This window comes from Pelecanus crispus, chromosome 2 (genome assembly GCF_030463565.1).
Source record: "Pelecanus crispus isolate bPelCri1 chromosome 2, bPelCri1.pri, whole genome shotgun sequence".
Classification (NCBI taxonomy): Eukaryota; Metazoa; Chordata; class Aves; order Pelecaniformes; family Pelecanidae; genus Pelecanus; species Pelecanus crispus.
In genome coordinates this window covers 89,846,084-89,918,172 of record NC_134644.1, presented here as the reverse complement: position 1 = coordinate 89,918,172, position 72,089 = coordinate 89,846,084, and positions in this window count along the sequence as shown.

Here is a 72,089-nt window from a genome sequence, read left to right as displayed (position 1 = left end):
TTAAAAAGCATTTCAGTCATCTGTAGTACATTGCAATCTTCCACAGAAATGGAAACAAAGATATATACTGATGTTCATTTTTAATTCCTTGTTAATTTCTCTGTTGGAAATAAACATAGATGAATAAAATGATCTTAGGCAATGCAGTATGTAGTTTATTCTTCATATACAAAGGTTTTTATTGTGCAATTTAGCAACTACAAAAAGGAGATAAGAGAGATGAGAGAGAGAGAGACAGGGTGCTGAAGGCTTCTGCCAGTATGAGGATGTACTTGCTTTTCCAACAGACCGAGGGAGGCAATTTTCTCTCCTGCAATCACACAGTAGCCCTCATTAAGAAGTAACACAGTTGTTGATCTGCTAAGACAACATGAATTAAAGGAAATGAACAAATAATGTAACCTGTCTACTAAATTATTAAGATTAATACTTAAATTTGTTTTAATGATTAAATGGTAACAAGGTGTACCAAAAAAACATATTTCAATAAAAGACTAAACAAGCTAAACTGAATCAACAGTAAAACAAACTCAGCACACCAGCTGACATAAATCAAGTGTTATACTGCTTATTTCTGCAGTACACTAAAGTTAATTGGTAGAAATGTTTCTATTTTCAACTCATTTATAAATATAGAATGTTACAAGCAGTAAGGTTAACACCAATCTTGAGCACCATAATGGTATCTCATAAAATGCTGTTAATGCAGAGAGTTGTTTGAAAAACTGATAACCAAAAGCAGAATCTCAGCAATACATTTATATGGTTTTTTAATACACAAATTTTAAAAAGACACCTGCCATCTATTACAAGAGAAATGAACCTAAATTGTCACCAGCTCTCAAAGTTGCTTCCACAGTTTTCCAGTTCAAAACCAACCTTTACAGCGCACTCAGTGGTCAAACAGGTGTGCTCAGAACCATGCCTTTACAGTTACCAGATCTGAGCTATTCCAAGTCTAGGGTGAAGGTCTATCCCAGGCATTCTTGCAGAAATCATTATACTGCCTGCTTGCTTCTAAATCAGAGAATTGTTTAGCTCATATACCCCACATACTATGCCAATGGCATCATGATCTCAGGTTTCCACCAATTTGGAAAAGAAACTCCAAGTACATTAATTTCAATCATCCTATTACGATGTTAGCTAAGTTTCAGAGTTAGCCTTCAACAATTCTAGAAGTTCAACGAAATATGATATATTAAAGAAATAACTTACGTCCTGAAAAAATGAATGCCAAATCAGACATCATTAGCTGCTTTATTTATAGGACCATCCTTTTTTGCAGTTTCACAGCAAAAAGGGGAAAACACAGAGGAAAAGTAATGGAGCATAAATGTAAATCACGGTTTACTTTCCTTGTGTATCTAGCTATGTGCTTTCAAAGAAAGTGAGGAAAAGGTGAATGAATGATGACAGGGAAAGCAGGTGCCATTACTCTAGACTGAGACCACTGTTAATTCCAGGAATCAGTGCATTTGGTCACCAAAGTGACCTGATTCACCAAAATAGCCTGCAAATTACCATGGAAATAAAGACTATAATAATTATTCCCTTTATAATTTACACAGATTAAATAATTCCTAACCTTACATGACATTTAATTTGATTAGCACTATATATTTAAAAGCAGTAACTCCATGATAAAGAGAAAATATTCTTCTTGAATATCACAGTGAAAACTAATTCTGTCCTGAGCGTGACTTTTGACTTAAAATGACATTTTAGTAATGTCATGTCATCTATATTACTCTGGTCCCTGTTTTTTTTAATTTTTTGTGTATTCAGATTTGATCCAGGATCTGAATAATCGCATGTTTCATTATAGGCAAGGTAATGATATTGTGCATTATTATTACTCTTTGACCAAACTAAAGAAAATGCAATGTGAAGAGTTAGTTTTTAAAAGAAAGAGGGGAGAAAAACCTTTGACCTATTATAAAATAATATCCAATAAGCTAAGAAACTTTAGGGGAAAAAAATTATTATCATTTATGTCTTGCGAATTATAACAAGTTGAATAAAACAACAGATAAAAAAACCCACTTTGGTTATGTCAGCCTGAAAAAAAAAGAAAAAAGTTATTTGCCTCAGATAAATTTAATATTTAACTATCTTGGGTCCTGCTAACAATTCAGCCAAAGGACTATTAGAGTGTAGCATAGCTTCCTGAGGGTTTATCCAGGACATTGGACAGATTTTACATATTACTTGGAAACCCCCACTGCCATAAATTACTATTACGATTCCTTGATGTAGTTACCTTAACATTAAATCAGACATATCTATATAAGCTTCCATTACACCTTTAGATTTCATTGTATTCATATCTAAAGTCTAATTATTTCAGACATTTCTAATATTTCCCAAAAGACCTTTCATAGAGCCATCTGGTTCCAAGTATGTACAGTTTCACCTCATGTCTGTTCTTAGCCCAAGCATTTACCTTGGCTTTATACACTTGTGGGCTACAGTTGACCTGCAAAAATAAGTTCAAGTTCTCCCCTGGGGGTGGCACACACCAGACTTAGCTGTAAAACAGTGATCCTCATTGCCACCTCCCAACTGAAAACAGCACAAGCTCTTCTCCCCAGATTGCCACAGTGCAGAGCCCTCAAGATGTTAAAGAGCATCTGTTTGACTAAGCTCTGAAACACAAGTATTCATACAGTCAATATTAGCCCCCTCAGAAGCAGTAGCTATGCACACCCTTTTTCAGCTTTCAAGACTGACTCTTATCTTGCACCTTGTCCTGCAAGAGGGTTAGGCTGCGGTGCTATCAGGAGTACTAGAGCAGAAGTAGCAGTTTAATTTGTGTATTCATGACAAATCTGACCTCAAGTTCTAGTTCATGCAAGAGCCTGTCTAGCAATACAAACACACCAAACATTGTTTAATAAATATAATGGTTTCATGTCAGATATTTCAATGCTGATTTATGCTATAGCCTGACTACTAAGACTTCTGTATTACAGAATAGGCTAAAGACGACCAACAAGTTTAAGTCCATCCTGTTTCATAGCACGGCTTTTATACACACTTAGACAAACAAAACTTTTCTTCCTAGGGACTGGGGTAGAAGTTCACCCAGCCCCAAGAGACTCCTTTTTCAGTTTTTTTCCTTCCTTTACAGTGAAATATTAAACATATTCTCACTGTTTCCTACCTGTTGTTATTATTGAGGCTAGCAGTACCATGAGCCTCAGGCTCTGGTTTCAAAACAGACACCCCCATAAGATGCCTTGATTGACTCACAGTTCCTTCTCAGACTAAAGTTACACTGCTTTCAATATTTTTGTTAAAAGCAGTAAAAATCAAGTAACTCTTTCTCTCAGCTTCAAACTAGTTCTAACAAAACTTCAGTATAAAACCTCATCCACTAGGGCCCGGATATATTGTTGAAAATCTCAATTATGACTCCTGTTCAATGCAGAATTTTTCATGACTCATTGACCTTTCAAAAGAACCCAGAATCAAATGTGATCCTCTTTATACATTAACATAAAAAAATATCCACAATTCACAACTTTGCATGACTTAGACATGAAACAAAAAAGAACACCTGTTTAGAGGTTTTGTTTAGCCTGCAAGCATATGATTATATTCCAAATTCAGAACAGAACTCTCAGTTTGCAAGTTCATGTGGATCAAAATTGACATAGGATTTGCATGGACTCTTAGGATGTAGGACTGCAGAATTTTGCATATATCAGGTTCACAGGGTGTCACAGTGTGACTCATTAGGAGTAGGTGAAGACAACAGGCTTTCCCTACTGCTGCAGCAGCCTTTTAGAAATGACAGGCTGACTGAGTCATGAAACCATAGCCTACTTGAAGGAGAGACCTAATACTTGAAACTGACTGGCAGGGTGAGTTGTTTGGGGTTTTTTTGTTATGTTTTTGTGGAGAGCATAGTCTCCTTACATAAGCCAAAGACACTCCACTCTTTTCCTCTTTTTGGTGTTTTTGACAGAAGAGCTCCTACACGGAATCAGGAAGTCAGCTGGTACTCAAACAGAAAACCCTTTTGAGCTTTTCTTCCTAGACTGATAGTTAAACCTAAAACACTATTTTGAACTTAAACTGCCTGATCATGCAGTACCTTCTACAAGAAAGATCCATTGTCTGAATAACTCACTTTGACCAAAGGCAAGACTTTTCTATATTGCAGCATTGGCTGGCTAAGTTGGATGAGGTATATTTTAACTGCAAAAGCTAGACATACCGGTTGAACTAAATCTGAACTGAAAAACGGTTTGAGAAGGGCTGCTTCTTTTCTTAAAACACAGCTGAATGTAAGCTATTATTTTGAGGCATTTTTTAATCTAAACCAGATATAAATCAAAAAGAATTCATCATTGCTAATGAATCATAACAATTATATGGAAATCTGACATGTTACCCCCAGTGGCAGAGGACATATCCATAAGGGGACTCTTAGCTTCTCTACCCTATAAAGTAATATGGAGCAATAAATGTGCATCTGTGACCTGAACAGCTGGCACTAAGGACTAGACATTGACACTGCACATGCTTTAAAGGATTAAAACCTAGACCTGTGGACAAAATGCCCCGTAGAAGTAGGAGTGCACTAGGTGCATTTCTGGGACCAATCTGCCAGTTTAGTTTCACCCAAAGGGAAATGAGGCCATGCTGTTGAAGCCTATGTCATGATTTTGCCCAAAGTATGGTTCACAGGGATAACTGGGATATTTGGTTCTCCCAGTCCTAACTATAATGCTACTGTAGGCACACCCACTACTCACTAAGGTCTACCAAGTGATCCAGTGTTTTGGCTGTTCCCTTTGCTCTCCTTTGGCACGTGATCCACTAGCATTTCCATGCCACCATCATGAATACTCATTTCTGAAACATGAAGCACCGCAGACCTCAGATGAGATGTAAACATTCAGTAAGGGGGAATTGCACTTACCTGAAGTAAACTTGAATTAAATTTCCTTTAACAAATGGAGAATATGGGAGAGAGAGCAGCTACATCTTTAACTCTGACTCCTCTGTGTTGGAAAACATGGTATTGCTGCTGGCAGCTGGGTCTTGAAAGCACCTTTTGGAACCATTAATGTGTTGTTCTTTCCTGTCTCCCCCCGATAGACTGTGCTGCAAATAAGTGTCTGCATGTGCATTTCTGCTCCATCTTTCATGTGCATAAAATTTGGCTGAGGGGGTTTAGTGTAACCTCCCTTTTCACTGAAATCTCCTTCTCGCACTCTCAAAGCAGCATTTTAGATCCTCTGCTCCTCTGTGTCACATGCCTTGGAGAGCTGAAGAGCTGAAGAGAAGTGGAAGTTGTGAGGCAGAGATACAAGTACCAGCACTGCTCCTACAGGAAAGTGTGAAACAGGGCTACAGCCTCTGCCTAGCTGTAACTCCATGCTGATGGACCTTTCCCTTTCTTAATGCTCTATTTTCCAGTACGAATAACATACTGCGTTTGATATGGCAAAAGAAATAGAAACGGGTTTGAATTGTTTCTCAGACATGTTGGTATGTACTTGACAGCAATGGATCTGAGAGAAACAATTTGCTAAATGAGGTAGATGGGAATATCATATATTTAATATTCAATGTGCTTGTTAAAGCAGAAAATAGAAGCAGGAAATAAACTTTGATGACATGCAATTAATTTGCCTACCTGCAGGCAGTTAATGCAATAAATAAACTAATTCAGGTCTTATTAGGGCCTTAAACTTACGGTGAGTTTTTAGTTCATTTAATTAATACTTAACAAATAGCCTACAGGTAGGTAAATCACATCACAGAGAAGCAATACCACGTAGCATTTATTAATTAATTAGTCCTTCTTTCAATGACATGTCTTCCTATCAGAAACTTCTTGGCTCTGCTCTTATACCTAGCCACTGCTAGATTTGGTACCAGCCTTACAAAGTTAAAGAAATCTTTCAAAAGTTTGTGGCAGTTTATTATATTTTATATGATTATTTATTATAATTTTCTAGGGAAATTAGTTTTCAGTAGCCCAACTGTTTTTAAAGGGTCTGGAGCTTGATTGGCTTTTGTTTTGCATTATTTTGTATTAAGGAGAAAAAACCCCAACTATTAAAAGTTATTTATTTTGTTCTCTGTTCTTAACATAATATTCCTGTAATGAATTAATAGTCAGCCCATACATTTACAAGTTGCAATTGACTATGTCCTGTCTCTTTCACAGAGACCACAATTTCCTGCAACATCTTGGTTAGCAAGGCACATTTATGACCCAGAAATTACATTGCCACACATGATGAAAGCTTGCAAGAAGAAACAGCTAGTGCCTGTACTAAACTTGCTCTAGTTTTAAAACGCTTTTCTATGTTTATGGCAACCAGGGAAGTAATTTGTTCTACTTAAAGTAAAAGCAAGTTCAGCATTTCAGCAGGGATTTTTTTTCTTCCTTAACTGATGTAAGGTTTATTTTCACCTAGTTAAGCGATGAAAAAAGTGCATGCTGGACTCAGCATATGCATAGCAGTATATTAGGGGGAGAGGGTGGAAAACTAAAATATATTTGGTGGATTTCCCTCCTTCAGCATATCCCTTGCTGTCAGCAGCAATACGTTGCATGAAAATGATTCAACAAGGAAATGATGGTCTGGATTTTGGGCCAGTGTACCCAATGTACATAGCAACATCAATGAACAGAAAATGAAGTTTGGGGACAGTGTGTAATATCTGAATATCTAAATAAGCCAAATCTTTATGAATCTGACATCAGTATCTGTCAACAGATATCACCAAAGTTCTACGTTTCCACTAGAAACAGTCCTGTCAGTCAAAGTAAGAAACTTTGTGGTCTCATACACCACTTATTATGAATATGGACAACAGAATCAAGCCTTTAACAATTCTTTCTTTCTAAATATATTATGGGATTAAATAGAGAGTGTTGATTCTGCATGTAATGTGTATATATATGCATATGTATGTGTGTCTGTATATCTATCTCTACAGGAATTCAGGGATTGAAAAACTTGATGAAAAACTTTGGGAATATAATTCAAGAATGTACTGTGTCCCTAGTTAAGAAAAAATGCACACAAGTGTGCACTTACATTCCTCTCTCTCTCTGCAGTAAGCACACACTTTTTGTTGCATGTTGTTTTGCCAGCCGCCTTGTGATTTACTTCAATCAGAGAATTATTTGGATCCATTTAAACATTTATTGGACTTACTTTTACAGAGTTATGTGTATACATACAGTTTTAGGTACCTTATACCTAATTAAGTCATCATTCAGACTTACTTGCTGAGGCTTTCTTGGCAAAATATGATGTTTACAGTAGAAGCTTAGGCAGCTGCACTGTAGTTTTTCTACTGAATAGGACTGTTTCAGGGTGAGGACAGATGTTTTCTTTTTCTTCCCTCCCTCCCCCTTGCCCCCAACTTGCTCTCTGTAACTGTTGGCATACATTTTTCGTAGTTTTTATTTAGCATGATGGGAGCAGGAAAGGCTGAACCTATGGGATAAAAAAGCTCCACTAATCTCCAGTATTAGTGTACTGAAAGAGTCCCCTGTTACCAGTATGATGATTGTTCAAGAGAGATACCTCCTCAAATGCTATGATTTATCTTTTGTCATTACTTGTTCACTGTCTTCAAAGATTTGGGCAAAGGAATATCCAGAAAAACATTACTCTAAGGATGCAGGTAACAAATTGTTGCAGTCATCGAGATGCTATGCAACCCTGTGTTCAGTGTTTTTGTGCCCAGCAAAGCTAACACCAACAATCTATCAGAAACTTCTTTGTCACTTTGCACCGACCCAGGACAGGAGCAGGAGAGGGAAAGGCTGGGTGTGGTTCAAACCTGGCACTTTTCTGCAGCATTTACAGTGCCTCTGCCTGTCTCTATGCCAGAGTCCTGTCCAGAAGAGTCATGATAATGTAGTGTCTTTACAGAGGACAAAATGCAACAGAGATGAGCAATACAAATCCATAGATATTTTTATGAGAGGTATATTACCTCCAGCAGAACAAAAAATTACTGTATTTTTTGACCAAGTGTAGCAAAGATGCTTATACAATGATACAATGCAATTTCTAGACACACCTATTGGTTTATCTGTGTTTTCGTTTCAGGCCGTGGAAAAATTGCAATCAGTTTTAGTGGAAGGACTGACACTAAACACAGTTTGAAAACTCTAAAACTTGTTCATTCCTTCGGTCACATAACTCCAGATAAAGATTATCATTCAAATGGCTGGTTGGTCATATTCTGTACATCTGTACAGATGGTACACATGCAGACACCACAACACCTCACCCGCCTGTACATGATTAGCACACAGAAAGCCATGATAAAAGATTCCTAGGAAAAAGATGGCAGTAATATCATGTTATTTAAGTAATCATTCTTAGTCAAGTCACGTTTTTTGGCATCAGCAAGAACAACAACTTTTTAACAGGAAATCTGTGGGAAGAGAAATGTGGAAAATCAATTTACCATTCAAGCATTATTTCATATCTCTATTTTTAAATCATTATTTTATGGTGCTTGTGTTAGAAATGCTACCTTTCATTTTCATAATCCAGTTTTTAGTCATGTTAATAAAGTAATTCTGTTCCTCTTTTCCCCATGCCTAGAGCAATTACTTATGTTGACACAAATAGGAAAATAATTCACCAATAAGTTTAACTCAAAACCCCAAGATGGATTCATTTTTTGTTTATACATAGTGTAACATATTGCATATGTAAATAGAAAATACTTGCTTTCATGCTTAAAGAAATAGAGACAATATCAGCATGAAAACATAACTAGTATTAATATAAGCATTTATCTTTAGTGGCAGACTTGTGCACTTATTTACTTGCTAATTTTATCTGCTGGAATTTCTGTTAGCAAATTAGACATAGGACTACATGGTAGATGCAAGCTTTAAAAAATACAGTATCTTTCTGAGAGTGAAATCACTAAGCAATTAGAACTGCCTAAACTATATTTTTCAGATCAAAAAAAGAATTTGGACTACACATCCACTTTCTGTAACTAAATCTCAATTTTTAAGCCTCTTTTTTTTCATGTCCAGTTATCATGGGGGTGTGAAATAATGACTTTTCATTCACTTTACCTCTTTTCTCCAGAGAAATTTTAAAAAATAGTTGAATCCTACAATCTCATCAATACTGTCAATAAACAGATAAAGCAGGGAAAACAGCATATTTTCTACATATGTGAATCCTTTGTGGTGAATTTTGAACTCTCTTCACAAGTCTGCTTCAGCAAAGCTTTAAACATCTCTTTGCACTGGAAAAGTTATCTAGGTTTTTATGAGATCTGAAGTTTGTATGATTCATATATATATTTCCAACAGGTTTTGTTACATGAAAGAGATAACCATGATCACTTCAGTAAATGAAAAATATTTTGTTGTGTTTATTTATTCTAATCATCACCCTCAAACAGCAGGATCCAGTTCTGCCTTTAGTTTTAAACATGAGCTCACTTCTGACATGAGCAATAGAAGTTGCATGTGGGTCAAAGACTAAAGATGGACAAAGGCTTCCTGTGCAAACAAGGATATAGCAAATGCAAGAAGAACCACACTGAATCTGTGGGCAATTCAAGCTGCAACAAAAGGAGCTATGGAGGTCTTGACTTATTTCATTACATTTTGTACTAAATAGACAAGCAGGCATCTTGGATGCTCTCTCATCATGAAGAACTGGCAAGATCAGCTACCAGGACTTCAAGGAGATAACTTGTTTTCCCTTTTCTTTTTCTTCTTCTTGGACAACTACTCGTAATGTCTGAGCTTCTAATTATTTGCAACAGAGGAAATTCAGCACTTCGAGTGTGGTATGGATAACAGTACCATATTTTGAAATACAATTCTTTAAAGACAAATAACCAGGAATAAGTGGATCAAATGTATATATTGTTAGAGCTGCTGTAGTGGAAAATATGATTTGTGGGTTTTACAAGATATGCTGAGAAGGAAGTCAAAGCCATATACATATTTTGATATATATAAGGGAGGTGTCATGCCTTAATTCACTAAACAGTTTATCCAGCACTGTGTGGCACACATTTCCTGAACTATTTTAAGTACCTAGGTTTAAAGATGTGATGCAGAGTTGTGACCAAGAGCCACAGTACAATTTTCAACAGTAATCTATGTTAGTAAATGGAACTCATTGACAAAGTATAATTAATTATGTGAAATATACATGAAATACACATATATGCCTAAGCACCAGCTTACAGAAACATCAGTTCTAAAGTGTCATTGATGAGATGTGTTTATCCTTCCTAATCTAAAATAATTTAAATTATATCCTAAGAAGGGATGCGTACATGCATGGTGGGTGGAGACAGTTACCTACCTGAAGAATTTAGATCCCCAAAAGACCTGGAAGTTCTATTTGAAGTGTTCCAAAACATACTGTTTTTCTGCATTTCTCATGCTAGTTATTTCTCAGCTGAGACAGAATTTAAAGAAAAACATCAAAAAAACTTAATTTGCAGTGATATCATAGGTATGCTAACAATTCTACCCAGCATAGAAATTAAAAATGTGATTTGCTGTAAACAATCCTTCCAAACAAAACGTTTTAGCCAAGCTTTTTTAATATTTTGCATTTGTCATTTAACTGCTAAGATGATTGATGATATGCTAACACAATACAGAACTCTTGGTTTTGGCATTGAGGGTTGTGACAATAGTTCTCTAGGCACTTGCAGTCTAAAACCGCAGACTTTTGACCCTGTATGCCACATATACAGGGTCTTAAAATTTTGATAGTCATGCTGATAGATAGATCATCATGAAGGATAGCTGTCCCTGTGCTAACTGTTATGCATACCTGTAAAAGCCTCCTATTTAAATAGAAAACAACAACCACCACCACCAGAGGTCAACACATATCCTGAAATTGAACCCTGATACAAATATTTTTTTAGAAGTAAATTAAGAATACTGGAACTCTTCTGGTTCACTTGTCCATACCCTTCACTTGATTAGACCACAGGGTTATTAATAAGGATAAACAACTACCACCAAGAAATAAAGGATTTGTTAGAGTGGTCTTAAGAAACCTTATTTTTCCTCATTTATTCATGTAACCTTGTTGATTTTGGTAAATTCTGTTGACGGAATAAGACACGTTCATTCAAAGCAATAAATGTAGAAAATTTGGTCCAAAAATATCCTTGATTTTTTGTTTGTTTGCTTGCTTGTCATGCAAACAAATCAAATAAAAGCATCTCAGGAACACTCATGGCTAAAAAAACACATGTGAATTAACAATGTCTTCTTTCCATGACTCCCTTTTGTTGCCATGGAAATCTTTTTTCTTTTGAAAGTACACTTTTGTTGTTTGACCTTAAAGACAGGCACACATGAAAAAAGTTATCAGAGTTGCTTTGGTGTTTACTTTACCTGTAATAAATTATCTTCACATTTAAAAACATTAATGTCAATACATTAAAATATTAAAAATTCAAACCACAGGTCCTTTATATGTTCTGCATGCATAATAACACACACATCTAAATGATGGTCAGGTTTACCAAGACACTACTTCAGTTACTTTAATTCATATTAATGATACAAAGTAGCTGTGAAACTGATTTCTTCAAGCCAGAAAGGAACAATGAACATGGGGCATATCTAAAACTGTCTCAATGCAGGGATACAAATAGAGAAAGCAACACTCTGACATTATTTTTTTAGACACAGAAATGTTATTTATGAACATTTTACTGATGTAAAAGGCACAGACTGGAACAGACATCCCACAGGTTGGTCATGTTCTTAGGGGAAGCTGAGAAGAATATACGTAATTGCTACTTGTTAAGTGAAGGAGGATGGGAAGAAAGAAGCATTACACATATTCTATCTGTGGTTAATGAAAGCAATTCAGTAGAGGTCTTGGAGAGCAATTGTGAAAGTTCAACAGACTGAACTGACAGCACTTGCAACAATGTTATATCGTCATATACCCTAGCTGGGTATTCAATCAGTTATGTGGCAATTTCAAACCAATTTTAAAGGAAAAAGGGGTAAGATTTCCTGTTGCTTCTTCCCCTCCATCCACCTTTCTCCTATATTCTTCCTTTTAATTACAACACTTGTGAAGAGCAAACTGAAAGAAGCCAGCTAAGAAAACACACAAAAAAAAATGGAAAGGGAAATGAAGACAGGATACTATCAGACAGACATCAAATACTGGAACTTTATAAGAAAGAATACATTTTAGAACAGGAGTGATAAGGTGAAAAGTAATGAAGAATATAACAGATGGAAAAAAATTACCAAACTTATTTTTAACGGAAACCTCAGTTTTCAACTAAACAAATTGTCACAAAAAAATCCACTTTCTGATGAAAGTTTAGCTTTCCCAATGCAAAGGCAACTCTTTTCAATTAAAAATGCTCCCAGGATACTTTATGGTTGTAACTTATTTTCTCAGAGGCCATGAAAAACTTTGTGATGACTGCCATAACAAACTCTCCTATCAAAGGAAGAGATGATGTTGTTTCAGTGTGATTTCAACAACGACCTTAGCCCAAAGAAGAAAAATGGGAACATATCTGCTTGAAATTCCTTTGAGACTTAAAAGCAGCACTTCCAAATCATAACATTCAATTTTCCTGCTGAAGTTTTAGGGAAAAGACCTTGGCTTTGATAAAAAAAAAAAAAAATCTGCAGAAAAAAATATTCATTTTAAGTGTGAGAATATCAAGAAAGGATGCTCAAAATAAGAAATGCTATAGGTAAAAGTGAAGTCCTTAAATCTTTAAACATGTTATTAATATTTTTTAATTATTATTTTATACATAACTGGCTACAGTGACCTACTATCACAAGGAAACTGTACTAAAGGTAACATGTTGCATCCTTACAGGTGATTGTGCTATAAACCTTTACCAGAGAAAGGAAGAAGTTTCTGTGAAAGAGGAAGCAGAGGAGAATGAGAACAGACTTTGAATGGGCAAACCTGGAAGAATTTTCAAGATAAAGACATATCCTTGTGCACTAAGAGAACACTGGAATTATTTCAAAGAAAGAAATTTCAGGACTCTTCAGCGTGATACATCAGGGACTTCTTATATTTTTGTTGAAAGATTTATATAACGTGGATAGCATTGTTATAACATCTGAAATGCTAAGCAGTAAGAAACATCTAGAAACACTAGCAAGGTGAGAGATTAAAAAGCAAAATGTGTATTTTTTTAGAATGCCAGTAGAAACATAGTAGAAGTTGTAACTTGAATTTTATGTTTAAACTCCAAAAATTGTTTCATAATATAAAAAATACTTCTCAGCAATACCTTGTAAAAGAATGCTGAGAACATTAACTGGCTACAGGTTCTGAGCATTCTGACTGTAAAGAGGCAGCTCACACAATGATGCTGAAAAGACAATGCATTAATTGCCACTCTTGTAATGTGTGTAATTGTTTACAAAGGACCCCCATCTCCTTCTTCCACCTCACCTTCACAAATATGTCCTGAAAGTCTAACTAATATTAAAATTGTATGACTGAAGGTGTTACTCACCCAGGCCAGCTGCCTCCCACCTCTTATGGCTGTTCATAAAAGGAAGGCTGAATGGCTCATGGAGCAGCTCCTGAATCATCAGTTTTTCTTGTAGATTATGAGATTCAAATAAGGATACATTAGTGATAATGCACCAAGCTAAAAACAGTGTTCATTCAGGAACCATTACAAGGTTTTGCCTAGTTAATGCCACAAACCAGAGGAGGAGAGCATATATGAGTGGCAACTGTTTAAGCAGACTGATTTTTATTCCTCGCTGCATCTGTACCAGAGTTTTCAAAGAGCTACTTCAATAAGTATTCTCAGTGGCTTCTGAGTCCCATAAAGCACAAGCTTATGTACGTTGCTGTTATGTCAGCCTACATACTCACCTATAAACTGGCTGACAATTTTGCTTATGCCTTTAAGATGATTATTGACTGCAATCACTTAGTGTGTTTTCAGAAATCAATGTTGTTCTACTCTGTGACTATTTCTGGTTTGTTATGAACATTAAAAGATATTTTTCCTCCAATGTGCAATACTACTGTGTTTTTGTGCATCGTTTTCAAGTGGAATATAGGAAATAGAACTGAAAAGGAGTACATGTGCTGTGTATAGAGCTGGGGTTGAATTAGGGACATTCAGGACAAGATTTTGCTGTCTGCCTTTAATACAGTGAAAAGTCAGGCTTAAAAGTGCTTGTCTTGCTAACAGCTTCAGGAAAATATATGATTAATATTTTGTATTGTTGAATTTTATTTATCAAGTGTTTGCAAGTTTAGTATTGTATTGCTTTATCAGCATTTTGTTTGGTTTTCTACAACTACTAAGTCTATAAAAATTAGGACTTGATTGATATTAAGGTGTGGTATAATATTGCCAAACCCCTCTATATATCAATTCCAACAAAAAATAATTAACACAATTTAACTGGAGCTCCAGCACTTTTTCATTGGAGCAAACTATAATGCCTTTAGCAAAAAAATAAGATAATAATTGGACTACTAGTACTTTTCACCTGACTAATAGCTTATTTCTAGAAAGAAAAAAAAATAGTATCAGTTTCTGTGGTTTTATTGCTCTTCCGCTGGCAGTCCCCTACATACAGATGGTTATCACTTCTAGATAATGGCTTAGTGTTACTGTAGACATGATCAGCTTCTGGTTTGCAGTTATACAGTTCCAAAAATGCAAAATGAACCAATTTACTATTATATTTTAGACTGCAGTACCTTGCCTGGTGACATAATCTTTTATTTCATGGTACTGTTAGTGGAAGCAATATTAATCAAGCCTCTGTGCTGCAGCAGTTGACCTCGAAGACAGAGTGCTGAGTCCACACAGATTTCAGAAGACTGTTTCAGCTGGTTAGTCTACAAACACCAGTAGCAATAGCACAACTGACTATGTACCATGTTGGAAAGAGGGCAAAGGACTTGTGATAGCTCTCTTACAGTTCACATTTTTAATGACTTTCAAACTAGGCATATAAACCAAATTTTCTCCTCCTCTTCTCTTCTCTTCTCTTCTCTTCTCTTCTCTTCTCTTCTCTTCTCTTCTCTTCTCTTCTCTTCTCTTCTCTTCTCTTCTCTTCTCTTCTCTTCTCTTCTCTTCTCTTCTCTTCTCTTCTCTTCTTCTCTTCTCTTCTCTTCTCTTCTCTTCTCTTCTCTTCTCTTCTCTCTTCTCTTCTCTTCTCTTCTCTTCTCTTCCCTTCCCTTCCCTTCCCTTCCCTTCCCTTCCCTTCCCTTCCCTTCCCTTCCCTTCCCTTCCCTTCCCTTCCCTTCCCTTCCCTTCCCTTCCCTTCCCTTCCCTTCCCTTCCCTTCCCTTCCCTTCCCTTCCCTTCCCTTCCTTCCCTTCCCTTCCCTTCCCTTCCCTTCCCTTCCCTTCCCTTCCCTTCTCTTCTCTTCCCTTCCCTTCCTTCTTCTCTTCTCTTCTCTTCCCTTCTCTTCTCTTCTCTTCTCTTCTCTTCTCTTCTCTTCTCTTCTCTTCTCTTCTCTTCTCTTCTCTTCTCTTCTCTTCTCTTCTCTTCTCTTCTCTTCTCTTCTCTTCTCCACTCAGACTCTACAGTGTGCTTTTCCAGATTCCAGAGAGCTTGAGAGAGAGAGAGTTTGTGGTGAAAACCTACCCTCTGTTGACATAAACAGGAGTGATTTCTGGTACTCCCAGTTGTAATCATCTCATAAGTAAATCAGTGCTTATGAGAAACTACATCTGTCAATGGAGAAAGATTTTCTTATTTTCCCAGAAGTATGCAAAGGAAGAAAAGAAATAGTTTAATTTTTTTACCAGTGATTAACAGAAATTGACTTGACAAACTCATTACTTCTATTTCAACCCCAAAGAAGATCGCTGTTTCTGTGACTAGAAAATCCTCCTTAGAGTACTTAGGTCCAGATTCAAAGTATAATAAAGGCCTCAAGGAGATTGATTGTTAGTTCAAAGTCTGGCACAGAAGTATTTCAAAATTATGCAGATAGTAGTAGTTTCAAACCATCAGTTCTATAGACAAATAAATGACCTCACTGGGAGCAATGGGACAGGCCCCGTCTGACAAGGCCCCTTGCTCTGCCAGCCCAGGGATCCCTCATGGCTTCCAGCCTGTAGGGAACAGCCAGCCCTTGCACCACCGTGACACTGAATCAAAGAACTGCTGTTACTGACAATTTCCAGTATTTTTTTTCACTATTAATATTATAAAATTCAGCATTTTTTCCCAGTACAGTTTAGCAGTAATCCAACATCATTTGCTTGCTCTTTTCAAGGAAACGCAACAGTGGTCACAGAAACTTGGCAGTAAATTCTTGGCATCTTTTTAAGCAGTCAAACATAACAGCTAAGAGGTAACATTTCAGAGATGTTTAAGAGGATTTAGCTTAGCAACTACTACTGGCATTATCTGCAAGGTGCATGCGATAACACCTGTTCTGGGTTCTGAACATTTGTTCTTATTAATATTTAGGTTACGTTTTATGCTCAGAGCTCCCAGGGTAAATGCCCACCTAAATTTTCTGTCAGAAGGACATACTCTATTCATTTCATCAGCCATTACTGGGTAGGTAGCATGCATATGTGGAAATGGGATACATTTTTGTAAATTTGCAACAGAACTGGCAGAATGTGTAACTGTGGTATCAGGATTGACATACACTAATCTGTTGTATTTTCATTAAGGAACAGATCTTCAAATTTCTGAGAATATTACCTTATTTTTCTTGTCTGTTTTTCAAACCCCCATCAATATCAGCTCAGACCACAGAAGTGTATCTGCATTCTGAAGAAACCAAACCACTACGAACAAGGTAGGTAGTATTTTCCTGGCTAAGAAAAATAATTACAGCAGCAATTGTTCCCCTTAATTTTTGATGTATGGGAACTAAATTGTCAATAATTAATTCTGCTTTTTCTAAAAGACATGACTCTTTCTGAAGCTCAGGTATCATGGTACCCAGGTTTAGAAAATGTGTCTAACCCTACAGAAGTGACTGTGTTACGAAGTGTAGAGTTGCCAGAGAAAAACATGTAAGTGGGTATTATTCTGTTCTATCACTAGATATTGAATTATTTAAAACTTTTTTGAAGTGATTAACACCATATTAATCATCCAAAAGGCACCTACAAGGCCAGCATGATAAAATTGAAAGCAAATATTTGAAGCTAGTGCTGGTGAAATAAATCAGTGTGCTTCGGAGGTATCTATGACTGTCTTCTAAAACAAGCAGTTACCCAAAATTCAGGGCCCCATGGGTTGTTTTTCTGCAGAGAAAATGAAAGAATCTGGCATCTCTCCCCTTTTTTAAAAAGAATATCTATAATCCTGTGGAACCTAGGGAAAGGAAACTATGTCTTTGTTAACAAGTCCAAGCTCCTTTCAACTTGCACTTGACAGGTTTTTCATGTCTAGCTTTTTTCCTTTCTCAGTTGTGCTGCTGGCAATTCAGACATTTCCCTGATACTTTGCAAGGTGCTTTGTCTTTCCATTTCATGGAATAGTTACATAAATACTGGCCTCAGAACTCAAAAGTTTGTTTGGTTGGTTTTTCTCCCTTTAGATTCACTGTTAGATGATGACCTGCACTTCTGTTTGGAACTGGGTCATCAGGCTCTATTAGTTTCTTACAGCTGTCATAAGTGAAGAACAGTAATCCCACTCAATCCATGAGAAGTCCCCCTTAAATTAAGAACATTTTTGCATGCCACTAAGAACAAAAACCTGCAATAAAGACAGTGTTATTGGTACTCAGACTAAACAGTGTTGTTTTCTCAGACTAAACTTATGCAAAATGTCATGAAAAAAAGGTGGAAATACACAAGTACTGACCTTCATAGTGATCTTCCCTCAAAATGCACCTATGTCTCACTAAAACAGTTTGCTCTTCTCTTGGCTGGTTGCATGCATACTGTGCCTATGTAATCATTTGGCATGATGGAGAGCCTGACACAGCATTGGACTTACCAGCATTCTATAATTTATTCAATAAGAGTAAGGGCAGGAATATTTTACCTGACTTGCTGGTGTGGAGGTCTTATAAGGAGATTGTGCAGAGGAAGAGAAAAGCCATAGATCAATGTACAGAAGTAAAGATAGGATTGATTAATACCAGATTAATTCAGTAGGAAACAAAGGCAAGTTCTGTGTACAAGAAAGAAGCAAAAGCATGTTCATTTTGCCTTCACAGTTACTTTATGTCTTACCATCAGAGCACCTTGATGACTCAGACACTAATGCATTTATCCTCACAAAACCCCAGAGACAGGTAGACAGTGCTTTGGAAGCCATACCTCAAATAGCTACAGATATAGTATAGAAAGTCTATGGCAAAAGCAGAGCAGAACTGACATGCTGAATCCCGGTGCACTGCCTTAAACATATCCTTCTCATCACATAAAAATAACAAGCAATTATTGTTCATATAACGACTGAATTTCTTACACTATACAGTCTATCTTGACACCTGTATTGTATAAATACTAAGTAGAAATTTCCATTTGCTTTCCAAATCTTTCATTCCCACTGACAATAATTTTAATGTCAAAATTTTTCATTTCTGGTCTTCCTTAAAATGACTACTTCTCCCCATCCCTGTCTACTGACACATATGCATTAGAATACATGGAACAGATTATTTGTTTTATAACTGATGGACAATGCATTAAACTCATCTGTTGTTTTCCTTGCACAAGTACATAAGCAAACATATAAGTCAGTGAAATAGCTTTGAATTCTGGAAAATTTTGGGTTTTTCCTGTTTGCTTTTAGAGTCATCTGTCACAGTTATTATATAAAAAACTTTGTACAGGATTTTTTTCAAAAGAAATATTTTAAGTGAAAAATCTGAAGTGCTGTTCTAGCCTTGAGAAGATAAAGAACTGCAAATCTTCATGGATACCAACTTCACTGTCAGACTTATTATTGGAAAATTAGCATTTGAATAGCCTTGCAATATGGAATAATTTGTTTCTTCCTTGTGAAATTGTTCAGCATTGACAGACTTATCACAGCTCCTGCTTCACAGCAGCTGGAGATGGATCAGTTAATCAAAGGTGTCCAAATTGTGAATGTTCTCATTCTTCTGCTAGCTGTCAAGTCCAATGTACTCACTGGTACTTCACAGGACCAGGACCTGATATAGAGATGGCTATTTGCCAGCAAACTGAGTAAACTCTTTTCTGAATCTAAACAATCACCAAATGATTATTTAACTATTCTAAAAAACTGCTTTCATGTACACCAGTGATTGTATGAACAGCTCTATAAGGAGTACAGTAATGGGTCAATTGGTAGAGAGCATGTTCATAAAGCATCTATGTTGTGAATGACAATGGTGGAAAAACAAGGAGAAAGGCAGCAGGGATATCAAGCAAGCAACTTGTTAACATAAACTTTTTAGACTAAAATGCTATTACATAAAAACAAGACAGTTCTATAACCTATCTCGTTACTACATTATTCCCTCTTAAACAGCTAAAAGTAACTAACTATAGGGGATGCTTGTTCTGCAAGGGAAAAAAGTAAAAAAAGAAAAAGAATTAAAAAAAAAAAAAAGAACAGTATTTAATACACTATTCCTAAGAACAAATAAACCAGCAAAGCAAATCCTCCAGCAGTGTCTTATATTCGCAGTTTCTTTGGCTTGGAATGAACACGAAACAGAACAAATACAAAGATCTCATCAGCAGAAAAAAAGCACCATCTGAAAACAGCTCAGGTCTCTAATTTATATTTTCATTCATGGTCATGTATGCACCTAAACTTTGACACATTTATATCATTTCAACATTAGCAGAAGCACTTCTGTCACTTGATATATCAGTTTGAACTCACAACTATCTTAAAGAATGTAGTGTGAATTCAGCCCATCTTTACAAATATTTTCTAAGGCATTTTATGCTAAAATGTTTGCATTGCCCACCATATAGAATCATAGAATCATAGAATCATTTAGGTTGAAAAAGACCTTTAAGATCATCAAGTCCAACCATTAACCTAACACTACCAAGTCCACTACTAAACCAATTAAGGGTAGAGTAATAATTAATTACATGTTTCCTGGCTTGGTGGCTGGATTATTTTTTAACAGAAGTAAAACTAGGAGTCACTAAGGTTGGAAAGGACCTCCAAGATCATCAGTCCAATCATCAACCCAACACCACCATGCCTACTAAACCACTTCCGAAGTGCCACGTCTACACGTTTTTTTGAATGCCTCCAGGGACAGTGACTCCACACCTCTCTGGGTAGTTCCAACACTTGACCACTCTTTCATGAAGAAATTCTTCCTAATTCCTACCAAAGTCAATGATGAGATTCTGCAGCATATCCTTCATTGTCATCATCACATTAGAGATATGAACTTTTCAGTCTAAGAGTTTAACACATTAAAAAGTGTGTGATTCTATTATCCCTGTGATGAAATAATGCTTTCTCTTTGAGGTAAAACATTTCATTCTATTTATTTCCAAATAAGAAATAGATAAGGATCCTAACCAGCATAGCCTCTCAAGAACATATTCCTTTTTTGCTCACTGTCAAGGTGCAGGGAGCACCAGGGGTTCCCCAGGTGGGTGATGTCAGGGCCTGGCAGCCAGGGCCTGTCCCCCCCACACCCCGTAAGGAGCAGGGCAGCTGGGGGCACTGGGGCAGCCCCAGCCCCGGGCATCCAGCAAATCCCTGGGGATGTGGCCTTGAGGGTGTGTCTGGCTCAGCAGAGCCCATGGCTGGTCAAGGCAGGGCTGTGGGGAGCTGGAGACCAGCCCTACTGCAGCATTGCTGGGGCAGGGGCTGATGGCTCCAGGGGGCTGCAATGAGGTCCTCAGTCATGGGCAGGGTGAGGGGAGCCCTGGGGGGCTGACATGGGGTCCCAGGCCATGGGCAGGGTGGGGGAACCCCATGGGGTGGGAAGGGACAGTCAGGGCTGGCAGTGCCCTTAGAACCTTTGGTCGCTCCTCTCTTGGATAACTGTGGTAATTCTAGAGCTAATACATGCCAAAGAGTGCCAACCTCCAGGGACGTGTGCATTCATCAGACCAAAACCAACCTGGGCCCGCCTGGCAGCTTTGGTGACTCTAGATAACCATGACACTCACCTAAGTAATAACTTTAATATATGCACGCATCCTGCATACACTCAAAGTCATGCTTAAAAATTAAATGGTCCCACAGGCACAGTGCTGACCTACATCCAAGTACAGGTTTTTTAGCCTGGAAGTCTTTGAGTAGGTGAAGCTCTCTGAGCAGGGGTCAAAAAAGGACTTTAGACACTTGTTCAGAATTTATATACACCTAGCAGCTAAGCCACTGACAGAATGAAGTGTTGTGCAAAATGGCTTCTTCCAGGGCATGGCCTGTGAATCCAGCATGACCAGAGAGCGTTAGGTATGGGCCGTTGACCTGCACAAGGACTAATACGGTGCTTTGCACGAGCTGCAGCGCAACTGTGTTACTGGATGTGCACAGCAAACCCTCCACAGCAAACCTTCATTGTGCAGCATCTGCTCTCCGTGAAACAGAAAGTGTCCCCAGATTGTGGCTGAACAGAATGAAAAGGTATGACAGACTAGTGGCAGCCATTGGATTTTCATGGCTGAGAGGAAACCCTTAATAAAAGAGAGACACCAACAGGAATAAGTATGGCTTGTACCCTGTGTCTCACCAAAAATGGTTAAGAGTCAAGAAGAATCATAGAGAAAAGATGTTATTTCACAGAAAGACAACTGGCTGCAAGAAGGAAAGCTACTTTCTGAGGTGTAGGAAATGCAGGACATTTTAATACCAACCAGAAACAGAAAGTGGAAAATCATAGCCACTACAGTAAGAGCTAAGTCACTGAGGCAAAATGTGACAATATTTTTCTACAGACAAAACCTTGTATCAGGTGCTGCAGATAAGCCTGAAACACTACTTACTGGAGAGCCACATGGCAAATTTGAGTGTACAGGAGAAGTACACCCTCATTTCAGGACTGGATGATTCAAGAGCAGCACAGGGTAATCATCAGATCAGCTGCCCTGAAACCATTGATATCACATTTAGCTATGCCTTCCAGCTTTGTTCACTTTCTTGCAAAAGGCCTTGGCAACCCCCACTTAGAAGGTTTCCCTCAACACATGGGTAAACACTCAGAATCCTTTCTGCAGAAGGAAAAGTCTTTCTAATTTACTTCCTTGAAATGACACAACAATCTCACTTTATTCAATATACACACTAAGAAGAATATTCTAGCTCCAGTTTCAGTTTAAAACACTAATGCAAATGAGAAGATCCTTTTGATGGCTTCCAATTCTACAGTTCTTTGTGCTTTCACTTAGTCAGAGACTGCTGTTTTGCAGAAACTCTGATATATCATTGAGGTTTGCATATGAAAATAGATGTGGTTGTAAGATTAGCCAGTGTATTATAATTAATTTTTATTTTAAAGTAGAAAATCCAGTTTCAGTATCATCCATGTCCACAGCTCCAATAAAAGCTACAGCTCAGTTTCAAATATAACCATAGCTGGGACCATTTACTCTAAAGTTTTTTTCCAGAAATAAAAAACATATCTACAAGAAAGTAAACTGTGACAAGAGTTTAAACCAGGTAAATTACACAAAGTGCAATCAAATCAAGATTATAGATGTGTCATTTTTTTTTACCTTTTCATTCCAGAATTACTAAGATGTGATGGCATCTGCTTATCAGATGTACTGACGTGACAGTTATTAAAATATTATATCATTCAGAACTAGAAAAAGCACAAATCCAGGACATTAAATCCAAATACTCAGAATTTTAGGTGGAGGTTGAATTCAAATTTCTCAATATAAATCCCTTTTGTGCTTTCACTTATGGGTCAGAGCTAAAATCAGAAGTCTAAACATCATCCACATCCAAATGTCAATGCTTCAGTTCATCTCCACTTACAACAGAATAAATGCATTTGATATTAAAAGATATGAAATGTTTTAAATCTCACATTTCACATCAATATGCACTCCTCACCTTCACATCAAAATGTACTTTTCATTCTTGCCTATGAGTCAGTGGAAATATAGGTTATTCACAGAACAGAAAGGAGGAAACAACACCACCTCAGTGACAATGGAGAGCATCAGTTGTCAATTGAGAATTTTATCACCAATCTCAATTTTTGCTCTGGCTCACTCACTTATCCCACCAAAATAATTTGATCAAGATTCCACATCGCTTTGAAAAAGTTATTTTTCCTTGAACCTATTTTCAAGAGAACAAGAAGAAGGTTAGAACAAAATTATTTTGTAGTCCTGACTGTTCATGCATAGGACCAAGTTTAAGTAATTTTTAAGTAATTTTTAATGTCGTGAAAGAAAGTCATGAATCTCATTCAGTAAGCACAATGATGATTATTGATTGATTGGGCTAGACAAGAGATTTTGCATTTCTGCATACTTCCTGTGAGGTAGTTACACCTGTGAACATCCTTTCTATTATGAATCTTAAAAAAAGTCAAATTATAGTGATGCTTTATCAGATAAAACTGAAGTGATTTTATGGATCTGGACATCTAAAAGCCAAAGATGCTTCAAAAGTAGCAGTGAAAGTCAAGTTTATAGATTTTGCCTAATTAGTATATTTTCTGCATATTTTGTACACAGATAAATAACATAACCTATTTGCACATCAAATTATATATATGCACATAAGAAAACGTGATCATTTGGACCATAAAGCTCATATTAGCTGCTTAATTGCTGTGAAGTCCCATTTACAGATGTTTAATTTCTCTCCAATCAAAGAGTCTGAAGCATTTGAATCCAAAGATTTTTATAACCGTGTAAGATGAATTGAAAGGATAGATTTGCCTGTTATCCTATAAGTCCATTGGTTAAGGAGGACATTGCGTGGTTTCAGTGACTCTGAGAGGATTACAAACCCACATTGGGATACACATGAATTTTTGAGTCATTCATATTCTGATATGAATTCAGAGATGAAAATCACATTTGCTTTCTAATTTGGCAATAAGACCTGGAGCAGAGATGCCATTCTGTCTTGTTTAAATCCCTTGAATACTGAAGAAACTCCACCTCACCTTCCCCAAGGGATGTCTAGTCTTTTATAGTCTCTGTCCTAGAATGATCTTTTTTCCAAGTCACTAAGAGGACATGTTCAATGCCAGAGAGAACAGCTCAGAGGACAAGCTAAAATGCAACCAAAAGAATCACCAGCTTCCACAAGCTCTCCATTCAAGGTAGACTCTAGTGACAGCAGCTTGACTTACTATTACCAGAAGGTCCCTAATAAAAAAGAAAAAAATAGTTTAAATGTCTCAAGCCTCTTGTCCTGCAAGAAGACTCTGAAAGACAGTGGTGTTCATCCAGCTTGTGCTGCCTTCCAGTGTTTGCATACAGAACAGAAACTGTCAACCTGCTCTTCACCCAAGGTAGTCCCAAATGATCTTCTATTCCCCTTTACACTCTTTCAATACCTGACTGTGATAGCAAGAATAGCAGGACAGTGATGTTTAGGATCCACAGAACTACTTCATATCTTCCTGGCTAGTGTGGAAACCATATGCTTCATCATACAATTAAAATGGATCCTTAAAAGTTGAGTTAATAATAGAGACAAAAAAAAGAATATTTGAAAGCTGTATTTGAATTTTGGAACACATTGAATAATTTTGATAAAAAGATTCACAGTCTATTTAACTAGTTCATAAGCTCTGCAAATAAAAAAAAATAGAAGCACATTTAAAAGAAATCACAAAATAAATAAAAGGAATTATTTTACCAGCTTTAATCCCAATATCCCATAACTTAAGAATATTTTGCAGAAATTCAGTCAGTTCCTCTTTGTGCTGCATGCTTTAGGAAATTGCTGATCTGAAAGGTAATGAAGATTAATGGAGAAAGCTGTGATAACAGTTGTCAGAGGATTAAACACATCATACTGGTTTTAGTCTTGATTAGTATTTTCTAATTAATATTTTCCTATCCCTGTTGACATCATAAGCATCTGCCCGAAGCACTCCTTGGCTAAATGGTTTCTGATTCTCCCACTTCCAGACACAAATCAACACAATTAAATATGAGAGGTTGCTATCAAACTAGATATACAAGTTTCAGGTAGGAGCAGCGTGACAGATGGAGCAAGTGACTCACAAAGAGTCCCTGCCCCAGTTTTCTCAGGAACTCATACTTCAGAGTTTCTCTCTGAATTTTTGTCCTACACTCAATTTACCTTTCTAATTTCTACCAAATAACTTCCAAAATCTCCTTCAGTCTCCCCAATAGCTCAGTAAATACTCACAGCACGTAATAATGTAGCCTATTAAGGGATGGAAACTTTTTCTGTTTATAAGTAGCTGAGACAAATTTCTGAGGAACTCAAGTCATGCCCCCTATCTAGAAAAGGCCAGATGCTCACAGTAGGTGCTGGATTGTAATCTTCTTTCGAAGACACAACCTGTACGCAGACTTCCTTGGACTTTTGCAATAGGACATAGTAATGCCCAAGATGACAAGTATTTTCTGTTTGCATAGCCATTCGCCAGTTTTCTTGTAAGTTTTATTCTTTGCTTGTCATTTCCATACTTCACCTGGAGAATTTTATCTTTAAGATGCAAAGTCACAAATATGTAGCTGTATCAATGGGATTTGCTCCAGGGGTGGTGCTGGGATAACATAAAAGACAGTACTCACACCCTTTTTAAGTTTTATGGAGGTTTTTTTGTTAAACATTTGTGCTGAAATGTATATAGAAAAAAGAGATTGAATCAAAGGTTGCTGCCTAACACTGCAAAATAAGTTTCATTCCTTGATTTGACTTTCTCTTTGTTTATTTGATACAAAACAGAGTAAATCTTTTAAAATAAGGAATTACTTGTCACTTATCAGGAATTAATTAATTTCTACTCTCTAATGACTTTTTAAATAAAGCTATAGAATCTTAAATGCAATGGTTTAGATCTGCTTATGTCTAAATACCTTTTATACAGAACTTATGAACATAAACCTTGAATAGGAAAAGCATTTAATGAAAAGGCAAGCAAAATCATTTTCAGTTAGCAAGAGTTAGAATATTTGAATCAACAAATCACAAATTCAGTAATAAAAGTTCAATTTAACAGATGTAGCAGACCAATTCCGTGTGACTGTACTTTAAGTTACAGCATGGAATGACTTAGATAAGGAAGAAGGCTAGAAAAATTGATACCATTTGATATATGGGTTCAGTTGTCTGCAAAGACAGCACTGGTTAGCATGTGTTTACATCCATATTTGTTGTCTTAATATTTATATAATATTTCTAAGGTTGTGCTCACCAATTGGTCACATGCAATTTCTTTAAAATTCTTTAATTATTTGGAATTTTTACTTCACAGTTACTCCTTTTGGATCCTGAGCATCTAGTTAGTTAAATAAGAGCACATTATTTTCAAAGTGCGGTTCAGGCCAAGCACTTCTCCAGTTTATTAACAAAGTACCTTTCCTACTTGCTAAACAAGTTAATGTCCCCAGTTTTATTTTTTGCCTCCTGATTCTCTCACTCTCTTTTAAAAAATAGAGTGTTTCCAGCAAGTGGGAGAAACTCAGTACAATATGAATGAATGCTGTATCTGGGAGCCTACAAGAGTTACTCCCCTCTTCAAAACTAGAGGAAAAGGTCTGAAGAGAGAAATATACATTCTTCTTTTCCTTCGATGTCCTACATTTTCACCCAAATTTATTTTATATAATTTATGTTTTGAATCTCCTTGATTTTTGTTGGAGGTTTTGTTGTTGTTCCTTGGTTTTGTTTTTACTGTTACTCATACCTTTCCTATTCAATATACTGGAAATAAACATTGGGCAGGGGATAGGAACTGCACTTCCAGTGGAAGAATTTTTCTGCACTAAAATTAGTCTTCATTCCAAACTGGAACAAAACCTGAACACTTCAAAATCCATGGGTTTGTTTTTTCTTTTTTCTTTTTTCTTTTTTCTTAAGACCTTCTGATTTAGAAAACCAATACTTTAATTTTCATAAAAATAAAACCATCTACATTCTAAAATCAATTCTGTAACTAAAAAAATAGGGACAGCATTTACCAAACAACCTTCAAGAGAGTTTCATTTCAAAAAGTCAAAGACCAAGTTAGATGACATTTCAGGTCTATTTTTCAAATGTAGGCAGGTCTCCTATGGCTATTCTTAGTCTAGATTTTCCAAGAGCTAGTAACTTACATCAAATCAGTGTTGCAATAATTTTTCTGGTTTATTGCAATTTTGGGAAGAATGTGCTCTCTCACCAAAGTGCACAGTGCTTTCCTAACTATACATTATTGATGACAACAATCTGTTGTATCTGTGAATTATCCCAAGCAGAACGCACACAGGTATAGTTGAGTATCTTCTTATTGCTCTAATTGTTACGGTTTTAAATTATGTCAAATAAAAAGAAGATAGTCACAAAATATTTCAAGGTAGTTTTAGTGACTTGTGGAAATCACTATGACATAGCCAAAGTAAAAGCTTCAAAGTTATTTTAATTTTTAAAATATGAGTGCCTAGAGATATATAGGACTGTGCTGAAAGTGATTCAATGGAATTCAGAAGAGCTGACAATTCAAACTACAGCCAGTTCCCAAACTGTCTGTTAAAAATGGTATTTGGTAAACTAAATCCTCATGCTGCTCTCCCACCTCTGCTCTGCTTGACAGAACCTCCTCTGCCTCAAGATGACCCCACAACAGGTATGATCAGGATGTTTCTGCCCTGATCCTGCTCTCACATGCCCCTAACAGATCCCCAGGACTCGTTCTAGTTTTAGTTCGAAAAAATGCCCTTGAAGTGTGTCAGAAATGCCATATGAAGACAATTTTGCAGGTTTCTAAATATACTTTTCTGAAAATAACTTTAAGCTCCCATTTCAGAAATTTTGACCAGCTTGGCAAAGACCATTTCTGCCTTGGTTAACTCTTTACTAATGGACTGAAGTAAAAAAAGTCTCTTTTGTAAAGAACAGGCTCATTATTGAGGAATTGGTTAGAGACAGGAGAGTTCAGCTTAACTGGGGATCAAAACCAGCTGAAGGACCATAGAAACTGCAAAACTCAGAAAAGCTGCCAGAGAGAAAATTATGTCTTTGTAGTGTCTTAGCAGTTGCCTCCTTCTTTTAGAAAAAGAGTAACAGCAAGTGATCACTTGAAACATGAGTCAAATACAAACTATGTGTTTAGTACAAATGGAGTGATTAAGATATTTGCATTCAACTCTGAAAAAAAAAGAAATTAGGATTCCCCAAATTCACTTTCCAAAAGTGGCTGCTGATATCTGAGGATGTTACTTGTTGAACTGAAATCTTTTGTTTATATAAGCAGAAAATAAAGCAAAGAATGCAGTTAAGAAAATGGGGTTCTAAAGCTCTTAATTATTTTTGTGGCAAAAGGAATATAAAGCCTCTATAATTACCTCAGTACTTCCATCTAAGTGAGCTCAAAGAAGAAGATGTAAAGGTACATAAAATATGCCATATACTTTTTACTACTATGGTCATTAGTGTTCCAAGCTTAATGCATACTTCATTAGCTAGAAATTAATGTCATTTGCATTTTAACAGGATTTTATCTGAGTTTGCCCTGTCCTTTCTCTTCCTATAATATTCAACTGCTAAAGCAAGATAGTGAATAAGGATTACAGAAATCAAATCCATTCACTCACATAATTTAAATTTCTTACTTGCTATTAGATAAAACGTATTCTGACACACCAAGATCATTGGATGACATGATACTGATACAGACAATTGTTTTATCTGCAAACTTCTTTTTACTAATTGACAGGAAATGTTCTTCATTTATCGTATTTATTTAAAATTTGTTCTCCTGAGAGTACCCCCTACAGAAATGAAATTTCTCATTCTCATTTGTATGCTAGCTGCAAAGAGTATACAGCAATCACACATTATCTTAAGCATTTTGCATATTTTTATAATAGACCTCAAGTATGCCATCAGATACATTCATTAATATCTGTTTTGTAAAACTGGGATATAGAGCAACCTTGCAGTTTTTAGTGTCAGCATTCATATTTCTGCTGAGAGGAAAACTATTTGAAGGAAATTAATGCTTTTAACAGAACTTTAATCTTCTGTACTCTGATCCATTACAAGCCTTTTCTGTAACTCTGAAATCAGTATCTACTCTTCTATAACTTCTTAATCTGTAACACCCATTTCTAATAATATCAGTAATCTGAGTTACAAAAGAAATAAAAGATCTGCACTTTATACTTCTGGGCATCAAATTCTATAATTACAAGAGCTATCTCTGTATATGATTATTTTTATTTTCAAAGAATCTGAAGGGAATGTACAGTGCTGTATCAAAAATATGTTTCATTAATAAAAGAGAGATCTTATCTTAAAAGTATCATCTCCATTTTAATCTGGTATCTTCTCTAATATTATACAGTGGCATTCATTAAAGATATAACTGTAACAATGCTGACGATGGATTTAATAGGACCAATATGTCTGTCTTAACTGTTAAAAATGAATGGTCTTTCTTATCTAGCCGTAGCCCTTCATGATAAAGAGGAAGCAAAGATTATCTATTAGAGGAGTTATTGTACTCTTTAAAAAGTTATATTAATTCAGCACTGTGCCATATATAATAAGTCAATGCTAGTTATTACCACCATGAACTTGTCAGACACATTTTTCATTAAATAACCTTAAATATACATGAAGAAAATTAATCAACACCCAACATCAAAAATGAAGAAGTATACAAAAGGCATTTTATTGTTTTCTATTTGTTTTTTTACCTATGTTGAGTGAACATTAGAAGGATTTTTCATATTTCTCTTACATCAAAACAATGTTTTGATTACTCACTTCACACGTTTTCTGGTGGGTCCTCCAACATTTTTCTCCTTCCTTAAAGGAGCACACTAGTTTCTAAAGTATGAAATGAAAGCATGTATTTGGGTGAATAATTTGAAAGTGAAGGAGTATCTCCCTTCTCCAAGAAACTGTAGCTTCCAACCTGTATCAGCTTCCAACCTACTTGATCTCACTTTGGAAAAGTAATCTATTTTTTTAATCAGACAGAATATTACATAAAGACAGCATCTTTGTCATCCTGTCAAACTGATGATCATCTTGTACATACTGTTAACACATTAGTAGTCTCGAAAAAAGTGAATAAAACCTAAGTTATGAAGGAATAAAGGAGTAAAGTAATACATTTCTGATTGTTCTTCTCTGTGTTACATTTCAAGACTTTTCCTAATGCATATTCTTCCAGGTTTTCTAGCTCTAACCACCTCTAACATATAAAGAGAAATATTAAAGCTATAAAAAAAAAATGCAGATAAACTGTAAATAAACTGTTTATCTGGGTGTCTATTCTGTTTCTAAAATGGAAGTTAATATATATTATTCAAGGTTTGTATTTTCCTACCTTGGCACAGGATGTAGACATTTTTGCTGTTACATTCCTAGTTTTGTAAGCAGCATGACTACATCACTACCTCCTTCCTAAAGAACCAATAGTTTATATTTGGTATTCAAATCTGTGTTATTAACACTGATTCAGCACTAAGTAAGGTTTTCCTGTTTTTCTTTTGGGTGCTGGACAGAACATGGAAGTGAGGCTTCTGAGAGATTACACCAGACCAAAAGAGATTCCTGATATACAAAATATAATTGAAAATTATTATTATTATTACCAGAAATACTAAAAGCCAATGCAAAAAGGAGCAGTCAAAACCTCTCTCACATCCAAACATTAGTCTTTGTTGGAGCACACCATGAAATGTGCCAGGTTATTACCATTTTTCAAAAGAAGGGTTTGTCCAAAAATCAATTAATTCACCTGAAATGGCAAATACTAGAAACAGCTTATTTGCAAAGCATTTTGAATGGCAGATTGACATTTCTTTTAAACTGTTCTGAGATAAAATTTGAAAAACCTAAGACCATAAAGCATTTGGGAGGTAGAAGAGGTAGCCTGAAGGGGAAAAAAAAAGGAAAGACTTTTTTAAAAGGCTATGAAAGACAGTGGGGATTTTGGTAACTTTTGTAATATCAAATATCACACCACTCATCAGTTCTGATTATACTTTATAGCAACTTTTTGATAAGACTAGGATTCATCATTATTTTATTAATTTTAAAGTGAGTTTTTAATTTCACGCACTGCCTCTAGTCAGTTTTGAATGGCAGAACCCCTCATTGGAGAAACCCGAAAATAAGAATGAAGCAAAATGATACAGAAAGCAAGGCATGATCATGGGGATTTTTTGGCAGTCACTTCTAATTGAAATGCTAAATTTGGAACTTTCTTATTGTACTTTTTGATAGCAGTGAGCATCATTAGAACAATCTACAATTTTCAACCTGTTAGTTTCAGAAAATAATTTTGCCAGAAAGCTGTTTGACAATACATGCCACATGAGGTTTTATGTCAAAATCTATTGAATTCTTGTTCTTCACAGGACTTAGAAATCAAGAATATTGCGAGGTAACTCAGAACAGCTTTCTGAAACTCACAGATAAAAGTATTAAAACATATTCCTTAATATGTATATTTAATAAAAAGTAAGCACCAGGACTGTTCTGAGGAACATTCTATTTCTGCAATAAATGTTCTTCTTAAGAGATATGCAGTACTTAGATCCTCATTTTTTTGAAGCTCTAACATGAAAATCTTGCCCATGGGCAAGTTTAAATAAGTTTATGTTTAAATCTGAACTTTAAACACTATCTCTGATTAATATATAATGTCATTCTTTATGGTGTAACATGTGATACATATATTCATTTACATATATGCTTCTGTTTAATAATGATTCTGACCTCTATACCTCAGCACTAGGGAGACAAAACTTGACTATACTGCAATGTCTGACTTTGGAAATTTACCTCATCTATTCATACCCTCACTCATAGCATTTTCTTTAAAAATAACAAGCTAAAAATAAATAAAAACATGGACAATGGGGTAAGTAATATGTAAAGTTTAACACATGAAATGTTTCCAGAGATTTAGATGGAAATAGGTCAGATTAATAAAAACCATGGTAAACTAACAGCCACAGTAAATTATTTAAAAGTTGTTAATGGAGGACAATCAATTTAATATGGTGGTCTGTGATAGCAATTCTCCTGTTTCCAGAGTTGCAAAGCCTGATCTTACAAAGTAGGTTAAGAAAAAAACAAGACCCCATCCAGAGTGAGAGAACAGCTGAAAATTGTGACTGTGCCTTGCTTTGCTTTCTTGCAGCCTAATTCAGATTTTATGGTTCCGTTGCTCTCTTAGTTGCCGCCTTTTCCTGTTGACTGAAACTGTGCTCAATATATTAAAGAAACAATTAGTGCATGGGAACTTGTGCCAAGATAAAGCAGCATCACTGGCCAGCATAGCTCTTGGCAGCCCTCTTAGAGACAAGAACTGGATTTTCAGCTGCCTACCCCATCTTCCCTTCTACTCCTCATGAAACAACCCAATATTTCTGTTTAAATGTGATCACTAACCAAAGATTCCTCTCTGGCCTCTTGAGTTACTTCTTGCCACCTTTTTTACCACTTAATCAACACAGCTTCTTTTTACTCTTGCATGTTTTTCCCTTTCCTCTTTGAGGTTTGCAATCAAAACATCAGCTCCGTATTTTCTTCTGCAGGCAGCTATAGGGACACCGAGAGCCCCAGTCTCTAACTGTGAGCCCTCCCTTACAATTTGTGACCTGCAGGCTCAGAACATGGATTTAACTCTTGATCTTCCTATAACTTAAGCAAGTACCCTGAAAATAAGTCTGTCAATGTTTTGTTTTTTTTTTTCCTTGTGGATTTTCTCAATGACAAGAGCAATCGACTGCTTACATTTCAATTACCTAAGTTTATGAACTTGCACAGTGTTGTCACAAGCTACATTTATTTGATGTTATAGCTATAATTTTGCTTCCCTGTTTCTGAGAGCAGTCCTGCAAAAGACATAGATCTGGATGCTGCAGTTGCAGGTCGTAGCAGTGCATGATTTGTCTTTATTTTTTGAAAGCACCTACATGCTGAATAAATAAATAAATACAAAACTGCATTAAGTTAAATTACTACACTAACATGCGGAAATCCAACACATAAGCAAAATGACATTTAGTGTTCCCTTACAAACATAGTTAATAAAATTTGATTATCATTGTCTGTAGCAAGAAAAGAGTGTGCTGTAGAAAACAAAATGTATGCCAGAAAGCATGCATTTGAATTCTAAATACAAATCACTTAGTAAGAATTTTAATTGTCATAGGTCAGCTAATAATGTATCAGATTTTTTAGGAAAATTTGCCCAAAAGGCCTAGAAATATATATTCCTCATATATTTTTATATATATATATTCCCTATATATTCCTTATATATTTCTTTCTGTGCTATTCAAATAGTAAATTTAAAATTTCCTGACAGCAACTCAATAAGCTTGAATTTTGTAAATACTCTGATACCCTGATAAAAATACAGAAATTGCTAAAGAGAAAACTTTGCTTTCTTTTTAGTTTACCTGATTGTTTCTTCAAGCTTCCTTTGTCACTGTGGGAAAGCTGGGAATATGGAGAAGAGCTAAGGCTTACCATCAAAACTGTTAAGAATCATGCATACGATTTCCCTTCCATTTACTTCCTATGCTTCAATGTAAAGAGATGATGAATGTAAATTGAGTTGCACCACTTATCTATGAGAATCAGATTCTTGAAAATTTTATCCTATCTGCTTTCAGGAGATATCTTCATGTGAAGTTAAGCTTTCAGGGAAAAAAGAAATGTATTTTATTTCTATCCATACTTCTTGCTGGAGGTGATAACATTTCAGTCTCATTAGATAATACTGCCATAGCAATGTACCACATTTTATGCTCTTCATGATCAGCAAGAGAGGATGAAGGATGCAGGTTTGACATAGTCTTTCTGGATGATCTCAATGGCACTCAAGTAAAATAGTTCACAAAAGCACCTAGCAAGGTTCACAAAATCAAGCACCTTATTAACATACAATAATACAATTAGCCAGAGCACATGCATTTTTATGGTAATAAAATGTAGGTTATTTACCTTGAAGACTACTAGACAGGTATACCAGATTCTGTGTAAGAACAAAAAGGATCTTATTTGTTAAAGCTGATTCTTTATTTCTACAGATGATACAAATACAGTTAGCATTTGTCACATTCAAATGAGCACACATATTTAGTATTTAAGTCACATGCAAATGAGCACACATATTGTCTCTTTTTGGACTTGTACTAAAAGCTGGATTGAAATCTCAGATCATTCAAATATTGCACCCTTGCAGTTCCACATAAACTTTCTGGTCTTTCCATAGGTAACATTTTCTTAAAATACATATGCATGATATTTTTTTTGTAAAAAATGTTGTAAAATTCCACTTGCTCTCACTACTACTGAGTCAAGTGTCTTCAAATGTCCCTCACTGGCACTGCTAATCCTCAGGAGTGCACAACAAATATTACAAAGCAACCACATTGCCTTCTTTCAGATTTTCTCTTAAAATTCAGCTCATATCATGACTGCAAAATAGTCCAGTTCCATTGATTTCAGAAATATTTGTTTAACATCCCTCCCATTTGTCTTGCGTATTTATTATATTAAACTTTATGTAGTATTCTGTGTGATTCACCTACCAGTGAGTATTGCTCTTAAAGTCATTTGTTGCCTACATCAGAAAGTCTTTTTATACACAGTCTCTAGAACACTGGAAACCTCATTCTTAAAGTCCTGACAATGATTTTTTAGGATTACCACAGGTCAAATAATTATCAGAAAGCAATCTATTAAAATTAATAATTTAAACAAAGGATACAGGAGTATAGAGCTACTGTATTCTCCAGAGTTTAAATTTCAAATATTACCCTCTTATAGACAAAAGGAGTTTTTTCCTTGTTTGCATAAAAAGTGGGAAAAAAATCAACCTGTTGGCACTGTGTGCTAATTGTACAGAAAAAGAGTAATTAAAAAACCTCCTTTGCTCAGGCACTAAGAAGTCCAAGGTTTTAATTTTTCTTTCATTCTTTAAGATGCATGTATTGGGTTTGCATGGCGAGGTTTAGGTAGCAGGGGGGTTACAGTGGTGGCTTCTGTGAGAAGCTGCTAGAAGCTTCCCCTATGTCCGATAGAACCAGTACCAGCCGGCTCCAAGATGGACCCGCTGCTGGCTAAGGCTGAGCCAGTCAGCAACAGTGGTAGTACCTCTGGGATAACATGTTTAAGAAGAAGGGGTGGGGAAAACTGCACAAGAGAAATTGCAGCCAGAGACAGGAGTGAGAACATGTGAGAGGAATGACTCTACAGGCACCAAGGTCAGTGAAGAAGGAGGGGGAGGAGGTGCTCCAGGCACCAGAGCAGAGATTTCCCTGCAGCCCCTGGTGAAGACCATGGTGAGGCAGGCTGTGCCCCTGCAGCCCATGGAGGTCCATGGTGGAGCAGATATCCACCTGCAGCCCAGGGAGGACCCTACGCCGGAGCAGATGGATGTGCCCAAAGGAGGTTGTGACCCCATGGGAAGCCCACACTGGAGCAGGCTCCTGGCAGGACCTGTGGACCCATGGAGAGAGAGGAGCCCACACTGGAGCAGGTTTGCTGGCAGGACTTGTGACCCTGTGGGGGACCCACGCTGGAGCAGTCTGCTCCTGAAGGACTGCACCCCGTGGAAGGGACCCACGCAGGAGCAGTTCGTGAAGAACTGCAGCCCGTGGGAAGGACCCACGCTGGAGAAGTTCCTGGAGGACTGTCTCCTGTGGGATGGACCCTATGCTGGAGCAGGAGAAGAGTGTGAGCAGTCCTCCCGCTGAGGAGGAAGGACCATCAGAGACATGTGATGAACTGACCACAACCCCCATTCCCTGTCCCCCTGCGCCACTCAGGGGGAGGAGGTAGAGAAATTGGGAGTAAAGTTAAGCCCAGAAAGAAAGGAGGGGGTGGGGGGAAGTTGTTTTAAGACTTCCTTTTTACCTCTCATTATCCTACTCTGATTTGACTTGTAATAAATTAAACTAATTTCCCCAAGTCGAGTCTGTTTTGCCCATGAAGGTAATTAGTGAATGATCTCTCCCTGATTTTATCTCGATCCATGAGCCTTTTGTTATATTTTCTCTCCCCTGTCCAGCTGAGGAGGGGAGTGACAGAGTGGCTTGGTGGGCACCTGGCTTTCAGCAGTATCTTTGTTCTGAATTATTGTCATGAAAATCTTTTATTAATGGATTGATGCTTTTGTCCTCTTGATCAATACCAAACGCTCTGTGCACAAGTATATATTATCCCACGTATCAATCTGTGCATTATAATGGCATTTGTTTTCTGTAAGACTCATTTATGAACATGTAATTGAAACTCTTCCCTCTGGCTATATTACAATGTTGCCTTCCAATAGTTTCACTGAGACTAGGTGCATAGAGTCTGCCTGCAAAAATATGTAGTCAGACAAAACAAATTGTGGGCTAGGCAGTGAGACTCCCCCTGCTCACCTCATATGCATATATACATGTATAAACATGTATGTGCTCGTGTGTAAAAAAATAAAGCAACCCAATACTATAATAAATACAGAAAGTAATTGAAGTAACTGGGATATTATTTCCTTCAGTTAAGACTTGGCATTTTTGAACATTCAGGCATCTGATAGAATTACAGAGACTTACTGAAAATAAAGATACAACCATGTTACATGAGGTACTGACATACATGCTTTGCTCTTTTCTGTAACAGTAGCTGTTATTTTGTTCTTCCGAACAAAATGAACTTTATAAAATAAATGTTATATGTCACAGTGGGAGAGAAGGGGAGTTTTCTAAAGCCTTATTGATAATCACCAGTGCTCATTTATTGGGCAAGGGAGGAGAGGAGGAAGAAAGGAAATGGTAGAGCTACAGACGTCGTCCATTATAAATTGCAACAGAGTATCAGTATCTCCATATGTGATAGTCCAGATGACCTATATGATACAAACCCTAAACTGTAGTTTAGCATTACCTGAAGACACTGACTTATGTTTCCCTGGGTTAAACTTGGACTGTTCTGAATAAAGTACCAGGACATTTCCAAAAGAAACTTGGACATGGTCAAACACCATAAGCCACAAAGCAGCAATAGATCACAGGAAAAGACGAAGGCATCACTTTTCCTAGGTCTATGCAGTGTTGGAGATTTCTCAGGTAACATGCCCAGAATTCTCAATGCCCTGTATCTTCAATTCCATTCTTTTTTTTTCAAATCACTTTTCATTACACAGAAATCATGACATATTCTTGTCTTTTATCTCTTTACCAGAAAATAATCAGTGCTAATTCTTGTGAAGAAATAAATGGAAGCTCCTTCACTGGAGGCCAAGACACCCAGATCAAGATATATTTCTAAAAATTGAGTCACTTGTTTGTTAGATCAGTAATAGAATTCTCCTTGACTTATTTTTTTCTTCCTTTTTCTCATATAATTTTCACAGTATGAGTTAAAAGAGTTTAATAAATCTAAAGTACAAAAAGACTTATAATGAACCTGTCAAAGGGCTTGCTTGTAATTTGCCTGAAAGGATATTATTTCCTGTGAATGTGGTTTTCTCTTCATATAATTCTTCCTGATACGCTCAGTGCAGGACCCTGAAAATGGATGTTGACAATTTTGAGTAACATCCACTGGTAGCTGCTATCCTAATATGCTGGCTGAAATGCCTCAGAGTAAAGATCAGGTATAAATCAACTTCACGTTGCAAAGAAAAGTGATTTTTCTTTTTCTGAAATAATTCGTTTCTTCTGAAATAGTTGAACCTAGCAATGTATAAACGTATCTTTCTACTTGTTAACATGCTTTTAACACAGTTTAACTACTACTGTTCAAGTTAATGCTATTAGCTTTTAACTGGTTTTGTTGGGATATTCATCATAATAGTAGCACTGGTATAAGAGCTGAGTTGAACAAATACTGTATTCCACAATTCATTATACATCAGCAAGTATTCGGCTGGTGTATGAACCAGGAATTATTCTTCACTACCTCTTTCAGTGGAGCACTTTGTTCAGCACACTTTGTCCAGATTGTTTCTGGGAATGAGTAAGGCTGGTGCTTCTCTCCCTAATGGGCTCTGTGGGGAGTAGGATAATGGGGAGATGAGCTGATTTAGTGTGGCAGTTCTTAGATTTTGTAAATCCCAGTTTATACTCAGCAAGAAACAGAACATGGCTACTTGTCCTTGAAAGCATAGCAGGAATGATCCCTCTCTGTTTTCCTCTTGTTTCAAAAAGAGTAAAAGAATTCAAAACTTTTTTCTGTAGTACTTCCCTCTACCAGACATGATGCACCCTCACAAACACCCTCACAAAATTGCAGTAATGCAATTAACATGGCTATTATTAATGCATACCTTAAAACCATAATTCTTGAAAGTCATAATACATGCTATTTTGTGAATTTAGACACTAATTGTTCAGGCATTTTGATGTTCTGCCATACCATTCCTTGCATATTAACTTAATTTACTGCTTACAACCTTGGTATGTGGTTTGTGCCACCATATACCAATAAATGTTGTAGAAGTTATCCCTTCACAGGAAGTATTGGAATTTATTTAGATTTAACCTATAGGACAGAATCAGTGTCCATACTTACGTGTTTACAATATAACTCAGCTTCAAATGTGTTATCAGCACTATGAATGTATTTTCTTCATGTAATATGTTTCCTTCTATTCTAAATTCTCTTGATTTAATGAAAAGAGATTTTACGAATTTTTTTTTGATGGCTTAGTGCCTTTTTTTGAAAATCACTACTACTGAAAAATGATTGCTTCATTTTGTGTTCTCTAGACACTGAGCAATTCAAAGCAATCCAATGACTGCATTATAACTATCCCAGTTTATTACTAATGTAACTCTGAGATTTCATTTGGTATCTCATATGGAATAGCAGAATATAAGATTATGACTAATAATACACTAATAAACAAAGCTCATTTCAGAAATCAAAATTAGATTTGATCTGATCTGAAGCAAGATTTTTCAATATTTGGATAATGTTTTTATCTCATGTTCTAATTCATAAATATGTATGGAAAATAATAGAAATACAGAATATAACATACCTATTTCTGCAATGAAATTTACTCTGCTATTCATGTAGTAGTTTTCCATGTTGCTTGCTGGTCTCCTGGAAAGCTATCCAACAGTAATTATAATGTATCTGTCCTGACAGAGTCAAATATTTCTAAAGGATATGTTCTCTGCTTACTTTTTTCACTGTAACATCAAAGGTTTGTCAATCAGAGATACAAAACACAGAAATCTGTCTGGACATTAATGATTGAGCCTCTGGCAAGGTTATATTCTTTCTCTACAGGAGCCTTGACAGATCCCTCTGTTCAGACGAAATATTAAACACTATTCCTGAATGCTGAACCAGCTCTGCTGAGGTCAGAACATGCCTGAGTCAGTTTGGAAAATGGTTTAGAACCTCTAGTGTAGGCAGAAGGGAAATGATTGTACAGGACAACGTAGGTTGTCTCAAAAATAGTTTTGTACTTTTTTTTTTATTATTTACTAGAAGATAAGTAATAGTGAAAGTTTATTCCTCAGACACCTTGCAAAATAAAGAAAGTCACATGACTAAAAATATAATTGAACTCTAAAGGACATTATCATATTCTGCATTGATGTAATCTTTCAACTGGGATTTTTGTCTCTTGGATTATTTTTAAAAAATGCAGTGAAACGGGAAAAAAAAGTCTTAAAATATATTATGAACAAATACACTGTTCTGGGCAATGTAATTTCTCAAGTAACTGTACCATTCACTCCATTATCACATATTATTTCTTTCAATACCAAGTCATTCTCCATGAAGGCAACCTTATAGGCCTATTAACTAAATAGTTTATTTCTTTGTTCTCTAGAAAAAAGGAAATTAATTTCTCTCTCATTTTTTTAACCCCTTTATTCAGCCAGCTGAAGGAAGCCATACTTGTCTTCCCAACTATTCCTCTGCTCCAGCTAGATATATGGTGATCAGGAGAGGGGCCTGCCAGCCACTTCTGCACACAGATATTTTGTTAATTATGGCCTTTGCTGGGGTAATCTTATTGTTTCCTTTTCCTGATCTAAAAAAAATGACTGGCAAGTCTGTCTCACCTGTAATCCCTCTTTAAGAAGGAAAAAGACAGTTACCAAGTCTCCTGGACTGGCCTGTCTACTTCCTTCCTTCCTTATGTCCATTTCCAGACAGTGGTAGTACCACACTTGTCTGGTTTCTTTTTGCAGTGGGCACTGCTGTTATTGCTAAGAGCTACTAACACCATATCTTTAATATTATATAGAGAGTAGCTGAATAGTGTATAGCTGAGTAGTTTACCAAACTACTAATTATAGGTGATTGGTATGATAACACGGAAAAGCTTATAATTTTGTTTTTTTAGATACTTATATCCAGAGCATTCTTTTCATTTCCGATATTACCTTTAAAAACTCAATTCTTGGAAGTCTTTTGAGAATGCCTAGTTCCCTCTCCCCGTGACAGCTGTTTTAAAACTTTTATTGTCCCAAAAGAAACAAAAAGACAACAATCAATTTGGTTATATAGGAGAAAATTTAATTGTCTGGATTTTCAGTCCTAATCATTTCACTTTTAGGTATGTGGAACAATCTGTTGCTTGTTCTTCAGCACTAGCTGGTGTGATTTAGGAAGTATTGGAAAGAGCTGTAAAGCTGTTCATGCAAACAAACTGATGGATTACTTGCACAAATATTGCAATACTTTAGTTCTTTATTCACAACCAGGTTAACCAAACACCATGTAGATCAGGATCACAACTTAGCCCAACCAAAAATATGCACTTTACATTTCTGAATGTAGCATTTTAATCAATACTTACAGCAGCATGGAAATATAAAGAATAAATGTGTTTCCACACATGCTACAGAGTATTTGTTTCACTCTAATGGAAAAGATCTCCCCAGAAGGGTTTGCTCTGCAAGACACTGTTTTCTGACTGCCATAGTTATTATTAGCAGTATTAGCTGGTTGGTACCATGAAAGATAAGGCCAATAAGAGAAATGCATGCCAGAATAAAGTGTGCATCTTTTCTGGCCGGTAGTTGGACTTGTAAAAGTCAAAATGCAGAGGGTATATATCACTTTAGCTGCATGTGCGTGTTCCTCAGTATCTGAAAGAAGGCATTTAAAAAACTTATTTCTGCTCTACTTTCTGTGATCACTTCGTGTCTTTCCTTCTGTTCCCTATTCTTCCTCCCACATGAAGTATTTTGTCTTTCACTGTCATACACTAAAACCCACCCCCAGTCTCTCCATGTCCATCCTCAGGCCTATCTCCCTTTCTCCCCTTTCTTTCTTTGTAACATGAGGAGCACCAAGAGCAGCAGCAGCAGAACCCTACTGACAAGGGCCCCTGCACAAGCAAGAGATAGTCACATCCTCAGGTGTGCCAATACCAGAACTAAAACTCTCTCACAAGACTTTTGAGTGCCTTTGAGCACATACGTGATTGTTTTGAAAACCTGAGTATTGAAGAGTGTCACAATCTTGTGGAAGCTGTGGATAGTGAAGTGATTAATAGTGATTAATAACATCAGTTCGGATTTTCAAAGGTAAACTACACCTTTTCACCTCAAGGTTGTGAGCAGTTTAAGTATTATTACTGATCAGCCATCAGGCAAGTTGTAGAAGAGTAGATAAGCAGTGTCTAGTCAAAAGTTGTCAACAAAAGTCACCACTGTTCCTGTGAAGAACACTATTAACAAAAGAGTGATAATTTCACTTGAGACAAAGAGCTAATTGTACCTTGAGTAAATAAGGTAGCAAAACCCCTGGAGTAAAAATACAAATTAAGGTCCAGTGTAACACACTTTGTTTAAACAAACACAGATGAGACCATTGCCTCAATCAGGGATCTAGAAAAAAAATACATTTGGACAGGAGACATATAAGTAAAGCAAGATGAAACTGTTGTGCATTTTTAACACCTGGTTCCTATATTTGCTTTGTAGTTCTGATACAATATGACTGTGGGTAGAGAAGGAAAAATAGAAGATACCTGCCAGTGAAAATGTCAGACATCACAAGTGGCTTGCTTTTAAACTTTATTTGACCAAAGAGGGAGAGAGAAGAATCATTCTGTTACAGAAAGATATCTCGTGCCTCATCCAACAGCATGAGAGCGGTGAGTCTGCTGCCACTCCATGTCCCCAGATCCAACCAGTAGTGGTGCTGAAGATGTATTCTGAGCAGGCATGGACACACAAAGCACATGTATATACTACATATATGTTATATCTTCTTTGTGATAAAGGTAAAACAGGCACATAGCTCATATTCTTAGAGGAAAATTTATCATGCCAGATCCAACAGACTGAGAGAGGTGAGGCCGGTGCAGCTCCATGTCCCCAGGTCCAACTAGTAGTAAGGCTGAAGATTTATTCCCAGTAGGCACTCACATATAGAGTACACGTATTACACCACGTATATACATATACCCATGGCCAGCCACATAGATTGCAGACAGACATTCAGAGCACTCACACGAACATGGACAACATGAATGGTGTCATCCTATTTCCCTCTCTGGCTGGACATGATGGAAGTCCACTGGTGAGAATGTATATATGCATATGTCCAAGGTGGATCCCTCCAGCAGCTGGGCTCACTCAGTCTGTCCAGTTGCTGGCTCCTGGACCCCAGTCTCCCCTGCTGTGCTGCCACCTGGGCATAGGAAGCCCTATTGCAGTTGCTGGTACAGACTGTTGTGCGCACACACACACATACACACCCACCTAGACCTGGCAGGCACTACCCTGGTCCCCAGCCGACCCCCCTCTGCTCTCAGCCCTAGAGACACCCAGGTGCTCTTGCACCCAGAGAGATGAGCTTTATCATATAACCTAAAACATTGTGTCATGCAGCTGGGAACAGGCAAATAAGAAATTTTTTTGTTTTCGTTTCTTTTAGAGTGAAGCACCAATTAATACTCCTGCAGATACAGAGAAAGCATAAGGTTAAAGAAGTGGGGGGAAAAATAAAGTGCTGTTAAAAATACAGAAATTTTAAATAACTGCAAAATGTTGAGACTCCTGGTTAAAATAATATGTGTAAAATGTATCTGTGTGTTAAAATAGCTTATGCAAATCTGAGCCAGTTATCATATTCCTTAAAGGTTTTTAATGTGAGATTAGTTCAACAGCAGTGCTTTGTATTGTTACATTATTTTTGCTATTTGGTTAGTTCTTTTTATAAACGTGGGGGTAAAATACCTGTCAGTTCCATTTGTTTAATATTTATTATTTTTAATTAGGTCATAGAAATCATTGGTTTATTTCAATAATGCATTTTCCTTAGAGTTTTCAATAAGAAGATAATAATTTGGCTTGTAAGGTTCAGATCATATCCAATTGTACAACTCAAACTTTGAACCATAAATTCTTTTCAAAGTCAGGAGAACTTTGATTTAGTCATTCCTGCTCTATATCACCCTTGATTATTTAGGCTACTAAATTACTACAGAAATCTCCAGAGAAGACATTATGCAGGTTGTAGCATTTCCTTTCACCTTTGTAAGATGGCCTTTCTCTGAATGTTCGTACATCTGTTAACTGTGGCATTCCTAAGAGGCAAAAGGGTGACATCTGATTGATGTCAGATAACATTTCAGCTGAACAGAAGTAAATCTTGCAGGATCATTCTGTCTTCTTCTCATTGCTTTCTTAGAAATTCAAGTGCCTTCTGTAGAAGAATGTGCATTCACTATAATACAGGATAAACCTTCGTCAGTTGCTTGCCATTAATTAAAAGTTTATTTTTTTAATAACTCCTGAGTGACATATATTTTTTTAAGTTGTGCTGAACATCACAACACATCCCATCTTACATTTAATTTATCTTGTGTTGTAAGTGGACCTAGAAAGTCAGAATAACTTCATCCATTTGATTCACATTTTGGGCCAGGTAAGAGATATCTTACCATGCAGAAGACAGGCATGTGCTTTCAGGTTCATGTGATGAAAGTGTCCAAAGCATGCTGGAATATTCAGCAGGGACTTATCCTAAGGACTTCTTCAGAGTGGATCCTTCATCCAAAGATTTGTTACTTCTCACGACCATCGTGGTTTAGCCCCAGCCAGCAACTAAGCACCACGCAGCCGCTCGCTCACTCCCCCTACCCCAGTGGGATGGGGGAGAGAATCAGAGGAGTAAGAGTGAGAAACACTCCTGGGTTGAGATAAGAACAGTTTAATAGTTGAAATAAAGTAAAATAGTAATGATAATAATAACAATATAATAATGATAATAATAATAACAATATACAAAGCAAGTGATGCACAATGCAATTGCTCACCACCCACCAACTGATATCCAGACAGTTCCCAAGCAGCGATCGCTGCTCCCCGGCCAACCCCCCCTAGTTTCTATACTGACCATGACGTCATATGGTATGGAATAGCCCTTTGGCCAGTTTGGATCAACTATTCTGGCTGTGCCCCCTCCCAGTTTCTTGTGTACCTGGCAGAGCATGGGAAGCTGAAAAGTCCTTGACTAGCGTAAGCTGTACTTAGCAACAACTAAAACATCAGTGTGTTATCAACATTCTTCTCCTACTAAATCCAAAACACAGCACTGTGCCTGCTACTAGGAAGAAAATTAACTCTATCCCAGCAGAAACCAGGATAACGACCATGTCAGAAAGGCTGAAAAACAGTATGTAAAAAGCCTAGTAAATTTTAATTGTTTGGGGCTACATGTCTAACAGGTTGATTTTTTTGCAAAACTTTAGTGAAAATGCTTCAGTCATTTCAGAGAACAATACTAAGGAAAATCAGAAGAAATGACATTGTTTTGCCTGAGTTAGTAATTTTTTTTTAAAAACATTTTTTTGGGAAAAGTTTATTGATATCTGTTTAAGTTAAAAATCACAACCTCAGTAAACATAAAAAAAGAACTCTTGAAGCTAGAAACAAATTTTCCTCTCAGTCTTGTGCCTACTTCAACTCAGAGCCTGGGATTTATTTTTTTTAATGTCATTGCAAGCTGCTGCTATAGTTTACAGTGGTTCCAGAATGCTGATCTGAGAGTAGGCATCCATGTTTCCTGTATTGCTAAGGACAACTTTCGGGGCTAAAGCAGAACAAACACAGTATTAGAGAGGAAAGAAGCAGAGAAATTAAAAGTAGGTTTGGATGTGGGGGTGAGTCTGAAGGGCAAGGAAGGGTAGGAGTGTTTCATGGGGACTTTATCTAGCAATATCTGTAAAACATGCTTTCTCTAGCTCAGGAAATCCCTGAAGAGCTGACTGCCAGAGATACAGAAAATAAGAAGGATGACTTTAATAAGCACTTTTGTTGTACTCTTTCTAAATACCTGTCTCTGGCTATTCTTCAACATCTACAGGAGTGAGGTAAGGATTGGTTGGGTAAGGCTTTGTTAGGATTTTCCTGATCTCACCCATAGCTGTCCCTGGGACCTGGATCCTGGGCCCTGGCTTCAGCTCCAGCCCTGCTTGGCTGGTTGGAGCATGGTGAGACTGCACCCCACCAGGGAAGGGAAGGGCATGTTCCCATCACATGTGGCCAGCTGCCACCCTTGCCCAGCCCTTAGGACAAAATGGGATTGTACTTGAAGACATAGGGAAGAAGCATTTTTGACCAACAAGGCATAACTCTGGCCAGAAATTGTCCTGCTCCAAATCCTGCTCTTCCTTTGATCAAATTCTGTGAAACCTACCAGCAAAGCATTGCTTTTGGTCCTGTTCTTATTCTGGTCTCCATAAAAACTAACTATTATTTCTGTTATCAGGTAGCTTATTAGGCCACGTACCAACATTCTGCATGGAGCAAAAGGCTATAACATTGCTAATAACCTGTTAAGTATCAATGCAATATTACAAAATGAAAACTGTTTTCTCAATGTGTGTTTTTAGAAAAAACCCTGGCAATTGCACACAAATCGTTAATACAGTAATATTAAGCACTCAGAAGTTCAGAAATGCAAAATTTAATCTCCTATGTAACCTTAATTCAGATGCTTAGTACATATGCATCTTGATTCAGTCTTAATTATATGATTGCAATAGTCTGTTCCCTTGTGTTTAATTCACACTGGCAGGATGATGTTTAGTTAGCAAACAGCTGTTCAATATTTTGTTTTGGCCTTGTACAGTGTGTTACTCTATACTGTACTTACTGCACACTTTTCAATCCCTCTATGAACTCAGTTATTTATTTACTTCTGGGGTTTTGTATAACACTCATCATTACACAGTGTTTAAGTTCTTCACATTTATTAAGAATTTTCACAACATCCCTGAGATGATGAGATAATATTTATTATAACTTTGTTACAAATGGGGACAGATTATTTAAGTTAAAAACATCTACTTGTTCCTGGAGACCTCTTTGAGACCCTTTGCACACCATCTTCCAAAGTACTTTTCCTTTTTGTAGCACTTTACACATTCAAAGCATAACCCCACTGACTTCAGTTGGGAGTTCTAGGCATTTTTATGAAATTCAAGTCAGGCATTTAGAAATGAGGACTCTTTTCCTGTGATAAAAAACTATTTTAAGTAGATTGTTCAGCAATGCAAAGGAATCCTATAACAGTGTTAGGAAAACAATCTAGTTTCTTAGGGCAAGATACCTTAACAGACTTATCTTGCAATAAGCTGCTTCTCACTTATTACACAAACTCACCTTCTGAAAATGTCCTTTCATTACACAGATCCACATTTGTCTTCAGAGAATTTGATTCTGTGAGTAAAACACTTTTCATCATCATTTCATGGGGGCTGGGGGTGGATAAGGTTAAATTGTAGCTGTAGGAACAATTTTAATTCCTGAATTTCAGGATTCAGGTGCTCATTCAGGTACTTAAAATCTTGCATTTTTATTATTTTGTTTTAGTTTGTGTATGTGATATGTACTCATATTTTACATATCTCTATATCTAAAAGGTGCAGTTAGATATTTTAGGTAGAAACAAAAAGGACCAGTTTCAAGCTGGAGAAACTGACTTGTTCTATTATGGATGAGTTCATGTCATCCAATCTATGAAAGATTTGAAGGTTAAAAGGCAAATTCCACTCCTTAGAAATGACTCACACAGGGGATATTGCTACATGTATTTGCTACATGAATTCGCTACATGAATTTCAAATTATGGATATTTCCAGTGAGCACACTTGCCTGCATGGAGATGGAAGATTGAAGACAGGGTTGCAATCACCTGTGAAAGAAGCAAGGGGACCATGACTGCTCCCAAATGCTCAGGAAAACTTTAGTGATGAAGGGCAACCTTGTACAGGCACTCTGGCTCTCTTGTATTTGTAGCAGATCTCCCAGATCTGCCCACCCATCCAACACCTTGCTAATCCCTTCAATAGTTTAACTCCTACAGGAGTTACCCCCAATTGCTTGCCATCCTTAGCTCCCAGGCCCCTCAGATAAAGAATCCAACCACGGTATTCTCCCTGCCATCTCCTGTCTCATGGCAGTCTTATGACAGGAAGGTGTATCTTGGGAAAGGTTATTCAAGCAAGGTTATTCCACACTTGTGAGGTCTATGTAAATACACTCTTCTTTCTTGGGGCAAAACTTACTCTCCATTGAGTAAACCTGGGAGAGGAAAGGAGGCAGCCAAAGTCACAAAGGTGCCAAGGGATAATAAAAGAAAAAACAAGCACAAGTCTTGGAGAGAGGAGACAAAGATGTCAGAGAGTAAAGCAAAAAAATAGCAAGGAGAGAATCTTTGACTGTTCTTTAAAAGTACATTAACAGTATTTAATGGTTCCTAAGGTGATTTAATAACACATAGAAGAGAAACAGAGAAAGATGGTAGTGTGAGGATTTCAAGTCCTTTTCCAGGTGACAGGCCAAATTTATGCAGCCTGTGTAGAAATGTCCTGCTGCTGCTTTTGCAATTCTATCCATATGCTGATAAAGTAAGCACTTTATGTCTCCAGTTGCTGTCAGGAATGAATGCTCTTCTCCAGAAACAGAGACATAAAGAAAGAGGTCATTCACACATCTTAGAATCATAGAATCATAGAATTGTTTAGCTTGGAAAAGACCTTTAAGATCATCCAGTCCGACCATTAACTAACATTACCAAGACCACCACTAAACCAATTAAGGGCAGAGTGGCAATTTTGTGTTTCCTGGCTTGGTGGCTGGATTATTTATAATGAAAGTAAAAACTAGGAATCATTAAGATTGGAAAGGACCTCTAAGATCATCAGTCCAATCATCAACCCAACACCACCATGCCCACAAAACCATGTCCCAGAGTGCCATGTCTACCTGTTTTTTGAACACTTCCAAGGATGGTGACTCCACCACGTCTCTGGGCAGCCTGTTCCAATGCTTGACCACCCTTGCCGTAAAGAAATTTTTCCTGATATCCAATCTAAATGTCCTCTGGTGCAGCTTGAGCCCATTTCCTCTCATCCTATCACTAACTACTTGGGAGAAGAGACGAACACCCACCTCACTACAACCTCCTTTCAGGGAGTTGTAGACAGCTGTAAGGTCTCCCTTCAGCCTCCTCTTCTCCAGGATAAACAACCCCAGTTCCCTCAGCTGCTCCTCTTAAGACTTGTGCTCCAGACCCTTCACCAGCTTTGTTGCCCTCCTCTGAACATGCTCCAGCACCTCAATGTCTTTCTTGTATCGAGGGGCCCAAAACTGGACACAGTATTCCAGGTACAGCCTCACCAGTGCTGAGTACAGGGGGAAAAATCACCTCCCTGCTCCTGCTGGCCACACTATTCCTGATACAAGCCAGGACGCTGTTGGCCTTCTTGGCCACCTGGGCACACTGATGGCTCATGTTCAGCTGGCTGTCTACCAACACCCCCAGGTCCTTTTCAGCCAGGCAGCTTTCCAGCCACTCCTCCCCAAGCCTGTAGCGTTGCATGGGGTTGTTGTGACCCAAGTACAGGACTGGCACTTGGCCTTGTTGAACCTCATGCAGTTGGCCTCAGCCCATCGATCCAGCCTGTCCAGGTCCCTCTGCAGGGCCATCCTACCCTCCAGCAGATCGACATTCCCACCCAGTTTTGTGTCATCTGCAAACTTATTGAGAGCACACTCAATCCCCTCATCCAGAATGTTGATAAAGACATTAAACAAGATTGGCCCCAAAACAGAGCCCTGGTGAAAACCATCTTTATTTTGTTGGTGACAGCTTGGAAGTTCATGTTTTTGTGACTGATCTCACATCTTTGCTCCACTAGGAGGCAGGAAAGAAGACAACTTATAAAAATTACATGTAAGCATGCCATTGAATGAATCACCGTGCTAAAATATGGAAGATGTTACAGTAGGTCAGAATTGTGAAGTTGCCATTCATGTCTGCTCTAGCATGTTTCTCTTAAGTGCCACCCTTCATGCCAATAAAAAATTCTTGTTTCTTTCAGTAAATTCTTAGTACATGAATAACTTGTGGTAAAGTATGATCAACACCGTATGTGATCTTATTGGAAGATTAAAAAGAATGCTTCTTTTTCTTCACCGATGATTATTAAAATTCATAAAAGCATATTGTTTGCTGCCTGATACAATGCCTGATTAAACTACTTGATATTACTAGTCTACACAGCATGAAGGCTTTTACCTCCTTACATCTATAGCTAGGTACTACACACCAAGCACAACCTGAAAGCGTTTGAATTCTGTTCCAGATTTTCTCCTCATTTAGTTAGTCAAGACAGGGTATTATGCTTACAGACATTTCAAAGAAAGTGTCTCGCCCCTCGATTTCATCCAGTTGAGACTTAAAGAATAACTAAGCAAACAAAAGAAATATCAGGGAACACAAAATGCCAGCTAAGAAATGCATGATAAGAAATCAGGAGACAGGCTTACATTTGGAAAAGAAAACGAACTGATAATTAGCAGCTCAATGAAAAAAAAGTGGACAGCCAAAAACTCCCCAAATAAAGAAGGTTAAATGGGATTACCCAATATAAAAACAGGTTTACAAGTGTAACCTGCAGTAAATTGTAGCAAAGATTCAATGAGGGCATAATGATCAAAATGTAATAAAAACTCAGTACTGTGTTTTATTCCTTCTCGGTCTAGTATATAGATAGGTATTTGCTACATATGTGTGACAGCAAATTACTATACCATGATGTTAATCTATCAGATTCATTTTATTAGGAGCTCATTTCTAATATATATATATACATATGTATTGCTATGGATAATGCCTAACCTCAGAACATAATCTGAGTTATAGCTGTGTACATTGTAGAATTATGCAGTCCATTTAATGAAAAATAAAGTTAACATAGATCTACTCCTACAGTTTCAAGCAGAAAACTGCACTGAGAACTGAGTTTATGCACAGAAAGAAAAGTATGGGAGAAGAAATGGAGCTATCAGCCTTGCTCCTATCATAGTCCTTGTGTTAACCAGCAAATTAGGTGGCAGCAACCTTCATGTCCTACAGCTTGATGCAACACCAGGGCTGCAATCCTTACAAGGATTGATAGCATCGTTTCTTTCACCTCATCAAGCTGTAATCCTGTCTTCACCTTCAGGATGTATATCAAAGTCCTCTTGATTTGTTTTGTTTTGTTTTGTTTTGTTAATATATGCAGATCTCAGTCATATACCTTACCCTTCCACCTTTGTGTCATTTTTGTTACCCTTTTTCATTTCTACGTTAACATTCTTGAGTATAGGGGTCTCTAAAATTATCTGATATTACTCACACTTACACTTACGAGAAAGAGTAATTAATTTCATGTATTCAAACCTTTCATTAGATACATAGGAGTAAATGGTTTTGTTTCTCATCTGAGTATGTTTAGCCTGCTATCTTTTGTTACCTCAGATTTTTCTTCTGATAGTTTCTAGATCACCTCCTATTCAATTTCTATTTATGCCTGTATTTCCATCCCCACCAAACTGAATGGATTGTGTTGCATACTCAGTACCTTTGTCAGCTCACTGTAGTGTCTGAAAATACAAAAATATTTAATTGATCAATTAAGGCAACCTTCCCTAAAAAAAGTCATGAAGTTGGATATACATTTGTCACTTGCATGAGAGACAACAACAACAGCAAGAGAGTTTTAAGGATATTCAAACTATTTAAAAACATGCATTTTACTTTGTTACAAAACATTAGCAAACTTCAGACAGATAAACATTCATCGTTAGATATTTACTCTTGTTAAATGCTGACAATATGGCCAGCACCTGAGTTTAGCCCTTAAAGTGACTGAATGTTAGACTAACATTGTAAATGTAATAATGAAATTGGTAGAATATTGCTGGTAATTCAAGTTTAGCATGTGATTAAGTGTGTTCAGTTCTACTCCATTTCTTGAAGGATCAGTGCCTTAAATAACCATCCTGCCTCAAGACAAAATCCAAACTAATTTTACTATCATAAATATTGTGCAATTTTGCAAAGATTAAATTGTTCTAGATAGATAAAGAATAAGATGCCAGCACATTCAGGAATAATGCAGTGCTGTTCATGGGTTTTATAGGAGGTGTAAAACTGGTTCTGTTGCATGCCAGTTCAGTTTTTTGTTTTCTGGTAGTTCTTTACAGACCAGAAAAAGTTTTAAATTCAGATGTTGTAGTCTCCATAGGTTTATTTCTGTGTGTGTCACTTGTATTGGTTGCAAAAGCCTGCTGAAAGAAAATGATGGTGTTTTATTTTCCCTTTTCACAGGTGTGTATGACTACAGAAACTATATTACATGATGAAACAGTCCTAGTGTATTTGCTGTGACAGTGTGGTCCCAAATCCTTTCTCTACATATACCCTGTAGTCACACAGCTCTGTGTTTTTCACATGACAAGAGAAGACACTTATTTCAGTGTAAGTATATGCATACCAAATATTAAGCACACGTTGCAGCATCTGAGTCTCAGCACACTCCTGACGTTAGCAAACTAAAGCAGACTAATATTTGTTGATGCATGGCAGGCATTGCATTTTCAGACAACCATCATCATCACATTTTGGAAAATACATTAACTTTCAAAAATTACTTAATATTTTCTGAGTTTTTTACTAACCCTAATTAACATAAAGTTAATCACTTTGAACCCAGTCACACTAAAGCTGTTAAGAATTTCATAAAACATAATACTGTCTGCAACCAAGACAACATAAAAAAGAACTGTCAGCTAGAAATAGTCTAGTTTAAAATGGAAATAAAAATAATAACAAATTCAAAAGTGGTCATTTTTATTGAATCCTCTTGAAATATTTTTTGACTGTGAGAACAAGTGGTTTTATAGCATCTCAGAAAATAACTCTCTTGTGCCCCTTTATAAGAAATATGTATACACTTATATATATATGGACCTTTTCTTTAGTAGATATGTAAATATTTTACTAAAGAGATAAACATCTTTATCCATAATTTACAGATGGATAAAGTGAGACACAATGACTTGCCTTCTCTGTTTAAGACCCATGTCCCAGCCTTTAAATATATCTGCGAGATAAATTGGTCAACTTGCAAAATTTTTATAAAACCATATTCACTATGCAAATTGCCACACAAGTAGATACCTGAACTCCAAAAATGTCTGTTTCCAGTGTAGTTTTCTGTAAGAGCACCTATATTAACGGCAGCATCAGATCATTAGAGGAAGTACTGAAGGCAAATATATACTTCTAACCTTTTAAGAATACTTCAAATTCCACATCACAAAGACTATAGTTGGCATGTTAATTACCTGGCTGTATGAAAACTGGGTTATCTTTCAGCCTCTGGCATTTTTTAAGTTCATTAATTTTCTTACCTTGTCTTTCTCTTATGTCTTCTTTTTATTGAGAAACTCTAAATATAGTAGGATCATAAAAGCTCAGCCCAACAAAGAGGTGAATAACGAGGAGCATTTACTGAAATGGGATAGAGTATTTTATACTGCATACATATATTCATTGTTTAGCCATCCAGTTCTTTTCCTTTTTTGCAGCCACATATAGCCAGTTTGAGAATGACAGACACTACTGTGACTGGATACTTCTCAACTGATAAAAGGCAGGGATTATAACAATAAATTATTAAATACACATTTAATATTCATTAAAGAAAAATAATGATACTTTGAAATGTGATGGTATCAGATTTAAATAATCTAACATTCAAGGATTCAGTCAACCAGCAAAACTATACAACAAAGAGCCTTATTCACTACTGCTTTGCCATTTTTAATAGCCTGTGCTGCTGAGCAAGTTGGAGTGAATCAGAATTAACCAGTTTTAATGAGCACCTTACAAACATTCCACATTCACATCAGTTATTGCATAAAGCATAGCACAAAAGAGCATCCACTCTGAAATATTTCCATTCTCTAGAAATTTCTGAATTAGAGAGCTGTGTCACTCCCTTCTACATTCTTCAACTCCCTTTTATCAGTAGTAAGAATATACTTTAAAGGGTAATGTGACTTGCTGAGAAGCTGTGGAGACATCAACAGTAAGGAGTTTACATACTGATAAAATGGTGTCTGGAGTCTCCTACCTGGTACCTGTGATCCATCTGTGGAGCTGCATATGAGCAGTATATGTACCGCTGGTCTGAATATAGGAGGGCATTTTTAGAGGAAGTGAACCCATTGGATGTACTTCTGCATATAATGTCCTGCATTACCTGGAAGGTAAGTATAGACTGTACCTGGGCTGTACTCACAGTCTCAAACTTGGATACCTGCAAGTCTGATCATCTGGACAGCTTCAGGACATAAACATAGCAGCAGAGTAGGCAAGGGTATGCAATTGAACAGAGGCAGAATGAAACACATTCAGCAGATGGCATGGAACTAAAGCCTGTTCGGTGCCAAAAATATTTCTGTTATTAATAATGCATGTCAGTGATGTGTGCATTTACCAATGCCCTGGCAAATTCTACTACCAGTGTTGACAAATGGAAAACTTACTCAACACTTTCAGAAACAATATTTTAAGCCATTTTAAAGTTTGTGTATTAATCATGTGTAGGAAATGCCAAGCAAGTGTTGCTTTAACCTGTGATTTGGTTCACCTTTTCTAACACTTTGATATAGTTGAGTTTAGGTCTGGCCACACATATTGATAACAGCTGGTTTTCCAGTTGCAGACTCAGCAGCTGGAATATAAACCCTACACATAGTATGTGCTTCCAACGGAAGGTTTCTGAGTTAAGCGAGAACAAACATGAGACTGCCAAAAGATGTCATGTTCACTATCATGCCCCTAGACAACCTACCAAGCAGTAACAGGTCACACATTAAACCACCATTATTGATTTTTAGTATTGTTAGGTTTAACTCTGTTCCCTGAGAGATGTCTCAGTTAAATGGCTTTCATGCTAATATGCATCCTGATTAAGTGGAGTCTCTATCTGAATTTCTGTGTCTTTTATGATCCTATCATTGTAACAGTTTAGCTGCAACTCAGGATTAAGATAGGGCATGACACCTGAAACTCATTTCTTTCTCTGTTGATAATAGAACTGACTTGTTTCACTCAAAGTTTTAATTATTTTTATATGTTTATTTGTGTGCATAACTTGGTGCTGCACAGACAACTTACTATAAAATCTAAAGCAATAGCAGATAGATCACAGGAAAACACTGTCCAGTTTATAGTTGTTCTAGATATTATATTCAAATATTTACATTAAAGTGTTTGATATTGCTTTAACCATTTGCAAAAAGTAATGGTAACTGTACCATAGAGGTAGAGAGAAGAAAAGGACCTGCTTTAATATTCCATAATGTTATCATGCATTTTGTTGCTACCATAAGACTTAAAACAGATGAAGTCAAACAGTATCTGCAGCTGAGCACATGCAACACTGGGAGGTAGCATCCTTACAAGTTGTGTTTTAATCATACATTAATTAGAAACACTGGTTAGAAAGATTGGTATAGATTTCACGAGGGCAAGAAAGACTAGGAACCCCAGATGCAACACACAATTTTACTGATTCAAGTGGACCTAAATTAATATATTAAATAAAAAGAAATTTAAAAAAGAAAAAAAGTCCTCTAACACAGTCAAAACACAATTATATAGTGGTTAAAGTGCCACAGGTTACAAGACTTTTCTGCACACCTCCTGGGTTGCACTGAACAAGTCATCTAGCTTATCTGTAAAAAAAATGCTGTGAATTTATAAAGATGATGACATCTCCAAAAGGTAGGAAGATTGGTCTACAGAGAACAGCTGTTTAGTAGCAGAAACTCCTACTGCTGAATCAGTGAAACTTAGGATGTGCCATTTTTATCCAAAAAGATATTCCTTCTCAATCTATTTGCTCAATAAACTTCTAAATTAAAGAAAATGAAGAATGCTAAAACTGCTACTAGACATAAAATTAAGTTTCTGTTTATTTTCTTGTTTTCTATTCAGACCATGACATTGCTGGTGAAGAAGCTGAGTTGGTATTCTGTTTAAATGGTCTCTGAGTGTTTCATTTTTTGAACAAATATGCATTGTTATTAATTATTCATTTACACAGATACTTCAGATTTGAGTAATTAAAATAAACATCTTAATAGTTATTATTCATATAAAGGTGAAGTGACTTTGATGTTGATTGAAGTTCTCATTTATGTTAAAAATAAATTTATTTTTGAGAGAACCTGGAATAGTTTCTATGGTTTCCCCATTTTTAGCATTCAATGGAAGATTATTTGTTGACACTTTTAGAGATGTAGGGCATAGTTTACTGGTAACAGTATTGCTGATGTTTCCAATGTGTGAATGCTACATTGATGATCATGGAAAAAGCCGCATGATGTTTGTCTGACAGCATGTGTCCACCTTCAGTGACACTTTTGACAAAATAACCTTTCTTAAGCCTTTTATTTTGGAAATATCACTGGCATGTATCCAATATAATTGAAATAGCACAAACATGGATTATTGCTACATGCATTCCCCAAGCCAATGAAAAATCTGCCAACAAAGTAAGACTGGAGATAACTGAGTTAGACAATTCACTACATTGTCCTCAGGGAGTAGTATTGATCCAAGCACAGGCAAGTGGCTTGTGAAAGAAACTAGTTACAGCAGTAGGCATAGACTTCCTGAGGTCTTAAGACTGAATGAGTGTTTTTACAGTAATGTTTGCCTGCCGTAAAGGTCTTCATTTCTGCTCACATTTCACACAAGGACTGTCCACTGTAGAGCCATTATTGTAGGGAATGTAGGCACAATTTAAATAGGAATGTGGTTGGTATCAGGCCAGTTCTTCACAGAGTGATCTGCAGCAAAATGGTGGTTACAGAGATTCACACTAATCTAATATTTCAGCCAGTAGAACACATAGAGACAGGAAAAAAGAAGTCTGAAGAATAATGATAAAGGCTTTTCATGAGGTATTATATTGAGCTAATAATTCAAAACCAAGCATATGAGTGTTTGTGTGTGTGCATGCATATGTATACATCGTGTATATTATCTTAAGAAAAAGGTGATTTGACACACAGATAAACTTGACCATATTTGCCAAACAGTTTGACTCTACCCCAAATCACCTCTTTCTTAAGATAAGAATAAATTGTGACAGTTCTTTTTCAGTTCTTTTTTTTTAGATGATTGTGACCATATGACCAAGTGTTTCACAGGAATCACCTGATGAAGAAAAAGGGTGAGTTTTTTAATTCCTGTGCTGTACAATATCTCTGGAGTCCTCTCTTCTTGGAGGCTTTTTTTTCCCCTGTAGAGAGCAGCAAGGGCATCCTGCTCAGTGAGGAAAAGGAAACTGGGAGATGAGCTTCAAAACAAGGCTGGTGAGACAGGGGCAATCTCATGGTACCTGAGCAGGGTGAGCAGAACCAATCTGCTCATAGTAGTCAGGTTCATTCAAGAGTCTAGATCACCATGCATGTCCATCACAGTGAGGTATCTTCCAGGTCAGGCCAGAAACCTGAGTCAGCAAGTCAGGGTCAGGATGCGCAGATCTAGAGGAACACAACTTTTCACATGGGTAGTGGTAAAGCATTACTGCTGCAGCTCTGTCTTTGTTTGCCTGTTCTGAACATGAAGATCATGTCTCTCAGCTGAAAAAAGAAGATGCCAGGGGAAATGAAACAAAAGAATGAATCTTTAGACTGCATCTATATTAGCTTTTGACAGCCTCCTCTGGGGTGCACTTGCCAAGTCTTCTGCCCAGGTACAGTCTCTGTATTTTCAAGCCCCTGAGCAGCAATCTAATCTGCATTTGAAAGGTAGAGAAAAAATCCTGTGGATACCCATCTGTTGAGATGCTCTCCAGTTTGCCATCTTCACAGTATGTGTTTATGTCATAGTCTTTGTGTCATCCTGCTCTTAAGCCCACAGGATGGCAGAAACACATTTTGGTTGTGGAGTGAGTGCATAGGCAAGACTGCATCTCCTGCTGTCATCTGATACTTGCCAGGATGGAGCTTTTTCCTTGTTAGTGGGCATCCTGTCTTCAGCTTCTATTATTAGGGAAACCTGTAGCATGAACCATCTATTGCCTTGCCACCATAAACAGATGAATGAGTTGGCAGACATCATTTACATTTTCCATTTCTAATGTGGCTTGTAAATGTTTAATAACATTGACTGCCAGTACCAGATTTGTTAGCAGACCCAAGACTTCCCAGCAGTCAACCACTTTTCAACCTGGAACAACAGTGCCCAGTTACACCTAGATGACCAGTTTGTACATATGCATACGCCTGATGTAATTTCATGCTTCAGCACTCACTGGTCACAACTCTTGCTCTGCATGACTTCCTCACAACCACCCCTGGCTCCTCTACCAAGCTCAGAGGCCATCTCAACCAACTATGCCATTTTTGGATAGGAAAATATGCAAGCACAATCAGCATATATACAAACAAGGAGAAAACCCAGACAGAATTAGTATTCTCTGCCTAAAAAGCATTCCCCAGACTGCATGAACTCATTTTTTATTACTAGCACACAAACAGCATCAAATGCCAAAGAGATGATAGATGGAGCCTATGACATATACCTGAACACTAAGTTTTATAATGTGAGGGAGCAGTAGCCTGTTCTGCTTGCCATTTAGGTAGGTCAAGTCTTTGGCTGAATAGCAGAGCTCAGAGGGTGGTGATCAGTGGTGCAGAATCTAGCTGGAGGCCTGTAGCTAGCAGTGTTCCCCAGGGGTCAGTACGGGGTCCAGTCTTGTTCAGCTTACACATCAGTGACCTGGATGAAGGGACAGAGTGTACCCTCAGCAAGTTTGCCAATGATAGAAAACTGGGAGGAGTGGCTGATACACCAGAAGGCTGTGCTGCCATTCAGCCAGACCTGGACAAGCTAGAGAATTGAGTGGAGAGGAACCTAATGTAGTTCAGCAAAGGCAAGTGTAGGGTCCTGCACTTAGGGAGGAATAATCCCATGCACCAGTACAGGTCAGGAGTTGGCCTGCTGGAAAGCAGCTCTGCGGAGAAGGACCTGGAGGACCTGGTAGACAACAAGTTAACCATGAGCCAGCAATGTGCCATTGTGGCCAAGAAGGCCAATGGTATCCTGGGGTGCATTAGGAAGAGTGTGGCCAGCAGATCGAGGGAGGTTATCCTCCCCCTCTACTCTGCCCTGGTGAGGCCACATCTGGAGTACTGTGTCCAGTTCTGGGCTCCCCAGTTCAAGAAAGACAAGGAACTACTGGAAAGAGTCCAGCAGAAGGCTACAAAGATGATTAAGGGACTGGAGCATCTCTCTTATGAGGAAAGCCTGAAAGCTGGATCTGTTTAGCCTGGAGAAGAGGAGATTGAGAGAGGATCTTGTCAATGCTTACAAATATCTTAAGGGCGTGTGTCAGGAGGATGGGGACAGACTTTTCAGTGGTGCCCAGCAACAGGATAAGGGACAACAGGCACAAACTGAAACACAGGAAGTTCCATCTGATTATGAGGAAAAACTTTACTTTGAGGGTGACAGAGCACTGGAACAGGCTGCCCCAAGAGGTTGTTAAGTCTCCTTCTCTGGAGATATTCAAAACCTGCCTGGATGTGATCCTGTGCAACCTGCTCTAGGTGAACCTGCTTTAGCAGGGGGGTTGGACTAGATGATCTCCAGAGGTCCCTTCCAACCCCAACCATTCTGTGATTCTGTGACTTGGATCCCAGTGATACCAGCTCCAACCTATGGGGAATGATAAGCCCTAGAGCAAACATATCTCACAGTTCACTATTGAAAGCTTTTTTGAAGTTCCTCCCTAGTCAAAATTGCCTCCTTTTCCTTGCCTTTTGCTGCAGCATTCTCAGAGATAACAGCCTGAGTCACACAGTGTCCTGTATACAGTACTGTGTGTGACATCCACAGGGTTGGACTGAGTGGCAGGCAGGCGTTGCTGTAAGAGGGAAAATATGGCAAAGGTCTACTTTGAAAAAGGTGTCATGATGCTCCAGGACACCTCAACATGAGAGACTCTGGAACATGCCAAAGACTCAAAAGCATTCAGTGGGAAGGCCAAGTTCAGATTTGTCCTTTAAAATATTTTCCTCAGGCCAGGGCCACTTCAGTATAGGCAGGTTCAGTTACCAGATACACAAATTTACAATCTGAAAGCAATTTACTCTAAGTGTGAAGAAGCTGGTTAGATAAAACATGCACTGCTCTTGGATGTTCCACCTCTAGCAATGAACTCATTGTGAACTGGCCAACCTAGTTTTCCATTGTGACTGGAATAATTGAATAATACACTAGTTGCTTATATGTGGAATACCAAATCCTTAGCAGTTCACCAAGGTCTGATTTATGATTTAATCCCTGATTACAAATACACTCTAGCAAATCATAGAATATTATTGCATTCTAGTTCAAAGGACTTAGGACTCAGCACTTTATAGTCTATGATGAGTATAGAAGTTTCCTTACTTCTATTAAGAAGGGAAAACTATGAATTAAAATACAACAGTACAAAAAAATAGAGAAAATGAAAACATTTTTTCCAAACATGTATGATTACAAGGTAAATGTACCTGGAGATTAAAATCATGCAGAGTTTTCTAAAACTTAATTATGAGAAAGTCCAAGTGGCAGAAAAAAACCTGAGTGGATAAATTATCTTTATTTTGCACCCTGCACTGTTAGCCTACGGTTTCTTAAATATTTACATTCAGTGTTGGTTTGTGTGCTAAAGAGGTGAAAATGGAGACAAACTTCAACAAACCTGCCTTCACCTGTGCAAGTTAACTAAATAAAAATTCCATAAAACCAGCTGATTATTCTGTGCAACCAGTACTTTTCTGCCATGATTTATTTTCTTAATAAAACATAGCTACTCTTCTATATTCTCTATGCAGTAGATTTAAATAACATGAACTGTACAAAAGAGGTGGGGGAAAAATGTATTAAAATGAAGGAAAATGACTTTTCCCTTTAAGTTCTAGGGGTCTATAAGGTTTGCATTTCAATCTCCAATAGGGAAAATTGACTTCCTATCCCTAAGGGAAACAAGAAAATCCATTATCTTTGCTAGAAAATAGGAATTGTTCAATCTTTTTCCATTTTAGCCAAGTGGTTCATTCTGATTGCTAAGCAGCACATTGTACAGCCCATTGTTCTCTCTTGAAGTTTTCTATCAAGTTTCCAGTTTTGATATTTCATACTGTCAGACTTACACTAGTGACAGAGCATATATTTTCTCATTTTCATCTCAAAATGTGAAAAAAATAGATAACAAGGTAGTAGCCACAGTTCTGATTCTATGTCTGGCTGATGAGTTGGTTTGGGCATTGCTTATTTTAAAATCCTTGTAATTATACAGCCATCTCCATGTACATGATCTTATTATGACTTTGTTTCTCTCTGTAGCTTTTTCTTCTGTTCCCCTTTTTCATTTATTTAATACCAGCCACTGCATCATTGTGTGTGGTTTTTTGTATATTGAATATAATCACTTGACAGCAATCAACCACTTGGAATGATAACAGATTTAAGGTGCCAGCTCTCAATCTCTTTCTCTTATACATGTATGACAACATAATCTTGCTAGAAATTTTCCTGTTACACACATTACAATTATACTTAAAGCCACAACATCTAGCCAGAGAAATATTTTACTCATTTACCTAAAGAAATGGAATTTGCATCAGAATAGAGAAGATCCTAGGCTATAAATCCAAGAATGACATCCGCATTTGGAGCACCTGCAGTGAGGTGAGAAGAGGGCAGCAGTGTTGACCTGTGGTAAGCCTCCTGCTCCAATTCCTTGCTGGCCAAGGACTAAAATGTGGACCTTACTGCTAGTCTGCTCATTTATCACAAGGACCTGGTGATACTCTAGAACAAGTATATTTCTCCCACCTATCTTGTTGGCTACAGAGAGGTAGCAAATCAAGACCTTCCTCCATTCTTCTTAAAGGAAGAAACACCATGTAAAAGCCATCCATCCATGTGTTAAGGGAGGACCATTGATGAAATAGCCTCCAATGCCTGGTATATACAAATGTATATGAGCAATATGAACAAATATGAGCATATATAGCCAAGCATTTTAAGTGAAGTTGTGAGAAGGAAATTGGTTGTATGCCTACAATGTTACTGGTTACAACAGAAATATCATGTTTTGACTTTCCAGACAACTCTTCGTATTTGTAATGCAGTAATATCATTATTGAATATAGAGGCTGTACTTCTAGGATGAGGCTGTATGCCATCTAGAGAAGCACATGTTCTCTTCCCTGCACACACATACAGTATCCATACAGACAAGAAGTAACACTACCAGTCATTCATCAGGTCTTGTAACTTCTAAATGAAGGAAATTAAATAATTTATTAAAGTGGAGAAAGAACTCCAGGAAAATCCAGGTCAACAACAACAGGCCAGGAATAACAGCAGCAGTAACAGGCACCATTATAAAAGGTTTCCATCCAGTGAAGTTAAAAGTATGGGAGAATGCTAAATACACACTTTTTTTTCTCTTATCTTCTTATTTCAGACAATTCTCTTTCTTACAGTGATTTTAGGCATGAGAAGGAAAAATTTCCCTGTATCTGGTATGTCTTTCATGTGGGTGTGGAAATTCACACCACTCCTCTACTTCTGTGCAGTACTTTTCTTATTACAGTGTATACATCATATTAGCTACATTTACAAGAACTAGAGGAAGAGCACATAATTATTTATGCAACACTAATGAAATAAACACCTGCATTAGAACTCACTGAGACCACATTCTTAATTTTCTTTTCTTAAAAATTAAAAATCCTTCTTGTTTATTTTTTACTGCTGTTCAGTGGCTTAACATCCTAACAAATCTCACCCTTTTGTATAGTTTGTCTTTTCTTCTTCATCTTTCTGTTCTCTGCTTTATATCTACCATCTAATGCTGACCTTCATTTAAAGTCTGTATTGTGTTAGGTCTTTCCCTCACAAATAGTGCTGAGAAGTGGATTTTAACAAAGTAAAGGATTTCCTTTGCAGCAATCCATTAACTTTTTACAAAGGACACGGAAAGCTGCATGCACTAATGAATGTCACTGAAGAGATAAAAAGGAAAAGCCCTTTTTTCTTCTGATTTAGACATATACGTAGCTTTGTCATCTCAAGGCCACCAATCAAGTTTCTGTCAGAGATACAAAAAAGGTAATTGTTCCAAAATGAAAATTGACAGAAAAAACAGATGTTACCTTTTAGAAAGGTGGCTTCTCTAAGGATTGGTATCGGGATACCTGCATGACAATGACTGTGCTAATGAGGCAGTATCATTTAGTATCAAAGGAGTTCTATGTGTGTCAAACGTTTCAATGTTCCAAGTATGAAGAAAACATATGAAATTGTGTTCTTTTCTCTGTCCAACCTGATCTGAGGAAGATTATTAAAAGCTACACACCCAAAATATGTAGAATTCCAGTTTAGATTTTCACTTTGCTTTTAGATAATAGATAAATGTCAATACAGACAATGGTACAGGGAGGTATATGTGGTATATGTTATGGAAGGAATTATAAGGAATATTTATTTTTTAAATATGCAAACAAAAATTGCTTTTCAGATTTCAAATATAATAACTTTAGAGAACAAACACTCATTCATACCAGAGCTGAAATTCAGTCCTCCAATTTTAGATCTTAATGACCTACCACAAAATGAGTATGCTTATATTAAGATAATAATCATAAGACAAAAGTAAATAACTTAATAAAACTTAACATAAACTTTTCTTCAAGTAAACCATTATGTCCGAAATCACTGAGGACATTTTGTTTTAAGGTGATCTGGTGCCTAAGTTGTCAGACAAACCTGTGTTGTCTTCCAGATCATATATTTCTAAGAGGACTGAAAACAAGGAGTCATTTTTTGGGTATGGAGGACATAGAAAAGTATTGATGACCACAGTGGTCACATTATTAGAGAACACAGAGGATGTTTCTCCATAAGCAAAAATACACATCTGTATCAAGCAGTTCCTCGAGTTTTTACCATCATGGAAAAAACTGGGCACAACATACAACTGCAATTTTTTGATGCACTGAGCTCCTGAAACTGCCTTGGGAAAGCCTGTGTTGATGCAGACTCCCGTGAAGGTCACCCACTCCAACATCCACCCCATTCCATACTCGGATCACTCATCCTTTTCGGAGCTGTGCGAATTTGTGAAGTGGCTGAAACCTTGCTCGGTCATTCCAATTGTGAGGGGTGGCACGTGCCAGGCTTACTTTCAGAAATACCTGACTTAGTACCATCAATTCTGCCATTCTTCTATGCTTATATGTTCAAAACAATTGTCTGAATGGGATAATGAGGACTACTATTTTGATAACAAAATGCTCTATATAAGTGAAATATTTTTCCAAATGTGACTGGATAGTTAATGAAAAATTACTTGTGCTCAAAATATCCATGCAAAAGATAAACCAGGTCACTGTTTGATGAGTGGTGAGGCACTGGAACAGGTTGCCCAGAGAAGCTGTGGGATGCCCCATCCCTGGAAGTGTTCAAGGCCAGGTTGGATGGGGCTTCGAGCAACCTGGTCTAGTGGAAGGTGTCCCTGACCATGGCAGGGGAGTTGGAACTAGATGATCTTTAAGGTCCCTTCCAACCCAAACCATTCTATGATTCTATGAGTGTCGAGCACAGAAGGAAAGAGAGTAGCTGAATTTTCTTCTCCCTGAAGATACATTCTCCCTCTATTGTCACCAACCGTATGAAGGCTGCTTTGCTTAAAACAGCCTAGATTTATCAGGTTAGCTGTTTCTGGATTACTGACAGTTAAATTGGCAAGTGTCACAAGACTGATCAATCTTCTAGGTACAGAATGCACACCAGGACCATCTTTTTCTTGTTCTAGAAGATGCTCTTTTTCAACAGAGCAAAAACCTTGATGTTTCCTACAACCCATTGTCCTAGGATATTGCTTAACCATTAAATATCAAAAGCAACAGTCATTTCACTTTGTGGCTTAGTCATCTAGATTGTTTTGTTCATCCCAGACATGAGATCCTTGAACTTTACAGCCACAAAGTATGGAGAAAGTCAGTCACAGATAACACTCCAAGTGACACATATATTTGTCTTGTCTTTATAAGCTCACATTCTCTGATGGTATATGTAGGAAATAAAATTTCTACCATTAAAGTTAACTTCTAATCTAAGTCTCCCTGTTCCTTGAATTTACTCTAAGTTATGCTGATGTATTTACTAGCTTGAGCACCAAATGGAATGGAAAATCATAAGAAGTGCTGCATGTTGTCTTAATGTAGTTTACTAACATTATTACTAGAATTTTACCTAAGCACTCAGTCTTACTAGAGACATCTTCCTAATCTCACAAGTTCAATCTTACTTTATATCTCATGTAGTCTTTTTACAAGGAAACATCTCCCTGATTTCCAAAATACTTCAGATTCATAGAGTAGTAGATCTAGGTAAATAATGGAGAAAATGTATAATATATTATGGTTTTCATGGAATTAAATAATTTTTTTTTTTATTTTATTTACCATTGTATCAAAATCTTCCCAGACCTTGAGTTTATAAATACCCCCAATTCAGCTAAGTAAATAAATTAATTCTTAATTTCAGTATACCAACTAGGATAGAACTTGGAAAGCTGTAAAAGAGGCTGTGAAAATTCAGTATTTAAAAAAGATAGATAGATTAAAAATGTAATTTTTCAACTTTCCAGCTGGAAATTTTTTCCCACGACTCAGTATTAACTGACCAGAAAAATCTTACTGATTGATACAGATAAAACTTAGTTGAAGCTGCTTACTCCATTAGACCTGGTAGCTTCACCTCCCCTATCAGTACTGCAAGCAATTCCTATTGCATTATTAGGATATTTTTTAAAGTCTGAGGGAATTCTATAAGTCACAGAACTTGAAATACTCAGGTAACATAATTGAAGTTACATAACTTCTGATGTGGATTTTGTTAAGAAAACTAATGGCATGTTTCATGAGCTCTAGAAATAACAACCTCTGGTTTTCAATGAAATTGTGAAAATAAGTGTTAGCCATATTAGCTAGAGCACCATATTAACTCCAGATGAAAAATCCTTTTTGAGCTCCCACCTTTCAGATCCTGCTAATATCTCTTAACTCTTTTCTGTGTCTCCTAATTGTGAGGGGGAAAAGAGATGGTGAGTATTGCAGTGGTACAGAAATCATAATCTGATTAGACAGCTCCTACACCCATCTTGACTAGACACTTGGCAGAAAAAGCTCAACAGGTAGCTGTTTAAGCCTTAAATTGGATCTTCCCTTTATACCAACCTGTTATTTTCAAAAATGTACAGGAACATCAGATCTTTATGATTTCTAACTATTTGTCAAACCTGTGTTACATTGATGAGTAGGCTTATAAGTACTGAGAAATAACTACCAAACACAGAAGGATGAACGGTGGAAATCACATTCACATTATCTTCTTCCTGATGGGAAATTACACTGAGAGAACTTGCAATGACTCAGACACTTTTTTTTTTTTTTTCAAAAAAACACCACCAGTTATAAGAACCTCTTTATGGATTTTTGTTATACATTTAAAATATTATAGCTCAGACTAATCAGTATGATCTTGAAGAGTAGCCTAAAAGCACACAACCAATCCATATTCCTTTTCTGATGAAAAGAGGGAAACAACTGAATTTTCAGCAGGGGAATTAAAAAAAATGGATTCTGACAGCATTTGTTTCTACCAATTCTCTCCCTGTGTCTCAGACTGTTCTATCTCATGGGATGTGGCATGCACATATTCCTTGCTCTAATTTCTTCCAAGGTCTTAGCTGCTGATATAAACATGTTGGGGTGGGCAAAAGTTTTATAGCGACATCCTTGGTTGTCACACAATGTACTCTGTACGCTCTTGACAATGACACTCCTACCACTGAGATATCCACATTAAATTTGTATAGAAAAAAGTTACAGATGGAGAATCATCATCATTCTTTGGTTCTGTTGCTCAATTATCCTACACAGGATACACTAAAAAATGCAGAGGGGACTATATTAGACCTGCACCATTACACTAACACAGTGTATAGTTAAAATCCATAGCTAAACATTTAGGATATGTTGTGGTTTTACCCCAGCCAGCAACTAGGCACCATGCAACTGCTCACTCACTCCTCCTGTCCTGGTGGGATAGGGGAGAGAATTGGAGGAGTAAGAGTGAGAAACACTCCTGGGTTGAGATAAGAACAGGTTAATAGTTGAAATAAAGTAAAATAGTAATGATAATAACAACAATATAATAATGATGATGATGATGATGCTAATAATAATAATAATAATAAATATACAAAGCAAGTGATGCACAATGCAATTGCTCACCACCTGTCAACCGATACCCAAACAGTTCCCGAGCAGCGATCGCTGCTCCCTGGCCAACTCCCCCGTTTATATACTGAGCATGACGCCATATGGTATGGAATAGCCCTTTGGCCAGTTTGGATCAACTCTCCTGGCTGTGCCTCCTCCCAGTTTCTTGTGCCCCTGGCAGAGCATGGGAAGCTGAAAAGTCCTTGACTAGCATGAGCAGTACTTAGCAACAACTAAAACATCAGTGTGTTATCAGCATTATTCTCATCCTAAATCCAAAACACAGCACTATGCCAGCTACTAAGAAGAAAATTAACTCTATCCCAGCTGATACCAGGACAGGATATTTACTGGCAGGTGCACAGAAGGGATCTAGTAATAAGACTTTCAGCATCCTTTACTGAATAAACGCACAGCTGCATGTATACAACTTACAGTGTAAATCTTTACTAGCAGAAGCATTAGGAGACTGTTGCCTGTGGAAGTGGCACTCAGCTTTACAAGAAAACTGCATTCATACTTTTCACAAACACTTTAGTTCTGGCCTTTTTCTAATGTTTTTTTGGATAGTCAACCAGACAGGGGGAGATAACTTGATTCTCACAGAAGAACAGAGGAGCAGCAGGGTGTATAATAAAAACTGTGAATCATAGAATCATAGAATCGTTTAGGTTGGAAAAGGCCTTTTAGATCATCCAGTCCAACCATTAACCTAACATTACCAAGTCCACACTAAACCAATTAAGTGTAGACTAGACTAAACCATGTCCCGAATCTAAATAAAGCACCTCACTACCTAAGGACACTGTTCAAAAAATGGGTTGAAAAAGCAGCATGATCCTTACTGAGATGAGATGTTTGCAGGAAGGGAGGTTATGACTCTTACTGAAGCTGAGGCCTGATTGGTTGGTTGTATTGCAGTGCCATCACCTCTTCTCCCCACTTTGTTCTGTCACGACATGTTCCAGCCTTTCTGCGTCCAAAACAGAAGAAGAAGTAGATGCTCTACCAATGTTGTCAGCTACACAGGTGGTCCCTGTGACTATCATAACTGCATGCAATCTAAAGATGTTGGAACTTGGTGTGGATCCCATTCCTTCTCTACAAGATCCTAAATTTGTTTTGTAGGTACCCACAATGAACTGCATGATATCATGTGACAAGTGTCCTTCATTCAGACACTGTCTGGTAAGTCCAGTGACTTTTTGGAAGGTGCTCAGAAAGGAGTGGAATGTATTTCCCAATCATTTCCTAAAGGTGAAGTTACCTCTCTTTCTATAGGACAAGGAAAATGCTCCAGGATGTTATTCAGCTCATCTAGCTAAAGTTGTATTTTGGTTGGGATTGAAATAAAAAGTATTTGATCTCTTGAAGCTACAAATAGTCCCCAAATGAGGAATTAAAGGAGGAAGGGCCTATGGAGTTCCCTAAGGTATCAGTTCTACCATTCAGCTGCAGTTCAGAGGGCGAACATCACCGCAGCTCACAGTGGGGATAGTAATTTCCTACTCTTCCCTGTTGCTTTATCTTAAGACTCATAGCAGAAGAGGAACTCCAGTACATCCATGACCAAGCTAGAAGTGAATGATTTGGTCTGATGATAACATTGGTTTCCATAGGTCTCTACAATCTATAAACTATTCACAGTCAGTATCTGGAAAGAATGAGATGGAGAGCAGGTGAAAATGTAGAGTGAGAGAGACAAAATAAGCAGCACCTTCATATTCCTCCCTTACAGAGAAGTAAAGACTGATGTTCTTCCTGAGGTCCTGACTCTGAGGATTAACAATCAAATCTCACACTTCAGAGCTCCAAGTACTTTTCTGAAAAGGTTGAGAAAGAAATGTTTTTATCCACAGAATCTTAACTGAGCAGGTAAAAGAGGAGGAGCTTTTCACTTTCTCTTGAAGTATCAGATTGAGATCTACAGGTAGAAGCAGGACACCAAGGAAGGTAGAACCAATGTTCTGGTGATGTTCATTAAGTGCTGTTGCTTCATAAGCCAAAAAGTTGGAAAACGGATACAAAGATTAGTGTGGCATCAAGAACTAGACCTAACATGTTTCCTTCTGGAAATAAAATTATTTTTTGAGGGCACTAATAAAGAGAATAATTGGGAAAAATGGTAGGTTTATATGGAGTCATGCTGTCACAGTCCCTAAATTCCAGTAAAACATCATTGTTGCATCTTTAAGGAATTGTGGAAAAAGGTATCAAAGACATCAGATATATGTCCATGTTCTGAGACCTCCTCAGAGATAAGGATAAGTGAGATGGTTTGTGGAGACCAGCTGATGTGTCCTAAACACTATGCCATACTCCTAAGGAAGTTTCCACCAAAATTTTAGTGATCAGGCATACTGTATTCAAGGTTGTGAGAAGCAATTCTATCAGCAGATGTTTGCTGAGTTCCTATAAACCCCCAAATGTCTAAATAAATAAATAAATAAATCGCATCATGTTAGGCATCTTAGGAAAAGTAATGAATGGGCACTGGCATCAGTGTTCATGTATGTAATTCAAACATGCAGTTCTTACACAGTTAGGATTTCTTTATTTCAAAATCCTAGGCAATCGAATAGAAACTTTTTTCTGATAATTTTTATTCTGTCTGTAGAAATAAATTTCCCAAGATACTCAATGATCCATACAGATTATTTATTTCCATTGAGAGAGAAAGAGAGAGCACCTTAATGATTTTCATTTTCCTGAAAATGTTTTTTATTCAATTGGTTTTGTCTTGCTGTCTGTTTATATTCTCCTTGTTAATACAACAAAATGGCATGAGTCATTCTCTTATCCAGGGTTAACTTTTTTATTTGGCTAAAGTATGGATCATTTTCTTATTTTCTTCATTAGAACATATATTTTCCAAGACAGAACATCAGTCTTTTTTCTTTGTCTCTCTCATAATCACCTCTAGAGCTAATGAGATTATTTTGAAAGAGGCGTCCAAACTATTCACACCCAAAGGAAATTGAATTTCCTGCACATTTACAGAAATATATATGTACACACTTCTGGCATTTATTAAAGATCTAGGGGGAGTTTTCCTTGCTGAACATCCACCTGTTTCTTACATTTCCTTCATCTTTTTTCTAAATTGTTATGTACTAACTCAACTAAGAATACCAGGAGAATGTAGCAATTATCCTATTTTCATCAAACAACAGATGTTTCATATGCTCACTCCTGTCCTGCAGGGGGTTGGATCTGGGAAAATGCATCTGTTGCAAAGCAACTGCAGTTAGGCAGCAAAGATGCAATACAACTTTGGTAGGAAACAAAAAAATCTTACTTCCATTTCTCTGCTTTCATTTTAATACAACTTCTCTTTGCAGGACTTGTTTTATTCACTATAAACAGGTATTTCAGTTGGAACTGTAAGGTCTTACTTATACTTGCTTTTGAGTTATGATACTTAGAATCACAGAATCATAGAATGCTTTGGATTGGAAGGGACCTTTAGAGATCATCTAGCCCAACCCCCCTGCAGTGAGCAGGGACAACTTTAACTACATCAGGTTGCTCAGAGCCCCATCCAACCTGACCTTGAATGTTTCCAAAGATGGGGCCTCCACTACCTCTCTGGGCAACCTGTTCCAGTGCTTCACCACCCTCAGTGTAAAAAATTTCTTTCTTATGTCTAGTCTAAATCTATTCTTCTTTAGTTTAAAACCATTACTCTTTGTCCTGTCACAACAGGCCTTGCTAAAAAAGATTCTCCCCATCCTTTCTACAGGCTCCCTTTAAGTACTGGAAGGCTGCAATAAGGTCTCCCCGCAGCCTTCTCTTCTCCAGGCTGAACAACCCCAACTCTCTCAGCCTGTCCTCATAGGACAGGTGCTCCAGCCCTTGGATCATTTTTGTGGCCCTCTTCTGGACCCACTCCAACAGGTCCATGTCCTTCCTGTGCTGAGGGCTCCAGAGCTGGACACAGCACTCCAGGTGAGGTCTCAAAAAACCAATTTTGTCCATCTTTCCAGGAAAACCTTTCGACAGTGTTCAAGGTAAACAACAGTAGTGCCCATAACTCCTGAAAGTTGAGCTATTTGCTTGTCTTGTCAGGAGTAGAACTATATTGTTATTTTCTTAAATTTTATGTTCTGTAGCTCCACACTGATAGAGTTGCGTCATTAATGAAATTCCAACTCCAGTCACAGAAAGCATACAGGGAGTTATTCTAGCTCAAAGATACAATCTGACACCTTTGTCACAGAGAAGTGTGCTTACCCCTTCATGCCCTTAGGGAGAGGCAGATTCTTTTACAGATCTGATGGCTCCCATGTGGTCTTTCCCAGTAGGACAAAACCACTCATTTATGCTGACCACTTGCCAATTTTTCAATGGGAACACAGGCCAATCACCATGAGTCTCATAGCCCTGCAGCAATTTCTCACAGTTCTCCATGACACTAGAAGAAAGTTCTCACACTTGGATTGGAAAAGATACCATATGAAGTGGCTCAGCTTACTACAGGGCAAAGTACCATAGGATATATCCACACAATCCAAGCAGCAGATATATCTCACAGCTCAGTAAAATCATGGATTTCCATACGACTACTTGTATCCAGGCTAGATAAACTTAGTTACCAGAACTATATGTCAATCACCATGTTTAGGCTTCTTTTGTGTACTCATTGCATTCACAGAAGGATGTAACATAAAACAGATTCATTCATTACAGGCATTTGTATGAGAATGACCTGGCTAATAGTTTTAATATTACCTTTACTGGGGTAGTGTGACACAACCAGCTAATTTTTATAACATTTTTGGTCCAGCTTCAGTATCCTGTTTGGGGAATTCTTGTTTTATCAGTACGAACTTTTAATTTGTGGTTTAAGCAAATATATTGTTCTGTCAAGAAAAGATAAAGCAGCTCTATATCTTCAGTTTGGCATTTGGCTCACAAATTCAGCATGTCTTTTAAAGATTTTGCAAAGTAATGATATAAGTAACCAGCCAATAAATTATAATTGTTTAACTCATGTTCATGAATACAGAAAAATTCCTCTGTCAGACACTACTAGTGAACCAAACAATTGTAACACAAACCCTGCTTCTTGTCCTTTACTTTTACTGTACTATTGATGGACATAATTGACTTTCAGTATAATCATCTTTCAGGTAACAGTACATGCCTAAGTAGGTTTACATATGTTGTTGCCCGGAGTGATTTTCTCTCAATTTAGTTAGTCTTCTGCTGCATATTTTTCCAATGGAATGTTCTTAAAGGGAAAAGAACAGTGCTAGAATTCAGTAAAAATACCTAATTGTTTTACACAATTAATCCTATGACTTACCACCTCAGTATCTACTGGAGGGGCAATGTGACATGGTGCAAGCAATCCAGG